The following is a 72,089-nucleotide window of genomic DNA, read 5'->3' as shown; positions in this document are numbered from 1 at the left end:
ACACTATCTCATCTAATACTCACTACACATTCTTGGGGGTGGTCTTGCCTTTAGGACTCGGGGAGATTTACTTACTTATCTAGACCTTGATTTTTCATTTACTAAATAAGGTGTGGAGAAAAGTGATTAGAAAGTTCTTTCCTAGTGCTAATGCATTATTTTTCTACCTTCAATTTTATCCAAAGTAGATCATAAATTTAGTGAAAGTAATAAAATCTAATTGGCAATTAATTATTCAAGAGGAATAAAAGTTTCTTTACCAATACATGTTATTGTCTAAGCTATATAATAATTTCTTTCCTTTCATTTATGTTACCTTTGTATTCATAATAGAAGTGCAGAAATAAATATTTTGAGAAGACTTGCTCAGGAAGAAGAATGAGAGACACAAGCGCTGGGAAAGTCATCAACTTAAATTCATGCCATCTTTCCCTCTGAAATAAAGTAAAAGGCCAGTATAAGTCTTTTTAATCAATTTCTGCTTAATTGAATTAATTTCATATTCAGGTTTTTCTTTTGTTAGTTGTATCAGGGGTTGTAAAATTCTATGTAACATAGGAACTATGTGAAAAATATAGTCTGTTTTTCATTAACAGGAGCATTTACAATAGAAACCTTTATGTTTAGTTTTAAAAAATAACAAAATATAATTCCGGAAGCAAAAAAGATAAATCCATGTGACAAAGGCAATGGTTCCCAAATTATAGCTGGTTTTCAATTTACTAGTTATCGAGCCTTGTCATTTCTCCATAGTGCATGTAATTATTGCATCTACTGCCACAAAAGTGTCAATAGTAATATTTATGCTCATGTACATTTTATTCATGTAGCACAACTCTTCATAGAAGGCTTAGTGTGCTTCTGTCCTCTGTGTACTCCCCAGGTAAACAGTCAACATTTCAGTATCCACTCTGTATACTTCTGTAGGCTAACCTACAGTAACAACATTATTTTCATTTTATTTTCTCTAATTTGCAGGCACTAATCATTTCTTGAAAATATCTGAGATAAGAAAAAACTTCTGGAACTTTTTTTGAATTGAGTAAATGGATCTGAAAAATGGATCTGTAGTGACTGAGTTTATTTTGCAAGGATTTTCTGCAGGATGGGAACTTCAGGTTGTCTTCTTCGTGACATTCTCCTTGATCTATGGGGCTACTGTGCTGGGAAACGCTCTCACTGTGGTCACAGTGACATGCAGTTCCACCCTTCGTTCTCCCATGTACTTCCTCCTCGGAAACCTCTCCTTTTTGGACATGTGTCTCTCCACGGTCACCACACCCAAGATGATCAGAGACTTGCTCACTGAACACAAGACTATCTCTATATGGGGATGCATGGCTCAGATGTCCTTTATGCACTTGTTTGGAGGTGCTGAGGCAACTCTTCTGGTAGCCATGGCTTTTGACAGATATGTGGCCGTATGTAAACCCCTGCACTACAGGAAAATCATGAACCACAGGTTGCTGAACGGGTTTGTTATACTCTCATGGACAATTGGTTTTATACACCATGAGTCAGATGGTATTAACGGTAAACCTGCCTTTCTGTGGCCCCCGCATCATAGACAACATATTCTGTGACCTTCCCCTTGTGATTAAGCTTGCATGTGTGGAAACATACACCCTGGAATTATTTGTCATTGCTGACAGTGGACTCTTGTCACTTATCTGTTTCCTCCTCCTGCTTGTCTCCTACACTGTCCTCCTGGCCACTGTGCAACGAAGATCATCGGGAGGCCTCTCCAAAGCTCTGTCCACACTGTCTGCCCACATCACTGTGGTCAGTCTGTTGTTTGGGCCGTGTATCTTCATCTATGCCTGGCCATTCAAGAGTTTTGCCAGCAATAAAGTCCTTGCTGTATTTTACACTGTATTCACACCCTTATTGAATCCTATTATTTACACCCTGAGAAATCAGAAAATGCAAGAGGCCAGGAGAAAATTAAGGTTCCAAAATGTTAGCTCCACATAGAATTTTTAGATTTTAGAATTGTATAAATAACCCAGCTTTCAAATGTAAGACTAACAAAATTTGAATATATTATATGTAATACATGGCTTTACTCTTTTATTTTAAATCATAACTGGTGCAGAAAAAATTAATGATAAAATGCTTTAAATTCACAGTTAATGCTGTTATAGCACATAATGATAATTAGTTATCCGTAGCAAAATAGACATATAATGTCATTAAATACTTTATGATATATTCAATATTTATTTATTAGTGAAGAGATAAATATAAAAATATGTAGTGGTACTATTAGAGATTATTTTAATATAGATTGCTAATGATTATCACTAACTACTACTACCATAAATGCGGTACCCTGAATAAATCATGATTAAAAGAATGATAACTGCAAAGGCAAAAATTTAATTTCAACCTCTTGAACCAATGAGATAAAGAACAAAAATAAATAAATTTGATAGTATAGTTACTATAAGATGACAGAGTGAATATAAATACCAGAAAGGAAAAAGAAATAATGGAAGGACAATTTCAATAGAACTACAAAGAGCAGCCTTGAAACCACATGCTCACAAGTGTGATTTGACTTTCAAATGTCAATTAAAAAAAAGAAGTACATTGCTTGATTTTATGTTATATATCATAATTTAAGAATATTTGCCATAAGAATTATATTCAACTCTATTTCTACATAGTAAACAAAAATATCTCAGTCCTACAATATAGCACACCTGATATTAAAGGAATCCTAACTAATTGCAAGGTAAAGTATACAATCAGTGGTAGATGGAATTATATGTCATTTCATAAATTATTATGTAAGATTTTTGGGTCTATCAGTATAAATCGCTCGAGCTCTTCAGTCACTTGGTTGACAAAACATATAGAATTGTCAAAAATCATTTAAAATATTTTTTAAATTAATGATTTTTAAAATAAATTAAAAAAATTCACACCTGAACTCTAGTTTGAACTTTGAATGGCATTCCAGGAAAATACACCAACATGGAACCATTGCCTACTTTGAGAACATCTATAGAATACACTGCCCAGAGCCTGCTAGTAACACTGAATTTGGGAGAGCACTGTGGGCTAGACTTTGAGCTTGAACAGGGATGGCTCAGACTTCACTTGAACGAGAGCTCAGAGTCTGGGGGAAAAAAAAGAGAAAATCAGTAGAAAGCTTGCCCAGCAGAAGCAGACAGCAAGAAAAAAAAAAAAAAAAGTCTCTCAAACTTGATTTTTAGTGGAGTTGAAAATAAGTGCTTCCCTAACAAGGGTTTGTCTTGTCATCAAATTATTTGTATGTCCTGAAACATCAAGGTGAGAATTTTCTTTTAACATGCAACTTCAAAGTGATAGGCTTGGGTATTTGGTAGAAGAAAACACAAGAGTTCACTGAAAAAACTGTGGTTTGAAACACCGGTTAAAATACAAAATTCAACTGAGTAAATTTGCAGATCTAATTGGCTTATTAAACAATTCATGTCAGGTAGAAAGGCTCATCTGCCAGAAAGATACTATGAGATACACATGGAAGCTTTGATAGTGAGGAGAGTAGATAAGCAAAGGAAGTCATGTAAGTAAAAAGAAGAAAGTTCATTGAAAGAAAGTAAAAGTTCAGATGAAGTCTGAGCTTAGGCATTTTCCTTTGGCTTGAACTTGTTGCTGGACAAGAAGAAAGTATTCTTTCCTCCTGCTGGGAAAGTAGAATGATTGCCCTTCCTTTTTGGGAGAACTATATACATCTATTCCCATTGAGGTTAGTGCCTGATTACTTCCTGTTTGGGGTAACTGAGGATAAATGGTGGGGCATGAGAGCTCCCTTTACAGGCCTTCCCAAATCCAATTTTAGTTAAGGTTTCCTCTTAATTTTCAGACAGGCTATACTTACTCTCATAGAAATATTTTAAAAGAGAACTCACAATAAAAGATGTTTCCATGGTGGCTCAGACAATAAAGAATCTGCCTGCAATGCAGGAGACCCAGGTTCAATCCTAAGGTTGGGAAGATCCCCTGGAGAAAGGAATGGCTACCAGTTCCAGTATTCTTGCCTGGACAGAGGAGCATGCCCGGCTACAGTATTCTTGCCTGAAGAAAACCATGGACAGAAGAGCATGACCGGATGACAGTCCATGGGATCACAAAAGAGCTGGACATGACTGAGAAACTTTCACACTTTCACAATAAAAAAACCCAAGACAAGCAAAGAAAAAGTTCAGCATAACTGAGAATTGGGAGAAAGGGAAAAGAAAATACACAGAATGGTATAAATCAATTATAAATCATATATCTGATTAGGGACTTGTATCCAGAATACAAGAATTTAGAAAATTCTAGAATCAAAAGACAACTCAATTAAAAATGGGCAAATAATCTAAATAAATGTTTCCATAAAAGATATACAAATGGCCAATAAGTATTTAAAAAGATGCTGAACATCATTGGTATCAGGAGGAAACCCAAATAAAATTCACAATAAGAAATCACATCACACCCACTGGGATGGCTATAATCCAATAGATAGACAATTCCAAGGGTCAACAAGGATGTAGAACAATTGGAACCCTAATACATAGCTGGTGAAACATAAAATGGTGCAACACTTTTAAAGAAAATTCTGGCAGTTTTTCAAAATGTTAAGCGTAGAATTAACATATGACCGAGCAAGTTTATTTCAAATATCAATGCAACATGAATGAAAACACATATGCACACAACAAACTGTAGACAAATGATTGCAACAGCCTTAATCATAATAATAAGAAAGCTAAAACATCCTCAAGTGTTCATCAGCTGATGAATGGATAGAACAAAATGTGCTGTATCCACAGTATAGAATATTACTTGGTGATTGAAAACCTCAGCTCTCAATTTCTCCCTGGGGAGGGAAAGAATCGAGCCATGCACCTAACACCTCAACTTCTCAGAGGCTTCTCAAAGAACTAGAATCTTTCTTATCAATCAATATGAAAACTGGGATCCCTGAGAAATCTGTAATTATATAAAAAAGCAATAAAAACCAAAACCAAAAACCACAACAAAAGGCACTGCATTTCCAGAGATATTTCATCTCTCTCTGACACTCTCCTCTCTCTTGGTCCCCTCTCTCCTTTTTTTGTGTCTGCATACATGCCTCTGTGGCACAGGCATCTCTGTGGGCATGGTTTCTTTGTCTCTACATCTTTTCTCCTATTTTTTCCATTATGTCTTTCCATTCTCCCCTCTTTTCTCCTGTCTTTTCCAATTACATTTCAGTCTCTCTTTCTGGGAATTTATATTATTATATTCATTTTACCCAAGCAAAATGACATATATTCAAAGTTATTTATGTGCAGCACATATGGCTGCTGCTACTGCTAAGTCACTTCTCTGAATTGGATATAAATTTGAATGAAAGTACACTTGATCATATATTATATTCCTTTTGTAAAAGACGTTGTTATTTTAATTTTAATGTAATAGGTTTATTTCACTTCTTAAACAAAAAGTTAAATTAATTTTTTACAATTAAGTATTTTTTCTTCCATATAACTTTAATTTAGAAACTAAAAAGTCTTTATTTTGTTACAGCTGAACACACATTAAAAAAAGTGAATAACTATAAGTACAAAAATAACAGTAGAATAATTCTTTTATTTGAGGCAGCATATCCCTAGAGAGACTATTCTACAAGACATCATGAAGTTCTCTTATTTAAGGAGAATTATTCCTGAAAAACATTTTGAGCATAATATATTCTCTAACTCTTCTATACAAAGAAATGCAGGTAGTAACATATTTATCATTGATTTATTTTCACTATTTAATTTCTGATTAAACAACCCAGCATTTTCATCACTTGTATGAATTGTATAATAAGATCTAAAATAATCTCCCTAGACTTTCTACTTTCATTATGCTTAATAAACATATGTGCCATTCCATTATCACTGTCGCTGATAAATTGTCAAATCCTAAATCCTAACAAGACCTGTGTGGCTCTAGCTGGTACATTTTTTAACAGTTAATCCTTAAAATATTCTCATCTTTCCCTCTTTCTAATTCTAGATGATATTCTAATATTCCCACTGGAAGTACTCTGCAGGCTTAAAGTAGCTATAATACCCCAAGCACTCCTTGTTGCATTATAAGTAGTAGAACAGACTTAGAATTCATCATGTTTCACCATGAGAATATATATTTAAGGAAAAATTCTGGAATGATAGTTAATCTCCTTTTCATCAGGAGGAAGATAATAGCCATTTGTTTGAGAGTAACAATTAACACCTGGTGAGGTGAAATTTTTGCTCAGTCTTCCTATTTGAAAGAAATTGAAAGGAAGAAGATAATAGAGAACAATTCACATTGTAACTGTCCGGGACATTTGCTGCCTGAAAATGCATGATAATAGGATACTGTTGCAGGAACAGAGAAAAGGTGAGATCTACATTCCAACAGCACTTCTACCCTGTCCCTCAAATACACCTCCTGCCACATCCTCCTGGTGCTTAGTGTTACTTTAAAGAAATTAAATTTTTTATTTCCACTATTATAAAAAAGTGTAAATGCCAGTAGCTTTAGGAGATTAATCATCTGAATTTAAACTGGGATATCATACGAATGATTTTTCCTCACGCTAAATCAAATATAAAGGGAGGAAGAATCAGAGTCCTAAGAGTCCCAGAAACAAACTACAGTGACCTCACAAGTTTGCAAATTTCTTGGATCACGCACTCAATGGGTATGAGTATTTTCTTTTGCATCTGGTCCTAACATACAAAAACGTAAGGCTCCAAGTTAAGGATCTTAAAACAAGAAAGACTTGATTCACAAACCCTAGCTGAAATAGTTAAGAAAACTTTACATGGGCACTTTCTTGAACATCCACAATCTTCTACCCTGAAATGATTCAGATTGAAGCTGTCATCATCTTTCATGGAATAAACTCCAGGGCAATGACCAAAGATCTACTGACATAGTGTCCACTTTATCATTTTTTACCAGAATTTGTCTAATTGCTGGATGTTTTAGGTCAGTCTAAGTAGATGTGAATTGGCTACTGATCGTCTCATTTGACCCCGAAAGATGGGATATATTATTTCTCCTTTTAAGATTAAAAGAAGATTTTAAAACACTAAGTGACTTGCCCAAGGTTATACAGTTACCAAACTATAGAAATAGTCACTTATGTTAAATAGAACATCTTCAAATAATATTCATGATACTATATAAAATCTTGGAGTATTAAAGGAAAATAAAAATTTCTATGATCTAATTTAACTATTCCATTTAATTTATAAGATACTGTATGGGTGAAGATTTGTGCAATTGAATACAATTTTACATAATCCTCAATTCTACTATTGATTAAATATTTCTTATTCTTCTGCCTGATCCACATTTTTTAAAACTCGTAGTAACGGTTACAATATATTGTAATAAAATATAGAAAACAATACATTATCAGAAACCACATTGTCATATTTGAACTTTCATCTTGGCAAGGGTGGTATTAAGGAGATTAATTTTAGAGCACAAAGTCATTCCATATCTATCAGAATGAGTTAAAAACAGACAAAACATGTGAGAGAATGTGTGATTGAGTGACTAATGTGTGATGGAGACTGAGTAAATTTCAGAGGATAGTATTCAGGAGAAAAGGCCTAGCACTGAAGACCAAGTGAAGAATTTTCAGTCTGTAGAAAATCGACTCTAAATGAACATTTAAGAAGCACCTACCATGCTCCCTCTACCATGGGGAGAAAAAACAACCTATTATCTCAGAACTAATGGAAAGACAGGCATGGAACACGATGAAATAGAATACATATAGAGAAGAAAGTGAAAAGGATTTAACACTGAAAGAATTTGGGCAAAAAGAGGGAAAAGAAAGAGAATGACAAGAAAGGAAGCAAGGAGGACGGGAAAGCAAGAGCTCTAACAAGGAAGAGAAACTGCAAGAAAAAATAAAAGAATAAAATTGAAACTAAAAGAAGCTAAAGAGAATATAAATATAAAAAGAATAATTGAGAAAATGAATGTATTAAGGTAGAATTAACAGGAAGAGAATGGGAAATTATAGAAAAACAAGAACAGGAAATAAATGGGGAAAGATTAAAGAGCGAGATGCCAGGGTGGTAATCAGGTCCCCAGAGGGGAGCTGATCTGACGGCAGCTGGAGGCTAGGCATGCTCAGCATTGCTTGTGGATGGAAGCTGCGGGTCCGCACTCTGAGAAAGAGGGAAAAGAGATAGACATCTCTCCCCGTGCATCTTCAGTGCCACATGTGTTTTTGTACCAGTTGAAATAACAAGGAATATTAGAGATGATGAGAGCATTCAGAGCTCTATCTTAGCCTACGCTGACAGTACTTCTTTGCTTTATAGGATTAGGACAAAAGCTTGTCCCTCTAAGATCCACTGTTTGGGGCTTTTTTTTTTCCAGAATGCTTTTTTTTTAAAATTTAATTTCCTGTTTCAATTGTTAGAAAATTATCCAAAGAAATACAGTAGCAATTTATTATATATATATATATATGTTTATAGCATATTAAAGAATAAGAAAACAAGAGCATAAAGCATGGAGGGAGAAATTACAAATGTGATACTTGAAGCCATTACTTTCTATGTACAGTATGATGGTATTATTTGAATTTGAACCATGGTACCTCAAAGATGTATATTTTTAAATTTTATTTGCCTATTTGTTTTTAATTGAAACATATATGTACAATATTATGTTCGTTTCAGGTATTCTACATAGTGATTTGACATTTGCACACATTATGAAATGATCACCACAGTAAGTCTAGCAGAATGCTTTTTTTTAGTCATCCAAGGCACACCTGTCCTTTATCTCTGTGATGAGCACAACTTGAGAATCACTGGAATAGAAGGTATGTACGTGAGAATGGGAGAAGAGTAGTGAATTTAAAATATTAAGTGGTATAGATTTTCATTTGTTAATAACAAATAGGAAGTAGAGGTGGATGATGGAAAATAAAAGGTGGAGTGGAAGAGCTTGTAACTCATAGCGATCCCTCTGTCCTGGAACTATTAACCCAAAGAAATAACCTTGAGCACCTGAAATGCACAAAACTTAAGAGCAGATAGAGGGAGCTGCAGACTTACTTTCCTTAGAACAGATTTCTACAGGCAGAATGAAGAATGAATGTGGAGACAAATCAGCGTTTAAGTGGATAAAAGAAAGAAAGACGCTCCTAAACTAATATGAAGGTCACCAAAGGTACTTTTTTCCTATTTAAATTTTCTTAGACTCACAATGTGTGAATATGTTTTTATGCACAAATATGTGCCCATGAGTTATGGTTTGGTTGGTTTAGTCCCAAAGTCGTGTCCAACTCTTGCGACCCCACAGACTGTAGCCTGCCAGGCTCCTCTGTCCATAGGATTCTCCAGGCAAGAATATGGAAGTGGGCTGCCATTTCCTTCCCCAGGGGATCTTCCCGACCCAGGAATCGAACTCAGGTCTGCATTGCAGGAAGATTCTTTACTGCTTAAGCTATGAGGGAAGCCCACCCCTGAGTTATAAACACCTTTTTTGTCACACTTGGCTGCTCCTTAGAAATGTTACTAATCACACAGAACACATGTTCTGATGTTTCCTAATAAGTGTGCCTAAAATACTGGTGGATTGTCTGAATTTCCCATGAGTTCCCTATCAGTTCAGTCAGTTCAGTTCAGTCGCTCAGTCGTGTCCGACTCTCCGCGACCCCATGAATCACAGCACGCCAGGCCTCCCTGTCCATCACCAACTCCCGGAGTACACTCAAACTCATGTCCACAGAGTCGGTGATGCCATCCAGCCATCTCATTCTCCGTCGTCTCCTTCTCCTCCCGCCCCCAACCTTTCCCAGCATCAGAGTCTTTTCCAGTGAGTCAACTCGTCGCATGAGGTGGCCAAAGTATTGCAGTTTCAGCTTTAGCATCAGTCCCTCCAATGAACATCCAGGATTGATCTCCTTTAGAATGGACTGGTTTGATCTCCTTGCAGTATAAGGGACTCTCAAGAGTCTTCTCCAACACCACAGTTCAAAAGCATCGATTCTTCGGCGATCAGCTTTCTTCACAGTCCAACTCTCACATCCATACATGACCACGGGAAAAACCATTGCCTTGACTAGACGGACCTTGGTTGGCAAAGTAATGTCTCTGCTTTTTAATATACTATCAAGGTTGGTCATAACTTTCCTTCCAAGGAGCAAGCGTCTTTTAATTTCATGGCTGCAATCAGCATCTGCAGTGATTTTGGAGCCCAAAAAAACAAAGTCTGACACTGTTTCCACTGTTTTTCCATCTATTTCCCATGAAGTGATGGGACCAGATGCCATGATCTTTGTTTTCTGAATGTTGATCTTCAAGCCAACCTTTTCACTCTCCTCTTTCACTTTCATCAAGAGGCCTTTGAGTTCCTCTTCACTTTCTGCCATAAGGGTGGTGTCATCTGCATATCTGAGGTTATTGATATTTCTCCCGGCAATCTTGATTCCAGCTTGTGCTTCTTCCAGCCCAGCGTTCCTCATGATGTACTCTGCATATAAGTTAAATAAGCAAGGTGACAATATACAACCTTGACGTACACCTTTTCCTATTTGGAACCAGTCTGTTGTTCCATGTCCAGTTCTGACTGTTGCTTCCTGACCTGCATACAGGTTTCTCAAGAGGCAGGTCAAGTGGTCTGGGATTCCCATCTCTTTCAGAATGTTCCACAGTTTATTGTGATCCACACAGTCAAAGGCTTTGGCATAGTCAATGAAGCAGAAATAGATGTTTTTCTGAAACTCTCTTGCTTTCTCCATGATCCAGCAGATGTTGGCAATTTGATCTCTGGTGCCTCTGCCTTTTCTAAAACCTGCTTGAACATCTGGGAGTTCACGGTTTACATACTGCTGAAGCCTGGCTTGGAGAATTTTGAGCATGATACAGACTTGTTAAAGCTGATCTTCCTTTACTCTTTCCTTTTCGTTTTTCCTCTTTCTAGGAATGCTAGTAATAATTATGTCAAATTTCAATTAGAAATTTTTTCCTCTCTGCTCTTCTCTGCCACATTAAATAGTAGTTAAAGAAATCTGGAGAAGGAAATGACAACCCACTCCAGTATTCTTGCAGGGAAAATCCCATGGACAGAGGAGCCTGGCAGGCTACAGTCCACGGTGTCACAAAGAGTCAGACACAACTAGAGCGATTGAGTACAAATAACAGTACAAATAATACTTATTGAGATACAAAAAGCATATCATAAATTTACCATTTAGACCGTACTATTCAGTGCTAAGTGTATTTAATGAGCTATGCAAGCATCAACATGATATAATTTTAGAACATTCTGTCACTCCGCATGAAATCTCATACTCATTAACAGTCACTCTAATCCCATTCCTATTCCTTGGCAAACTCTCTTCTACTTTCTATATCTACAGATTTGCCTTGTCTGGACATTTTGCATAAATTGAATTAAACAATATGTGGTCCTTTGTGACTGGCTCCTCTTATATAGCATAATGGTTTTGAGTTATATGCATGTTGTAACATACATCAGTACTCCATTCCTTTTCATTGCTAAATTGCATTCCACTGTATGCATAGCATTTTTGAAAATCAACATTGTGTGCAATTAAAAATCAAGGGAAATATTGCTATATGTCACATTATAATATTTTGTTATAGTCAACAACCTTTCTTCTTTTACATCATTCTTCTCAACAAATATGCACAAATATCACATATGTGAATATTTACTTACAGAATGTTTCTACAACTATAGCAATGTAAAACTTAGAAATCAATCACAAATACTTTTAAAAATTCAAAGCATGATTTATAATAATATATGGAGAAGTTCCACTGTTTTTATGCACCCTAATGGATTATCTTGTTTATCCACTGAGATGAGCCTATTCCATTTTGGAGACCACTATATAGACTAAATCTTCATTCTGGATGTCATGAACAGAATTCTTTAGATCAGATTATAGCCCACAAGGACGAAGCATTTACGTAAGCAAATAGCAATTATTTAAGCACCTAAATAAAATCATACAAGTTGATAGTAGTAACTTTATTGCCTGGAAAGTCCCATGGACAGAGGAGCCTGGTGGACTGCAGTCCATGGGGTTGCAAAGAATCAGACACAACTGAGCACACACACACAATCTGTTTAAACTGAGGAACACATACCTTTTCTCCCCTATGACTTACTAATTAGAATGAAAAAGAAAAGTCATTGTAAATTTAAGAATCTTAACTGAAATTGCTCTATTTTTCTCATCTGTTAAATGATATATTAGACTACATGTTCTATATGGTCATTTCCAGATCTAGCTTTGATTTTATTAGTTGAGATAGTCAAGATATTTTATATATTCTAATAAGGTTTACAGTACAAGAAAATATTTGTGGGAATAGCATTTGGCTATCATCCTGAGATCTGAGGGAAAAGTAGACTGTGGCTATATATGGTGAGCAAGTAAGACCAGACTAGTATTCATTAGAATTTAAGAACAGGGTGTGGAACACATGCAGGATTGGGGACCAGTCAGAGGTGTAAGTCGGGGAATGTGTGCTTAGTTGTTCAGTCATGTCTGACTCTTTGTGACCCCATGGGTTGAAGCTCCTCTGTTCATGGAATTATCCGGGCAAGAATGCTGGAGTGGGTTGCCATTACCTCCTCCAGGGGATCTTTCTGATCCAGGGATCAAACTTGCATCTCCAGTATTTCCTGCATTGGCAGGTGAATTCTTTAGCACTCAGTCACCTGGGATGCCCCAACTAGGGGAATACCTCTGAGTTAGGTGTAACGTAGTGGACTTGCTGAGATCCAGGTGACTAAATGGAGTAAGGTTGCACAAGGGCACCAAAGCAAAACACTGTGATGGAACTAATAAGGCACAAAATCTGAAAACGAGGTACACAGCTGCAAATCAGGAACTGGAGATTCTGCATGAACTGGAGGAAAGAAGCATCTGCAAAATATCTTTGCTCTGTGGAGATGAAGAAGGGGACCAAAACTCAGCACCTAACCTAAGCATTAGAGACAGTGCACCACTGACAGCAGCAAGAGCAACAGCAGCCTGACAACCTTAATAGTGACCAGTGTCGCTTTGATCAGGAGTTTTCTAGCATGCTTCAAGCAAAATAGCTTAGGAACACAATTATACAGAAACACACGCTTAAATAGGAATGCAAGTGTGGCCATAAGATCAGTGTCTCGGAGAATCAGGAAAATGAAAGGTAGAAAATTTAACTGAAAACACAGGAGACCTATGATGCAAAAACTGCATTCAGCTGGCAAGGTGCTGGATGTGGAAAATATCATTTTTATTTGGAGCAGAGCTAGGGGATAGATGGAAAGGTGGGTATAACAGATGGTATTGTGCTCTTGGTTATTCCGCAGACTGAGCAGTGATGGAGAGGGAGAACAGCACTGCGGTGACAGCGTTCATCCTACCTGGTCTGACCCAGTCTCAAGATGTTCAACTCCTGGTTTTCACACTAGTCTTAATTTTCTACCTCATCATCCTCCCTGGAAATGTCCTCATCATCCTCACCATCAGGTCGGACCCCGGCCTCACGGCCCCCCTCTACTTCTTCCTGGGCAACCTGGCCTTCCTGGATGCATCCTACTCCTTCATTGTGGCTCCCAGGATGCTGGTGGACTTCCTCTCTGAGAAGAAGGTGATCTCCTATAGAGGCTGCATCACTCAGCTCTTTTTCTTGCACTTTCTTGGGGCAGGGGAGATGTTCCTTCTTGTTGTGATGGCTTTTGACCGCTACATTGCCATCTGTCGTCCTTTACACTATTCAACTGTTATGAACCCTAGAGCCTGCTATGCCTTGCTGTTGGCTCTGTGGCTTGGGGGATTTACTCATTCCATTGTTCAAGTGGTTCTTATTATCCACTTGCCCTTCTGTGGTCCAAACCGACTGGACAACTTCTTCTGCGACGTGCCACAGGTCATCAAGCTGGCCTGCACTGACACCTTTGTGGTGGAGCTCCTGATGGTCTCCAACAGTGGCCTGCTCACCCTGCTGTGCTTTCTGGGGCTTCTGGCCTCCTATGCAGTCATCCTCTGCCGTGTAAAGGGACACTCCTCTGAAGGGAGGAGCAAGGCTCTTTCCACATGCACCGCACACATTATCATCGTGTTTCTCATGTTTGGACCTGCCATCTTCATCTACACCCGCCCCTTCAGAGCCTTCCCAGCTGACAAAGTGGTTTCTCTCTTTCACACTGTAATCTTTCCTTTGATGAACCCTGTGATTTATACCCTTCGCAATCAGGAAGTAAAAGCTTCCATGAAGAAGTTGTTGAGTCGTCACATGGTTTGCTGAATGCAATGGAAAGACTGGAAAACCAAGGAAGGGAGTAAGTTCATTTGGAATTAAATAAGTTATTTATTCATTAACACACTGAATCAATCATTTAGCAAATAATGTATTTATTAAACACTTTCCGGTTTCAGGCATTATTCTAAGTATATGGATGGGACAGATAAGATTCCAGATCTTCTGTATTTGAGTGGATAAAGACAGGTTATGCTATTAAACTGAAAAAAAGACACAATGTCTGAAAGAGATAATGCTCTGAAGTTAACTAAAAATAATGGCATGTTAGAGTTTGACTGAGAGATGGTAGTTACTTTATTTTTGGTTGTTAAGCAAGATATTGAGTGGTATTTAGCTGATATCCAGATGATTTGAAGGAAACAACCATGCAATAACCATGGGAACTGAATATTCTAGGCAGAGAGGATGACTAATACAAGGACACAAAGATCTTATAAGCTTGATACACTTGAAAAACACAAAGAAAAATGGCTGTAGCACAGTTAGTGTGAAAGTGGCAGAAGTTGAAGCTAGAGACATTGGTACAAGAAAATCATATATTTTAGGTGATAAAAAGATGTTCAATATATTCAAATTTCAAAGAGAGGCCAAAAAAGGTATTAAGTAAAAGAGTGACTAATGTTTCATATTTGATTTAAAGCAGGATTCTCGAGATTCTAAATAAAGGGTTTTGTGTAGTAAAATATCATTAAGTACAAAGTATCATGCTGCAACATAATTTTAATGGACACTTAAAGATGTAGTTGTTTGTTCCTAATTTGGTGGAGTGAGGTAAAGAAAGCTGTTATAGCCTATGGAAAATGGTCATGAAAGAGTTTAACTTCACATTTCAAAATTTTGGAGAGTTTTGTGGTTATTCATAATGGTAATTTTTTAAATCTTAGAAAGGAATTTGAGTTCACTCAAAAATCTTTTCACTTAATACAATAATGATAGGTATTTTGTATACAGTATATTTGGTATATTATTATTTGGTTACAGATAACTAAACTTTTCTGGTTATTTTTTAAATAGCGTAATATAAGGCATTAAGTGCTTACAAAATCATGGAAAGTGCTGTAAAGGTATATTTGGTATGGTACTCAGTGATGATCCAAAAACACTGCCAACAAATTGGTATATAAAACAAGTTACTGTCCTCATAGCAATTATAAAGCTGGGGGATATAGAAGCAGATTGTCAATTATGTTGATACATGTAAAAAAGTACATACTGAAAATTGACTGTACAAAAAATAGTAGATATCTCATGAGACTTATATGTATGACATATGTGTATACATGTATAAATTCATGACGATAGTGCAAAATGAAAGATCACTTATATTTAATGATATTATTGATATGACTACATTAAAATTTGCTTTCTTGCCAGATGTTTTGTATTACTCTATTTTTTCTGCTTTCTTTTGATTTAATTGAAAAAGGAGAAGAAATGAGGGCTTCCCTGGCAGCTCAGATGGTAAAGAATCTGCCTGCAATGTGGGAGAATGCGTTCGATCCCTGGGTGGGGAAGATCCTCTACAGAAAGGAATGGTAACCCACTCCAGTATTCTTGCCTGGAGAATGCCATGGACCGAGAAGGCTGGGGCCTAGAAGGCTACTGTCCATGGAATTGCAAAGAGTCAGACTGAGTGACTAACACACACACACACACAAGGAAATGAATTCTCTCCTATAGCTTACAGAAAGAAATGCAACTCTGCCAACACTATGAATTTAACACAATGAGAGTGGCTTCCCTGGTGGCTCAGAGGTTAAAGCATCTGCTTCCAATGCGGGAGACCCGGGTTCGATCCCTGGGTCGGGAAGATCCCCTGGAGAAGGAAATGGTAACCCACTCCAGTATTCTTGCCTGGAGAATCCCATGGATGGAGAAGCCTGGTAGGCTACAGTCCACGGGGTCGCAAAGAGTCGAACACGACTGAGCGACTGAACGGACGGACGGAGAGTGCATCAGACTTCTGACCTAAAAATTGTAAGATAATAAATTATGGCATTTTAAGTCACTAAGTTTGTGGTAATTTTTTATAGCAGCAGAGGTAAACCAGCACATCACAGTTTAATTAAACAATAACATATTAGCATACTTTTATTTCTCTGTCCTTTTACTTTTAATCTAACTATTAGATTATTTTAACGATGGCTTTAACGATGACTTCTTGTCTGCCAGAAGACATATTTTACCAATATGACAATCTCTGTGTTTAATTGGATTATTAAGCTATTTATATATATCATGATTACAAGTACAGTTTGGTTAAAACTGACAAAACTCTCTATTTTATATTTGTTTCACCCATTTTTTCTGATTTTGTCCTTTTTCTTTCGGCGGATATATTTAAGTATTTTCCATTATTAATTTATATATATTCATATTAATAATGTAGACATAGTTATATTTTTCCTGTGGTTATTAGTGGTTATTTAGGGTTATAAATATATACTGTACATCTTTAGTTCAGTTCAGTCCAGTTAATTCACTCAGTCACGTCTGACTCTTTGTGACCCCATGAACCTCAGCACGTCAGGCATATCTGTCCATCACCAACTCCCAGAGTCACAGAAACCCATGTCCATTGAGTCAGTGATGCCATCCAACCATCTCATCTTCTGTCGCCCCCTTCTCCACCTGCCCTCAATCTTTCCCAGCATCAGGGTCTTTTCAAATGAATCAGCTCTTCAAATCAGGTGGCCAAAGTATTGGAGTTTCAGCTTCAACATCAGTCCTAGAAATAAACACCGGGACTAATCTCCTTTAGAATGGACTGGTTGGATCTCCTTGCAGTCCAAGGGACTCTCAAGAGTCTTCTCCAACACCACAGTTCAAAAGCATCAATTCTTCGGTGCTCAACTTTCTTTAGAGTCCAACTGTCACATCCATACATGACCACTGGAAATACCATAGCCTTGACTAGATGGACCTTTGTTGGCAAAGTAATGTCTCTACTTTTTAATATGCTTTCTAGGTTGGTTATAACTTTCCTTCCAAGGAGTAAGCATCTTTTAATTTCATGGCTGCAATCACCATCTACAGTGATTTTGGAGCCCAGAAAAATAAAGTAAGCCATTGTTTCCACTGTTTCCCCATATATTTGCCATGAAGTGATTGGACTGGATGCCATGATCTTAGTTTTCTGAATGTTGAGCTTTAAGGCAGCTGTTTCACTCTCTTCTTTCACTTCATCAAGAGACTCTTTAGTTCCTCTTCCGTTTCAGACATAAGGGTGGTGTCATCTGTATATCTGAGGATATTGATATTTCTCCCAGCAATCTTGATTCTAGCTTGTGCTTCCTCCAGCCCAGCATTTCTCATGATGTACTCTGCATATAAGTTAAATAAGCAAGGTGACAATATACAGCCTTAATATATTCCTTTTCCTATTTGGAACCAGTCTTGTCTTCCATGTCCAGTTCTAACTGTTGCTTCCTGACCTGCATACAGGTTTCTCAAGAGGCAGGTCAGGTGGTCTGGTATTCCCATCTCTTTCAGAATTTTCCACAGTTTATTGTGATCCACACAGTCAAAGGCTTTGGCATAGTCAATAAAGCAGAAATAAATGTTTTTCTGGAACTCTCTTGCTTTTTTGATTATCTAGAGGATGTTGGCAATTTGATCTCTTGTTCTTCTGCCTTTTCTAAAACCAGCTTGAACATCTGGAAGTTCATGGTTCACGTATTGCTGAAGCCTGGCATGGAGAATTTTTAGCGTTACCTTACTAGCATGTGAGATGATGGCAATTATTTGGTAGTAGAGAGCATTCTTTAGCATTGCCTTTCTTTGGGATTGGAATGAAAACTGACCTTTCCCAGTCCTGTGGCCACTGCTGAGTTTTCCAAATTTGCTGGCATAATGAGTGCAGCACTTTCACAGCATCATCTTCCAGGATTTGAAATAGCTCAACTGGAATTCCATCACCTCCACTAGCTTTGTTCATAGTGATGCTTCCTAAGGCCCACTTGACTTCACATTCCAGGATGTCTGGCTCTAGGTGAGTGATCACACCATCGTGATTATCTTGGCTGTGAAGATCTTTTTGTACAGTTATTCTGTTTATTCTTGCCACCTCTTCTTAACATCTGATTCTGTTAGGTCCATACCATTTCTGTCCTTTATCGAGCCCATCTTTGCATGAAATGTTCCCTTGGTATCTCTAATGTTCTTGAAGAGATCTCTAGTCTTTCCCATTCTATTGTTTTCCTCTATTTCTTTGCATTGATCCCTGAGGAAGGCTTTCTTATCTCTCCTTGCTAGTCTTAGGAACTCTGCATTCACATGCTAATATCTTTCCTTTTCTCCTTTGGTTTTCACTTCCCTTCTTTTCAGAGCTATTTGTAATGCCTCCTCAGACAGGCATTTTGCTTTTTTGCATTTCTTTTCCATGGGGATGGTCTTGATTCCTGTCTCCTGTACAATGTCCTGAACCTCCGTCCATAGTTCACGAGGCACTATGTCAGATCTAGTCCCTTAAATCTATTTCTCACTTCCACTGTATAATCCTAAGGGATTTGACTTAGGTCATACCTGAATGGTCTAGTGGTTTTCCCCACTTTCTTCAATTTCAGTCTGAATTTGGCAATAAGGAGTTCATGATCTGAGCAACAGTCAGCTCCTGGTCTTGTTTTTGCTGACTTCATAGAGCTTCTCCATCTTTGGCTGCAAAGAATATAATCAATCTGATTTTGGTTTTGGCCATCTGGTGATGTCCATGTGTAGAGTCTTTTCTTGTGTTGTTGGAAGAGGGTGTTTGCTATGACTAGTGAATTCTCTTGGCAAAACTTTGTCCTGCTTTATTCTGTTCTCCAAGGCCAAATCTGTCTGTTACTCCAGGTGTTTCTTGACTTCCTACTTTTGCATTCCAGTCCCCTATAATGAACGGACATCTTTTTTGAGTGTTAATTCTAGAAGGTTCTGTAGGTCTTCGTAGAACAGTTGAACTTCAGCTTCTTCAGCATTACTGGTCGGGGCACAGACTTGGATTATATAGGGTTAGCAAGAGGCAATGGAGAAGGCAATGGCACCCCACTCCAGTACTCTTGCCTGGAAAATCCCATGGATGGAGGAGCCTGGTAGGCTGCAGTCCATGGGATTGCGAAGAGTCGGATACGACTGAGCAACTTCACTTTCCCTTTTCACTTTCCTGCATTGGAGAAGGAAATGGTGACCCACTCCAGTGTTCTTGCCTGCAGAATCCCAGGGACGGCGGAGCCTGGTGGGCTGCTGACTATCGGGTCGCACAGATCTGGACACGACTGAAGCGACTTAGCAGCAGCAGCAGCAAGAGGCAAAGAGCATAACTTGTTGGTGAGTCAGCCCTTATAGGGAATTTCCACCAAGTAGCCACATGATAATATTGTTTTGTTTTATGCTATTTGCCAGTTCTAATTACAAGAGAGGCTGTACAATGTCTCTAAATGAATTCAGGTATCCATTACAAATAACGAACAGGAGAAGGCCACACAGCAGATAATAGCAGTCTCTGCTACCTGGTCTATGATCATGTCTAAACTAGATACTGGTGAGGAAAATAGTGGAGTTGGGATTGACCTTGGTTAGTGAGATGCAGATTTTTATAAAGAGTTTGAGGCTTCGTGGAAGTACATAGGCAACTAATCCCAAGAAAATGAGGTGGCATTATCAAGAAAAAAGAAAGTCATGGTTGGGAAGCTAACAGGTTTTGCCCATAGCAGTTATTGTCACTGTTACTCAGTATTGCTAGAAAATTTTAGTTAACAAGATAAATAATATAAAAAATATTGTTTGGAGATCATTTTATCATTAACCTAATACAAAGAAGAGAAAGTAGTAGAAAAACTATTAGAAATGAGATGTCAGCAATGATACCATTTACCACCTATATGTGTAAAACAAAAACAATAACAGTAAGATCAATCATGTTAGGGAAAGCATAATTTAAGTGTAGCACCCAAGTACAAAATGTGCAAGATTAGATTTAACAAAAATGTGTTACCAAAAATGTGTTGAAATAACAAACATGACAAAATTTTGCTGTCATGATAGTAAATATTTAAAGGGATGTAAGAATTTCCTATTATACTCAATTTTGTAAAAATCAACTTAATTTAGAATAAAAAGATATAAAAACATACAAGAACCCTTTGAATGAATACAGCAATGAGATAGGACATGCTCTTTCTAACACTAAGATATACCATCAAACATAAAGAGTAAAAATAAAGTGCATAGGACCTCCTCAAAAGTTAACAGCCAAGACAAGGAATAAAATGAGCAGACCCGAAAAAGAACCTGATGCATCTACAAATTTGCTAGGTTTTATATATATATACAAAAAAAAATTGTTAGTGGAGTAACTATTTCATTGGAATGATGGAAAATTTTCTTATATCATTTCTCAATAAATTTCAACAGATTTGAGTTTAAATGTGACATTTTCAACCTTAATAAAATTTATAGTTAAATTCACCTGGAATATATATTTGCCTAAATATAACATTTCTTAATGCTTATTTTAGAAATTAAACTACAACAACAAAACAAAAGAAACTATAGAAAATCCCACAATTCACAACTAGTGACAGCTTCCAAAACCCCCTTGATTATCTATTGTACCCTTTAAAGAATTGTCAATTTGAGAATTGAAAAATGGTATCTCAATTTCCATAATGGCAAAGGTCTCTTTTAACAATCCCAGTTACTTTTTACTGCCAGTCTCTGAGGACTCTGAAAGAAGCCAGTAAGTTTTCTCCTTTATACCTCCTATTAAGGGATACGTTTATATATTGAGCAGTTTGAAGTCCAGAGCAGAAAATAAAATCACTGGATAATAACTGAGCATTCAGGATTTCATAGTGATGTTACTTCTAAAGTAAAAGTGCAACTGGTAGGTTACATCATCCTGATGTGTTACTCTACCTATATATCACATCTGTCACGCTAGTTCATTTATGATATAAATGTGTCTGTAAGTGATAAAATTCAAATGCCAAAATAATAACTGAGGTGAGGGTTGAAGAGTGAAATTGCACTGGAAAAAAACATTATTTTTATATAAGTGGAAAAAATATAAAAATCACTGTAATCATGTTTGCTGGGAATTAAGGCAGCAATCCAGGCCGAAGAAATTATTCTTAGAGAATAATATTCTTAGAAATATTCTTAGATAATTATTCTTAGAGAATAATTATTCTTTTTTATGTTTTCAAGATATTTTAATTGTTTGGAGACCCTGATCAGATTAAATGACTTTATTCTTTGAGCTACTACATAATATAGAGGAATTTGAATATTTGTTTCTAGGGATGCAGTTACTATAAAGGGAGATAGATAACAAAACTGCAAGGATAAAATGCCTGATTCATGGCTTGGACAATAATAGAGTTTCAACACATACAAAATATTGATGCTTTCATTACACTTGTTCAGAATTATGGAGAGGAATATATGACAAACTATCCAGTGACAGCAGTCTGAAAATGGCCATGTATTTAAGCAAACATTAGTTTTCTTAGTAGTCATGTATGGAAGTGAGAGTTCCGAAGAATTGATGCTTTTGAACTGTGATGTTGGAGAAGACTCTTGAGAGTCCCTTGAACTGCAAAGAGATCCAACCAGTCCATTCTAAAGGAGATAAGGCCTGGGTGTTCACTGGTAGAACTGATGTTGAAGCTGAAACTCCAATACTTTGGCCACCTGATTTGAAGAGCTGACTCATTTGAAAAGACCCTGATGCTGGGAAAGATTGAGGGCAGGTGGAGAAGGGGACAACAGAGGATGAGATGGTTGGATGGCATCACTGACTCAATGGACATGGGTTTCTGTGACTCCGGGAGTTGGTGATGGACAGATATGCCTGACGTGCTGAGGTTCATGGGATCGCAAAGAGTCGGACACAACTGAATGACTGAACTGAACTGAGTTTGTAAAAATAAAAAAAAGAGAGAAGAATCACCCTGTCTAGGATGTGATGTTTGCCAGGTAAATGAGCACCTTCAAATCTACTTATGTGCATACTTCAGAAAAACACAGAAGATCCAGTGGCTGTAGCTTAGATAAAATCATTGTCTTGCATTAAGAGTGCAAAGCACAAAGAAGGAATGATGACTCACATATCAATTTTCATATCCATATGAAATTTTCATATCAATTTTCATATTCATATCAATTTTCATATCCATATCATATCCAATTTTCACATATCCATTTTTTATCTGACTACCATGTGAAAGAACGAAGTTTCTATGCAACTCTGATAATGGTGTCAAACATAATGGTTAGAGTACGGCCACTTATCAAATGTGTGTCTTACTGATATTAATCTTACATACCTAAGTGCATAAAACGTTCGTTATGATCAACCGGATATACTGTGTCTCTAAAAACTATACTGTGTGATTAACAGGTTAAAGGTACACAAATAATCAAATATGTCCTATTTTATTCTCTCATTTTGGCATTAGGTCTGCCTCTAGGCTCTGAAGAAGGCAATAAAAGCACTAGGGATGATCATTGAGCCTGTAATTAAACTTGAACAATAGAGCTAAAGTCAGATCTACAGGGAAGGCAATGAAATAAGTGAATTTATGTAGATGAAATATTGACTTTTCCTTTTATTCATATTTTAAAAAGATAATTTAGCTTAACAGAGTCCATCTCAATCAGCACCACAATATCTATGACTTCTATCTATCCTTGACAAATTTAAAGGTTAAAGGAAACTTAAGGAAAATCAACGAGAGGAAATAGGTCCAAAGGTGAGAAGTAACTATCCAAAGATGCTACTCTGTTCGAACAGTTCATCATACTTTTAGTTTGTTTGTTTAGATGCACAATGGTAAACAGTTCAGTCACCCTGCTTCTTACATCTCTTTGAGTGAAAAGTTGAACAGGACTACCTTGGTTACATCACTAGCTCATGGTCTTAGTAACAGTATTTTTGGTATTTCTACATACTCATTGTATTTATGAAAATATGTGAGTTAAAAAGCAAATATCAGATAAAATCAGTCACGGATTTTGCAACACTCGCCTGCCAATGCAGGAGATGCAACTGATATCCCTGGGTCAGAAAGATCCTCTGGAGGAAGGCAAAGCAACCCACAGTATTCTTGCCTGGCAGGCTACCGTCCACAGGGTCGCACAGAGTTGAACACAACTGAAGTGACAGTATGCAGCATGCAGGGCAAGAATGCACAGATGGAATAAACTTATTTACATAGCCACATAAAGGGAAGATTTAGGAAAATAGGTGAAATGAGTATCTGCACTTTTGAGAGTTAATCTGGTGTTTCAGGTGTAAATGAATAAGGTTTGATCTCAGTAAACCATGGAGCTGTCTCAATACTTAACTTTCTATCAACAATACATGTCTTTAATCAATCTACTTCAGGAAGCATAAGGCACATAATGTGATTTTGGCAATAATTTTTTATTTATTTTATAGAGTTATTTACTATCCTCATAATGTTTATGGGATGAGTAGACCAGTAGTGACGAATTCTCCTTCATTTCTGATTTTTCTAAATTGCGTCTTTTCTTTCCTTCTTAGCCTATTTAGAGGATCATTGCTTTAATTCATTTGTTTAACAACCAGGTCTTGGTTTCACTGGTTTCTTTTGTTATCTTTCTCTGAATTCTACATTTAATTTTTGCTATAATTTTTGTTATTTATTTTCTTCATGCTGCTTTAGGCTTGAATTGGTCTTCATAATATCTTTTTTAGTAAAGTAAACTTATTACTGCATACTGAGGATATCATAATGTACTTCTTGAGATTCACAAAAGATAAAAATCTACCTCCAGGAGATTTTGAAAACTCTCCTTTGTCACTCTAATACACAGTGTGATCTGGAGTTGAACATGAAAGGAGATAAGTTTTCTGTGTCTAACTGAACTTGCTTTGCACTAACCATCAGAAAATTTGATTTAACTTGGTCCATAATCATCACCTTTTTACGGTCTCATGGTCCTGTGAAATATCTCCAACTGCTAAATACCTAAAAAGCAGTCCTACTGCCAAACTGTCATTACTCTGAATAAAAGGTAAAATGCTTAAGTAAATATTAAGTTCCCTGATCTGTTACTTCCTATACTCCCTCTTTGTTTTCCCTTTTCAGACAGCTTCTGCAGAAGGATGAATGGATCTCCTGAATAACAGATCAAGTGTTTCTGAGTTCATTTTGGTGGGACTTTCTACTTCTCAAGAAACTCAAATATTCTTTTTTGCAATCTTCTTGCTGGTCTATGTCGCCGTCCTAGTAGGAAACCTCCTCATTGTCATCTCTGTGATAGCTGATAACCATCTTCACTCCCCCGTGTATTTCTTCCCGGCAAATTTATCATTTTTTGATGTATGTCTTTCTTCTGCTGCAATTCCCAAAGTGACTTCAGACTTCCTCAGAAAACACAAGACCATCTTCTGGTGGGGCTGCCTGATCCAGACGTTCTTTATGCACTTCTTTGGGGGTGGAGAGATGTCTCTTCTGATAGCTCTTGCCATTTACAGGTATGTTGTCACATGCAAACCCTTGCACTGCAAGACCGTCGTGAGTCACAGGGTGCTCATTGGGCTTCTACTGCTCTCATGGGTAATTGGGCTTATCCATACTACAAGCCAGATGGTTTCTACGGTGGGTTTGCCTTTCTGCGGTCCCAATGTATTGGACAGCTTTTTTTGCGACCTCCCCCTGGTCATCAAGCTTGCCTGCACTGATCCTTACATCCTGGAGCTCTTGGTGATGGTGAACAGCGGGCTCTTGCCCTGATCTGCTTCATTCTCTTGCTCGTATCTTACATGGTCATGCTGCTCACCATCTGGCAGCACTCCTCCAGTGCACCCTCTGAGGCTCTGTCTACACTGTCTGCTCACATCACTGTCGTCACTCTCTTCTTTGGCCTTGCCATCTTCATCTATGCTGTCCCATTTAATAGTTACTCTGTAGATAAATTTCTTTCTATGTTTTACTCTGTCATCACTCCTCTCCTTAATCCAATTATTTATACTCTGAGGAATCAGGAAATGAAGGCAGCCATTAAGAGACTGAGCAACCAGCATATTGGTTCCTGGTTCACCCCCTAAATATTGTCTGCTGTATACGACCATTTTTTGTTCCCTGCAATTGGGGGGTTGTTATTGTTTAGCTGCTCAGTGTTGTCTGACTCTTTGCAACCCCATGAATGGTAGCCCAAGAGGCTCCACTGCCATGGAGTGGATTACTATTTCCTCCTCCAGGAGATCTTCTTTATCCAGGGATTTAGCCCATATTTCCTACACTGGCAAGTAGATTCTTTACGGCTTAGCCACCAGGGAAGATCATTTAAATATTTCTTCAAATAATTGAAATCAAATGTTAAATAATATTAAATTTCTACCTTACTAAATGTGAAGAAAATAAGGTATCTTTTTATTTTATTGGAAAATATTCTTAGCACAAATGTAATACATCAATAAGCTTGCGTTCATTGCCTCCTTTAACTCCTTGTTTTAGAATTCAAGGGAACTCTTAGGAATGTTTAAAATAAATAATACACACACGTGGTTATCACACAACACTGCTCTCTGCCTTGCATAGAGTAATGAGGAGGCATCCATATTAGGCGTGGTGATGTTAGAAGATCATGTTAAGAAGTCTTCACAGAAAATCATTAAAAAAGCTAAAGAATAGACATTTGAGTGGGAAAAAGAGCATTCCAGGCAGAAGGAAAAGTTTATATGGATATTGTAAAGTGAGAAAGTCATATTAGGTACCAAAGACAGACATTTATGAGGGAGGTTGATGACTAAAAGGAAGAAAGACATGTGCAGAGATTATATAGAAAGGTAGAAACCTGTATGCAGGTCAGGAAGCAACTGTTAGAACTGGACATGGAACAACAGACTGGTTCCAAATAGGAAAAGGTGTACGTCAAGGTTGTATATTGTCACCTTGCTTATTTAACTTATATGCAGAGTACATCATGAGGAACGCTGGGCTGGAAGAAGCACAAGCTGGAATCAAGATTGCCGGGAGAAATATCAATAACCTCAGATATGCAGATGACACTACCCTTATGGCAGAAAGTGAAGAGGAACTCAAAAGCCTCTTGATGAAAGTGAAAGAGGAGAGTGAAAAGGTTGGCTTGAAGCTCAACATTCAGAAAACAAAGATCATGGCATCTGGTCCCATCACTTCATGGGAAATAGATGGAAAAACAGTGGAAACAGTGTCAGACTTTATTTTTTTGGGCTCCAAAATCACTACAGATGCTGATTGCAGCCATGAAATTAAAAGACGCTTGCTCCTTGGAAGGAAAATTATGACCAACCTTGATAGTATATTAAAAAGCAGAGACATTACTTTGCCAACCAAGGTCCGTCTAGTCAAGGCAATGGTTTTTCCCGTGGTCATGTATGGATGTGAGAGTTGGACTGTGAAGAAGGCTGACCGCCGAAGAATCGATGCTTTTGAACTGTGGTGTTGGAGAAGACTCTTGAGAGTCCCTTATACTGCAAGGAGATCCAACCAGTCCATTCTGGAGGAGATCAATCCTGGATGTTCATTGGAGGGACTGATGCTAAAGCTGAAACTGCAATACTTTGGCCACCTCATGCGACGAGTTGACTCACTGGAAAAGACTCTGATGCTGGGAAAGGTTGGGGGCGGGAGGAGAAGGGGACGGCGGAGAATGAGATGGCTGGATGGCATCACGGACTCTGTGGACATGAGTTTGAGTGAACTCCGGGAGTTGGTGATGGACAGGGAGGCCTGGCGTGCTGTGATTCATGGGGTCGCGGAGAGTCGGACACGACTGAGCGACTGAACTGAACTGAACTGAACTGAATCCTAGTTTTTAGCAATATAAAGCAATTAAAGAGTTTTGAGAATGGGAGGTTTGAGAATAGATTCAACATACTTCTAAAGTGTCATGAAGGTTTGTCTTCTTAAGTGGAGAATAAATTGTAATAGAAATGAACACAGAGAAAATAGTGGGCTATATGAGGTTACAAATCTGAATTTATTAATGATTCAGTGAGTTTATGGAAACATTGCAAAGAGTCCTTCTAAAGATGTATTGAAAACCTAAATTACGCAAACATCTTCAGGATCACCTCTTTTGATGTATTTTATTAACATATTGCAAAACAAGGAACCTGGAATAAGGCATATTTTCTCTCATTTTCACCTTGTTTTTTCCCTTGTGTTCGATTGTATCTGCCTGCAGGGAAAAAGCAAATTAGCTAGGATGGCATGGTCAGGCTCTCTCACCCTACAGCCTCACGCTCTTGCCCCACATTTTGCAAATAATGATTATGTAACAGCTCTGATCACTTGGAGCGCTGTGCATTCACATCACCAGGTGCTGCTGGCCTGTGAGCTACTTTGTGTGACACAGATATGTGAACTCCACCTAGAGAGCAGTGGCATTACTGCTGCATCACGGCTGCGTCCGTTGGGTAAGCCACAAGAGGAGAGAAGACAGCGTGACTGCTGCTACCACTGCCGCATCAGCCAGGAGAGAACACAGTTATGACCGCTGTGCCAGCCTAGAGAGAGGTTGTGCTGTGGTTTTCTTCCAGCTTCCCCACTTGCACCTTCTCTACTGAACTGAAAGCCAAATGAATAGAATTATAGTTTTCTGAAGTCCATCATCTATGGTAGATCCATTTTCATAAATTTGCTTACCCTCTACCAACCAAAACACTTAAGTTAATGCTTTTTTTCTGGAAAGCACTTATTAGGGAGACTCCACACAACTCATACACTTGATGAATTCATAATCAACTTAAATAATGAGAGACTAAGTCCTTACTCTGAACTCTAGAGACAACTAACTAGCACCTTTACTCTAATAATTCCCTCTGGGAGTTAATCACTAATCTACACCTTATGTATGTGTTTTGTGTCCTTTTTCTTTCTGACCTGCAAATGATTGTCGTGTATATCCACAGAGGCATAAAAGATAAATATATATTCAGAATCTTACTGTGTCTACGTATCTTTGAAGAGGCCATTCCTCAGCTAGAACTGGTAGGTTTAAATAGCAGTGCTAATAAGGTCGAGAAACTGCATACTTTAATAAAGGAGGAAACTTTGTATACGAAACCTAGAAATTAATGAAAACCAGATTATTCTGATCATGAAGGCAATGGTAAAATACAATTTGGGTCAGATAGCATCTGGACAAATTTACCCAGTTTTAATAAGAAGAAAGCCAGTCTGTGATGGAAAAATACCACTGACATCCTGATCTAAAGGGTCAGATTTATAATTTGAGTTTGTATTTTGAGAACATAAATTTGAGTTTGTTTATTGTTTAACCACTATTTTATAAAAAGACAAAATAATTTAGAATGTGGAAAAATAACAAAAAATTAGTTTCATCCTTGGCTACATTTAACATCTTTAGCCAGTCCAAAATATAGTCTAATAAAAATTGCATATCAAGAAAATGTAAAACATTGACTTATTTTATTTTATGTTCATTTAATTCTTCATATTTTTACTTTCCTACATTGGATATTTACTTCAACTGAGAAAACACTTATGGAATTCTAAATTAAATGTGATTAATTTAAATGAATATCTAAAAGAGTTCCCCTCAAGTCTATATTTATTTTTCTGAAGTAACAAACCTTCTATTCAATATGATTGTCTAATTATACTGCTAATATATTTGTTTTGGTGATTTTGTAACCTAAGGACTATTTCCAATTTTTCTAAACTTACCACCTTTTTCTCCCTACATTTATAACAAATACATACTTTAATATTTTAAACTTGATATGGGAAAAGAGTTCTTTGGGCACATATAATGTTGGAACTTTTCTACCAACTGTGCAAGCTTATTTTTTAATTAGGAAAATATTTATAATGGTTATTTTGGCAGAAATCTGACTGTTCACATGTCAAACATTTTTTGTGATAAGTGCATATTACTCATGGGTTATCTAATCCATACACAGCTTAACACTATGAGGATAAATAATCATTAAAAAAATTCAAGATCAATACAAACTTCACAGCCTTTATTACTTAACAAAAGAGCTTCCAGTTACATATCTCCACATACATTAAGTGCTTTTATGAAAATGTGTAGAAAGGCTTTATTACTGAATATAGACACAGAATATTAAACATAGTTTTCTTTTTTCAAGTTTGCACCATAGATGAACTAATAATTCTTACTCATTTAGTCACATAAACAGCACAAAAAGAGCTAGGCTCCCCAGTCACAGGTAACCATCCCATTCTCAGAAATTTCTGCTAGAGAAAAACCAAACCTTGCCTGATTGAGCGTTATTCAATTATTTTTTCATTCCTTTTCAGTTCAATATTATTTGTATAAATACATACCACTCAAAAATTTAACTTTTTACGTGAGTTTTAAACTGTGCCTCAAGTTAGCAATAACTGTATTATTTTTCTGATTCTAACTTATTTTTACCTGTGTCTGAGTAGAAGAGTGAGTATTTCAAAAATATTTCACATTTGATCATATGTAAAAATTGTAACGGAGAAGGCAATGGCAAGCCACTCCAGTACTCTTGCCTAGAAAATCCCATGGTTGGAGGAGCCTGGTAGGCTGCAGTCCGTGGGGTCGCTAAGGGTCGGACACGACTGAGCGACTTCACTTTCACTTTTCACTTTCACACACTGGAGTTAAGGAAATGGCAACCCACTCCAGTGTTCTTGCCTGGAGAATCCCAGGGACGGGGGAGCCTGGTGGGCTTCCGTCTATGGGGTCACACAGAGTCGGACACGACTTGAAGTGACTTAGGAGCAGCAGCAGCAGCAGCAAAAATTGTAAAAATGAATTATTTTGTATCATAACATATTTGAATCATGTTTATGTGCATTTAGATGGATATATTTTACAAATATGCTTGCAAATTTTTTTAAAAGCATAAATTAATAAATATAATATTTGCTTTTAATTTTCCAATTTTACATAATAAACTATAAAAATTACTTTTAGGATTCTCCTCAAGGTTTTCTTCTATTAGTATTTTGAGATCGAAGAGTGCATAATTTTGATAATTTCATAACTATATGTAGACTTTTTTATTGCATTAAATATAATACCAATGATGATGACAACAACTCTTTTAAAATTATCACTTATATTTAATAAGGAAAAACATTTTCATTAACACTAAGTGTACTTTACCAATTCTTGCAGAGTAAAAATCCTCCTGTGGTCCTTATTGGTTTGAGTATCCTCACAATCACCAGGAAACAAGATAAAGTTAATGACAGAATTTGGGGAATGCACATAGGTATTTAGCACCTATGTGTAGAATAAAATAACACAAAAATAGATCAAAATCCTTCAAGCTAGTCTTTAACAGTATGTGAACCAAGAACCTCTAGATGTATAACCTGGATTTAGGAAAGGCAGATGAACCAGAGATCAAATTGCCAACATCCATTCAATCACAGAAAAAGAAAGGGAATTCCAGAAAAACATCTACTTCTTCTTCATTGACTATGCTAAAGCCTTTGCCTGTGGAAAATTCTTAAAGAGATGGGAATACCAGACCATCTTAACTGTCTCCTGTGAAATCTGTATGCAGATCAAGAAACAACAATTAAAACTGGACAGGGAACAATGGACTGGCTCAATATTGGAAAAGGAGTACGTCAAGGCTGCATATTGTCATCTGGCTTATTTAACTTACATGTAGAGTGATAGTGATAGTGAAGTCACTCAGTCTTGTCCGACTCTTTGTGACCCCATGGACTGTAGCCTACCAGTCTGTAGCCTACCAGGCTCCTCCCTCCATGGGATTCTCCAGGCAAGAATACTGGAGTGTGTTGCATTTCCTTCTCATGTAGAGTACATCATGCAATATGCCAGGCTGGATGAAACACATGCTGGAATCAAGATAGCTGGGAGAATTATTAATAACCTCAGATATGCCAATGACACCATCCTAGTGGCAGAAAGTGCAGAGGAACTAAAGAACCACTTGATGAAGGTGAAAGAGAAGAGTGAGAAGGCTGAATTAAAACTAAACATTCAAAAAACGAAGATTATGGCATCTGGTCCCATCACCTCGTGGCCAATACTTGGGAAAAGAGTGGAAACACTGACAGACTTTATTTTCTTGGGCTCCAAAATCAACGCAAGTGGTGACTGGAGCCATGAAATTAAAAAATGCTTATTCCTTGGAAGAAAAGCTATGACAAACCTAGACAGCATATTACAAAGCAGAGACATCACTTTGCCAACAAGGTCTGTATAGCCAAAGCTATGGCTTTTCCAGTAGTCATGTATGGATGTTAGAGTTGGACCATAAAGAAGGTTAAGTACCAAAGAATTGCTGCTTTCAAACTGTGGTGCTAGAGAATCTGTTGCAAGTCCCTTGGATAGCAAGGAGATCCAACCAGTCCATTCTAAAGGAGATCAGTCCTGGGTGTTCTTTGGAAGGACTGATGCTAAAGCTGAAACTCCAATACTTTGGCCACCTCATGTGAAGAGCTGACTCACTGGAAAAGACTCTGATGCTGGGAGGGATTGGGGGCAGGAGGAGAAGGGGATGACAGAGAATGAGATGGCTGGATGGCATCACCAACTCGACAGACGTGAGTTTGCGTGAACTCCGGGAGTTGGTGGTGGACAGGGAGGCCTGGCGTGCTGTGATTCATGGGGTCGCAAAAAGTTGGACACAACTGAGCAACTGAACAACAAAAACAAGAGGTTGAAGAGTAGATATTATTTTATTTTTATAGAAAATTGTATCAATGTTGAAAAGAATTAAAGAGTATGTTTCCCTGGTACATATTAGGGCAGGACTAAAATTTGGTTCTTGACCCTTGGTTCAGTGTTTTGTTTTGTTTTTCCAAGTTTTGATAACTGGACTAAGCAATAACTTCTGAATATTTCGTGAACTATAAAGAAAAAAAAGGGAAATTCAGAGTAAATTCTCCACATTCTGTCCTTGTACTCTAGAAATAGAACTTGGTATAAGCATATGTGTGTATATCTGATTCTGTCTCTGTGTCTGTGCAGCTGGTATGTGCCATTAATAGTTTTTTAAAGGAAAAAAAAAGAAACAGGAAGATGGGGCCAAAAAATCTAAATCAAAGAGAAAATTAGACAAAAGTAAGCCACCAGTGCCCACTCATTGTGGAAAAACAGTACAAGTATCAAGGATATTTGAACCAGGAATTATCAAGAGTCAGTCTGGACACAAGTTTGAAAAGTCAGAGGAAAGCAATCATCACCAAAAAGTAAGCATTTAGGAGCCAAGGGGAAAAAAAAGCACTACTTGTGAAAGACTTGATTGTTTAGAGATCATTTACACAGAGAACGCAAAGAGACAAGAAAGAAAACTCCAGCCAGGAATCCAGCAACAAGAGAGTCAGGGAAATAGACAAAAGGCAGAGGCTGAGAGTTTTATTCATGAACCAAAGTATGAGATACAGAACACAACTGAAAAAAAAAAAAAGGAAAGAAAGAAAATAGAAGGAAGGAAAGGAGAAAGGGAAGGAGGGAGGGACAGAGGGAGAAGGAAAGAACAAAGGAAGAGAGAAACATTAACACAGAAATATTTATGTTCTTGTGCAGAAACTTCCTGGGAAGCTTATTTTATTATTATCTGGGGGAGGTAGGGACACATGACAGACTGTAGCCAGCTTAAACCTTCAGGAATAAGTTAAAGCATTTGGTATATATATTTGAGATGAAAGGGAAGGGTGAGAATGTAGTATAGGTGAGAGAAGAAAGTACCGTAGCAATTTGCTGAGTGGGTATATAATTCAACTCATATGAACATATCTGAATATTTCAAACTAGGAAGGTGAAAAGGGTAAAAGATTGAATACTAGTTGCCAAAAAGTTACATGACTATATTCTAATCCACTTGAATTAATTTATGACCAAAGACCATTTGATTATTACATGATCCATTAAACTCAGGGGTCACAAATTCATAAACTCATGGTAAAAACAACAAATAAATGTGAAGAGAAAAGCTATACCCACAAACTATATTTACAAAATTTTACAATAAATTTCCCTTTTGTGCCTTTCTGTTTGATAATAAATGCAGTAATGTGAAAGTGTATATGAGTAATATGCTTGCATTAGTCAATTAAACTGTATTTTTCAGAAATATCTACCTTTTCTTTTCCTGTAGGAATCAAATACTACTTTCTATATGCCCATACCTTCAAAACTGTCACAGATTAAATCATCACTTTTTCTGGATTACCTTCATTTTAAAGACTTTCTGAAAACACGTACACAAACTTGATGAAAACGATGAATAGCTCAATGATATCTGAGTTTGTTTTGTTAGGACTCACAAACATTTGGGAACTTGATCTTTTCTTTTTTTTCATATTTTTATTGGCCTATGCAGCAATTATGGCAGGAAACCTTCTCATTGTGGTCACCATAACCTTGGACTCTCATCTGCACTCCACACCAATGTACTTCCTCCTTGGAAACCTCTCCTTTCTTGATATGTCTCTTTCTACAATCACAGCCCCCAAGATGGTTGCAGATTTTGTCAGGGAGAATAAAACTATTTCTCTATGGGGCTGTATGGCTCAGATGTTCTTCCTTCACTTTTTAGGGGGTACTGAGATGACACTTCTCATAGTTATGGCAGTTGATCGGTACTTTGCAATATGTAAACCTCTTCACTACACAGCCATCGTGAACCACCGGGTACTCAGAGGCTCTGTGCTGCTGTCATGGGCTGTTGGCTTTGTGCATACAATGAGCCAGATGGTTTTTACCATCACCTTGCCCTTCTGTGGTCCCAATATAGTAGACAATATTTTCTGTGACCTCCCGCTGGTTATAAAGCTCGCCTGCACCGAGACCTATGTTCTGGAGTTGCTAGTAATTGCTGACAGTGGACTGTTGTCTTTCATCTCCTTCGTACTCTTGCTCATTTCCTACACTGTCATTCTGGTAACCATTCCACATCGACCCTCTGGTGGTCTCTCCAAAGCTCTGTCCACACTATCTGCTCACATTACAGTGGTCACTCTGTTCTTTGGGCCGTGTATCTTCATTTATGCTTGGCCATTTAGTAGTTTTTCAGTGGATAAATTTCTTTCTGTGTTTTATTCAGTTATCACACCTTTACTGAACCCCATTATTTACACTCTGAGAAATCAGGAGATGAAAGCAGCAATGAATAGTCTGAGGACCCAACATATGAGCTCCAAAAAGACCTTCTAGGCAACAACCATGATGACAAAGATTTATGGACCATAATCCATATATAGTACCTCTTGGAATAAGTTGGTATTGATTTGTCTTTTGTGGTTTTTTTCAATATTCATAATGTATTTTAAACCTACCAAATGCTCCATCATCATATCTCTATAATTTGTTTTATTGAAAGAATAATTTTTAATTGAATTCAATTCAGCTGGGATTAAATTTCTTAAATAAAGAAATAAGGAGGAAAAAAACAACTGACTCACTAACTATAGTGGGAAACCCAGAAATGTTCAAGACTGAACTTCATTAAATAAAGAGAAATCGAATATGAACTGGTCCACTTTTAAATTCAAAATGAGGGATCTTTCAGCTAAATTCTCCAGTTGCCCAAATGTGCATACAAAAGTATTAACTCAACTCACAAGCATATACACACATAAACTTACAATTTTGCGTATAATACATATAAGAATTATTGCTTTTTGACAAGGAAAATTTTCTATAAGTTGATAGATCAAAATAATAGCTGTCTTCTGCTGGCAAGAAGCACATATTTAATTCTTAAGGAAAATAGAAATTCTACCCTAACATAAAAGTTACATACAGTTCATTTTACCTTATTCCATCATTCATGTTTGTATTCACAGGTGTTCTCATGTATCTATCAAGAGTCAAGTGAGAGCATTAGTACTATTTCAATCCACATGGAAAAGGAAAAAATAAAGAAACTCTCTATATTCAGTTATTTACTTCACAATAAAACAGAAAGTATTCAAGCTACTTGCATTGCATGAAGTGTGCCAATTTACTAGTTTGATAAACAGCTCATGGGTATTAGAACACAAACACATTCTATGATCTCTTTGGCATCAAATTGAAATGCTCTGCTTTCCCCAGACATTCAGTGATCCTATTGTGGGCATCTGTCCAATACTTTTCTTCATTGCCTCGAAACAACTTGTGGTTGTTCAGTCATTTAAGTAGTATCTGACTCTCTGCAAGCCAAAGGACGGCAGCACCCCAAACTCCTTTCCTCCACTATCTCCCAGAGTTTGCTCAAATTCATGCCCATTGAGTTGGTGATGCTATCTAACCATCTCATTCTTTGGTGCCCTCTTTTCCTTTAGTCTTCAGTCTTTTCCAACATCAAAGTCTTTTCCAATGAGTCGGCTCTTCACATCAGGTGGCCAAAGCATTACAGCTTCAGCCTCAGCATCAGGATTGATTTCTTTTAGGACTGATTGGTTTGATCTCCTTTCAGTCCAAACTAATTATAGGCTAAAGTGTGCTTTTAAAATGCTTCTCTACCCATATGTGCTTGATATATTTCACACTAAATTTTTATTTTAAAAAATGCTTTGAGGAGGGTTGGAAAGGTCCTTGGAGATCACTGGACATATTTGTATCTTTCCTATAATCTATTTCAATTGTAGAGTTTAATCTAGACACTGATATGGCATGTGGTTTTGTCAAATTTTTAACATTTTACCTTATTTATTTCAGATTCCTATTTAGTATAAAAGTGGATTATTAGAAATAATAAAAACCTCCAAGCAATCCTCTATATTCAATTATTTTATCATAGCAAAAAAATAACTATCATCAACTCCATGAGTATCACTCCCCTGTATATTTTTTAAAAATATTTTCCTCATTTTTGATACATTGTGAAAAAGTACATTTTGCACAGTTTTAACTTGATACAGGTGGTACCTATATATTATTGCTGTTATTCTAAAATTTATTTTTTCACTCACTGTTTTGTTGTAGAGATTCATCTACTTAAATATATCCTGCTCTAGTTCATTCTTTTTAAAAATGTGGTTAAAATATAACATCTTAATTTTCAATTGTACAACAATGTTAAACATATGCACCTTGTGAAATAGATCTCTAGAAATTTTTCATCTTTCAAAACTGAAACTCCATAGCCATTATGTGTGCTCTTATCACCTCACCTCACCCTGGCAACCACGAGTCTCCATTCTATTTCTAAGGATTTGAGTACTTGAGTCAATCAAGAAGTATTTTTATCTTCTTGAGATGGACTTATTTCACTTAGCATACTGTTCTCAAAGTTCACCCATGCTGTAGCATATGATAGGATTTCCTTCTTTTTTAATGCTAAATACCATTCCACTGTATGTACATGCCACATTTTCTTTATCCAATCATTCATCACTGGACATTTAGTTTGCTTCCACCCCTTGCCTATTGTAAATATTGCAGCAATGAACATAGGTGTGCAAATATCTCTTCAAGATACTGCTTTCAATTCTTTATAAATATATATATATATATACACTTAGAATTCAAATGTGTGTTTTGAGTGGTAACTCTATTTTTATTCTCCGTTTTTAATTTTTGAAGAAACTCCATAATTTTTTCCTGAATGGTTGTCACATTTTATATTCCCACTAACAATGTATGGATGTGAGAGTTGGACTTGAAGAAAGCTGATTGCTGAAGTATTGATACTTTTGAACTGTGGTGTTGGAGAAGACTTTTGAGAGCCCCTTGGACTGCAAGGAAATACAACCAGTCCATTCTAAAGGAGATCAGACCTGGGTGTTCATTGGAAGGACTGATGCTAAAGCTGAAACTCCAGTACTTTGGCCACCTCATGCGAAGAGTTGACTCATTGGAAAAGATTCTGATGCTGGGAGGGATTGGGGGCAGGAGAAGGGGACACAGAGGATGAGATGGCTGGATGGCATCACTGACTTGATGGATATGAGGTTGAGTGAACTCCAGGAGTTGGTGATGGACAGGGAGGCCTGGCGTGCTGCAATTCATGGGGTCAGAAACAGTTGGACACAACTGAGCGACTGAACTGAACTGAACTGAACAATGCAAAGGCTTTCCATTTCTCTGAATGTCCACATCCTCATCAGCACTTGTTATTTATTGGTTTTTGTCTTGATAGAAGCCATCCTAACAGTTGTGAGGTAATATCTCAGTGTGGTTTTGATTTACATTTTCCTGATGATTAATGATGAACATCTTTTTCACATGTTTACTGACTATTGTATATTTTCTTTGAATAAATGTCTATTCAAGTCTTTTGGCTATTTTTCAATGGGTTATTTGGTTTCAAATTGTTAAGTTGTACAAGATCACTTCATGGGAAATATATGGAAAAACAGTGGAAACAGTGTCAGACTTTATTTTTGGGGGCTGCAAAATCACTGCAGATGCTGATTGCAGCCATGAAATTAAAAGACGCTTACTCCTTGGAAGGAAAGTTATGACCAACCTTGATAGTATATTAAAAAGCAGAGACATCACTTTGCCAACCAAGGTCTGTCTAGTCAAGGCTATGGTTTTTCCCGTGGTCATGTATGGATGTGAGAGTTGGACTGTGAAGAAAGCTGATCGCCAAAGAATTGATGCTTTTTTTAAAAAAATTTTATTTAATAAATGGTACAAAGCACAGTGCCAAAAATATTAAGTTAAAATTTCACCAAATGAAAAAATACTATAGAATACACAGTTGTAAAAAGCTACATTAAGTTATTTTACAACTGCCTAAGGCTGCAAAAAGAAAAAAAAAACCCAATGCCATACCAAAAGAATTGATGCTTTAGAACTGTGGTGCTGGAGAAGACTCTTGAGAGTCCCTTGGACTGCAAGGAGATCCAACCAGTCCATTCTAAAGGAGATCAATCCTGGGTGTTCATTGGAAGGACTGATGCTAAAGCTGAAACTGCAATACTTTGGCCACCTCATGCGACGAGTTGACTCACTGGAAGATTCTGATGCTAGGAAAGGTTGGGGGCGGGAGAAGAAGGGGACGACCGAGAATGAGATGGCTGGATGGCATCACCGACTCGATGGACATGAGTTTGAGTGAACTCCGGGAGTTGGTGTTGGACAGGGAGGCCTGCCGTGCTGTGATTCATGGGGTCACGGAGAGTCGGACACGACTTAGCGACTGAACTGAACTGAACTGACAAGGTCTTTATATATTCTATATAATAACTCTTTACATATATTATTTGCAAATATTTTCTTCCATTTTGTAGTTTGCCTTTTCACTGTCTTGTTTGGAGAAGTTTTTAACTTTGATATAACTTTGTGTGATTTTTGCTTTTGCTATGTTTTGCTGTCCTATCCAACAAAATTCAAATTTTAATGCCAAATTCAACATCTTTAAAATCTCCTATATTTTCTTCTTCAAGTTCAGTAGTTTCAGGTATTACATTTAGGTATTTAATTCATTTGGATTTAATTTTGGTATATGGTGAAAGGTTAAAAATCCAACATCATTTTTACATTTGTATATCTAGCTTTCTCACCGCACTTGTTGAATTTAGTTTATTCATATTAATGGCTATAGTCTTCTTCTTGTGGGTATTCTAAAATATATTTCCCTTTCCCCTTGAAAAAAGTTTAGAATTATCTAATTATTTACTATTATAGTGTCTCAACTGAATATATATATACAGGTATGCTGCTGCTGCTGCTGCTGCTAGGTCACTTCAGTCGTGTCCGACTCTGTGTGACCCCATAGACGGAAGCCCACCAGGCTCCCCCGTCCCTGGGATTCTCCAAGCAAGAACACTGGAGTGGGTTGCCGTTTCCTTCTCCAATGTGTGAAAGTGAAAAGTGAAAATGAAGTTGCTCAGTCGCGTCCGACCCATAGCAACCCCACGGACTGCAGCCTACCAGGCTCCTCCATCCATGGGATTTTCCAGGCAAGAGTACTGGAGTGGCTTGCCATTGCCTTCTCCGATATACAGGTATACATGCTCATATATATACATATATATATATATATATATATGTTCTTTGTGCACATGTGGTAATTTTTGTAGGATATTTACCTAGAACTGGAAGTATTGAATTGTAAGGTATAAACCTTCTAACTTTACTAGAAATTACAGAATTTCTTCCTAAGTTGTAGATGTTTATACTCTACCAATGGTCCTAATTTCTCCATGACTTATCAATATCAAATTTTGCAAATTGCTGTGTTTTCTTTCCATTTAGGTGGATAAAAAAATTATAAAATAAAATGTTAAATTTTAATTTTAAAACTCTTATTGCATTTTCTTGGCTAATAGTGAATTTGGGCAACAATTTGAGAATTTACTGGACATGCTCTTTCATCTTTTTAATTCATACTTCACCTAAATCTTTGGAGATGCTATCATTTTTATACAAAAAAAATATATAAACTGAAAATGCCTTCACTCCTATAGATGATATGAAAAGTTTGTGATGTTTATACATACACAAAATTTAATTGTTACCTTTATCAATTTATTTTCTTTATTTAAAGCTTTTGTCTCCTCTATAGTACGTTTCATAATTAATCTCCAAAAATATTTTATTGTCTTTACACTTTTTTATAATTTTAAACATTTATTTTTCACAGTTATTTAATCCAACAAGAAATTAAATTTTGTATTGCTATATTAAAGGAATATAATTTATTTTAAATGGATATAAGTGATCATCTAAATATGATTTATTGAATAGATTTTCCTTACTGATTTTAATGTCATCTTCGCTATATATCAAACATTCATCTATGCTTGGCTCTGTTCCTGGACTCTATCATTCTGTCCATTAGTCATTTTATTTCTCAGATACAACAAAACAAATTCTTAAATATGGTTGGTACTTAGCACAATTAATCTATACTCTCCAGGTATGCTACTTTAAGAATATCTAAGTTCTTCTTGTCACTTAACTCTTACAGACGATTTTAGGATAAGTTGTCAAATTAGACAGTAACAATCTTAGGATATCAATTGAAACTGGATAGAATTTATAGATTAATTTGGAAAGAATAGATAATTTTATGATTTTGATTATTTTAATCCATAAACTTAGTATATCGCTTTACCTAGTTTCATTTTATTCTTTTCTTTTTAGTGATTTTGATTTGTTTGATTTGTTATCAGGTATTATATTTTCAAGCTATTAAATAGAAATATCTTTTGCTCTATATTTTAGTAGGTCATTACTCATGTAGAAAAACAGCAAATTTTCATATATTCATTGTATATTCATTAAATTTGTTGAAATTTTCTACCATTCATTTGTATTTTGTGTATAGATTCCTCTTAAAGTCCCAAGCCTCTAGTGGACCCCATTTTGTCAGAGCTCTTCACTGTGACCATCATCTTGAGTGGTCCTGCAGAGCATGGCTCATTGCTTCACTAAGTTATGCAAGTCCCTTCGCCATGACAAGGCTCTGATCCATGAAGGGGTACATAGAAAACAAATAGCAAGCTTTTCCTGATCTTTTCCAGACCAAGTTATTGTTTTCTGGATTCTTTCATATTGAATGGGTTGGAACCACCAGTACAGTGCTGAAGAGAAGCATTTTTTCCTCCTAAATACATAATGCTTCTTTCTAAAATACCATCATGGATGATACTTTTTTGAAATTAAGATATATCTCTTATATTAATAGATTTGTAATATTTTAATAATAAATGAATATTTAATTCATAAAACTTCTCTGCACAGTTTGAGATAATTATCCTCACTCATTTAATCTGTTATAATAATGGACTTAATTAACATTTTCAATGCTTTTTTTATTTTTCTCTTTTTCTAAGTGAAGTATAGTTGATATAGAATATTATGTTAATTTAAGGTGTACAAAATAGTGATTTTTTACATTTATGCAGGTTAAATATTGACCACCACAATAAGTCTAGCAAACATGTCAGCATACAAAGTTGTTACAATATTTTTGGATATATTTGGATATATTTCCCAAGTTTTAATCAAATCCTCCTGCCTGTGGACCTAAACCTAATCTCTTATGTATGTTTTCCACTTGAAAATAAAATGCTCTTTTGCATCTCAATTTAAAGACTTGAATAGTAAGATAGCATCCACTTCATGATGGTGTTGAGGAAGATCATCACAATGAGGTAATCACCATTTGGACTGACAAGCTGGACCCGGTCAATTGGAGGCTTTTTATCCCCTCCTCTGTCCTTCCAATATATGTATTTCACTTGTTTGGCTCAGACGGTAAAGTATCTGCCTGCAATGCAGGACAACTTGTTTCAATCCCTGGATCGGGAAAATCACTGGAGAAGGGAATGGCTTCCCACTCTAGTATTCTTGATTGGAGAATTTCATGGACAGAGGAGCCTGGTAGGCTATAGTCCATATGATCACAAAGAGTCAGGAACGACTGAGCAACTAACACTTCAAGTGCCTAGGGAAATATAGTCCAGACCCAAAAGTTTCCCTGTAAATCAAGAAACAATCAAGGTATATGAAGCAATTCAAGCAACTTGGAATGAAATACTAACTTCCCTTTGGAAAGGCTGGCACCTGTAGCGGTTCAGCAAATGCTTGCTGAATTGAAAACAGAAATGAAGAGTCAGAGGAAAGAGGGAGTAGGAGATTTGTTGTAACGTCGCAGAGGTGCTCTGCCTTACCCATATAAGAAAAACAGCTGATAATTTTAGCAGGCTAGTCACTTATATTATACTGGCCCATATAATCTGACCTCTCAAAAAAAGGAGCTCAGAAAACAATATTTTCTCTATAATTGAACCTTTTAAGAAATGTTTCCTCTTCGATCTCTGTGGTTAGTGCTCCTTAGAACCGCTCCAGGACTAGCAACAATTTTTTGGTGACCCCTTGTAACTGGAAAAGGTTAATTTTGAATTTATGCTGTATCTGCTTCTGTAACTTTAACCCTCATCTTTCCACTTTTGTAAGCGTGAATAATGGACTGCCTTGAGGAGATAACCTGAGCTGCGTGCCTGTGAAGGACCACAAGGAAGTGAAACCAACACATTCCCTTGCCTGAGGCCTGGCATTCTGGGGGACGTTTGCAAGGATTGAAGAGTATTACTTTGTCTCCTCATCTCCCCACCCCATCTCTGATCCATAAAAGAACCAGGCAACCAGGCCCTGACAAGATGATTATTTTGAGGCTCTAGCACCATCTTCTCAGCCAGGCAGCTAGCTCCTGATAAAGTCTCTTGCTGATCCCACACCTCGTCTCTCAGTCATTGATTTACACTGTGAAGAGCAGAGCAAGCTTGGACCCTTGATGATTCAATGAACTGAGTCCCCCGGCCATTTATTATGAGCTCTCTACTTTGAATTCTCATGACATTAAGAGAAGAGAAAATTATTAGAACTTTGGCTTAAAAAGTATATGGAAAACAAAGGAATCTATGTCTAATAAAATATGACAGCAAAGTATCTTCAAGGAAAACCAGTATCTCCTAACATTTTAATGCCTATTGATAAATATCATTTAGACCAATACCAGTGAAAAAGGAATACCTATTAACAAACACATTAGTAAAAATTATTTAGAATTCCGTTGGAAGCATATCCATGTAGTATCCTTAAAAACACTAAACCTGCTTTTTACCTCATAAATACAATTACCATGCCCATTTTAGAGATACTAATATTAAATGATATGGAAATTTAACATGCTGGCAAAAGTTAATATGCTGAAGTCAGATCCAATATCCAAACACAATAATTTTCTGATTTCAACGTCCATGGATTTAATTCCTATGCTATATGTTCTCTCTTTTAGATCATTGCAGAACATATAAATAAGAGTTCACAAGTCTACTTAGTTTTATGCTTAGCTGAGTATTTTTGCCTATATTATCTCATTTATTATTTCTAATAAAATGGTGAGATGGGAACCCAATATTCTTCCATATCAGATGAAGAAATAAGATTGTGACAGATCAGTTAATAGAAGAAAAGGTAATAGAATTTGTGTGCTTTGGTATTCAGCCCTGTGATTTTTTTTCTATACATTAACTAAATTCAGACATACTGAATATCTCTAACTCTCTAATGCTATTCAGAAAATCCATGTGCACATACAGAAGACCAAACGTCACCATTCTTATCTTATTTAACACCATTATTTTGCTGTTTAGTTGCAAAATCATGCTTGACTCTTTGCAGCCCCATGGACTAGTAGCCCCTCAGGCTCCTCTGTCCGTGGGATTTCTCAGGCGAGAATTCCCGAGTGGGCTGCCATTTCCTTCTCCAGGTCTTCCTGACGCAGGGACTGAACCCTGGTCTCCTGCACTGGCGGCAGTTTCTTCACCTCTGAGCCACCAGGGAGCTCCACTTTAATACATTGTCCCCAGTTTTTGATTTCTGTTAGTTAAACTGCTATGCTCTCATTTTATAAAAATTTAGACTAATTTCTACATAACATCTAGCCTGGAGAGAAATGAACAAAAACCTAGTGTGTGAACTGCAGCATTCTCTTTTACATAAGAATTATACATTTACCTTAAAAAGGGAAAGGTACACATAAGCCAAGTATGATTTTGAAAAAAATAAGATAAAACAAAGTCAATAACCAAAGTCTTTATTCATAATGGAAAATTATATTTTCTCATTTATCTTTTTAGTATTAAATTTTATGCTATTTTATCATAGAGGTAAAATTCACATCACGTAATGTAAATCATTTGAAGAGTACAATCCAACGGCATTTAGTACATTCACAGTACTGTTCAATCATCATTTCTTCCCAATCACTGTCCACTAATGAGCCCCTGGCATTTATTAGTCTGCTTCCTGTCTCAATGAATTAACCTATTCTCCATATCGTATACAAAAAGAATTAAAACAATTATGTTACCTTTAGTGTCTGGCTTCTTTCATTTAGCATAATGTTTTCAAGTTTAACCATATTGAAATGTGTATTAGTGACTCGTTCCTTTTTGTGGCTGAATGGTATTCCTTTGTATGGATTACCACATTTGTTTATCCATTCATCAGCTGATGAACATTTGGATTGTTTCCAAGCTTGGTCACTGTGAATAGTTCTACTCTAAACATTTGTGTACAGTTGTTATTTCAATACCTGTTTTTATTTCTTTGGGATTAAATACTAGGAGCAAAATTGATGGGTTGTTGCCTGGATGGCATCACCGACTCGATGGACATGAGTTTGAGTGAACTCCGGGAGTTGGTGATGGACAGGGAGGCCTGGCATGCTGTGATTCATGGGGTCACAAAGAGTCGGACACGACTGAGTGACTGAACTGAACTAAACTGAGGATAATTGTATGTTTAATATTTTAAGGAACTGCAACGTAAGAAGGATACCATTGTATTGACATTTACTTGGCATTTTTCCCATGGTTACACCAGAATCATGGGCTCAATGGAGGTACATCACAGGTAAAGTCCTGTTTTCATCACCTCCTATCAAGGGTCTATATCATCAACATGATTTATACTGCTAACGTTGCCCTTAATCATCTCACTGAAATGTTTGTCAGTTGCTTCATTGTGATGTTTCTTTCCCTACTATCCACAATGCACTTTTTGGAAAAAAAAAGTCTTTATACTTGGCCAATACTTAAGAAATAGGGAGCTAAGTTCCCCTTGGATAGGACAGCATAATTTTTCTGTTATTCTTCTACATGGGTGATTTCTCCTCTACCTCATGTACTAATTTATTCAATCATTTATATCTGTATGAAATCATGCATTTTATTTTATACTTTGGATTATAATATAATACTGCTAATTATAATATATATATTCTATATTTATATATATAATTATTATTATAATCTAATACTGGGAGATTTTTATTTGCCTCCTAAGTCCCTTTGATATATATCCACATCAAAGTTTGTGATTTTATGTATGTTTGAGCACTTCCTTATATTCTAAGATTAAAGGATGCTCCAAGATTATTTTTCACCATTCTTCCCTATTCCTACAATAGCCATTTTTCCAAAGATCCTTGGCTCCTTTTACTGGATAGTGGCTTTAGAAGCAAATTTGCATTCATTGTTACTACAGTGTCATTCCTTTTAGGGCCTCACAAAAGATGCAGCAAATGTCTAAGTCCATATATCCCAAACTACAGCATCATAAAAAGGAATTTCACCATACTAAAATCTCCTATGCTTCAGCTATTCATCATCCCCCTGAATCCCTGAGAATCACCCATACTTTCACTGTCTCCATAGTTTTGCATTTTCTAGCATGTCATATATGGGGAATCATATAGTATGTAGACTTTTCAGATTGGCCTATTTCATGTAGCAAGATATTAAGGATTTTCTATATCTATTCATGACCTGATAGATTACATCCATTTATTGTTGTATAGTATTCCATTATAAGGATGTATCACAGTTTGTCCACTCACATATTTAAGGAAGTATTGGTTATCTCTAGTTTTTTATAATTAGGAATAAGGTGCCATAAACATTCAAATTCAGGTTTTGTATGGACAGAATTTTTAACTCAATTTTGTAAATACCTAGGAGTACTAGTACTTTATCATATGGCAATAGGATCTTTAGCTTTTTAAGGCACTACAAAGCTGTCTTCCAAATGTATGTCCTTATTTAGAATTATATTAATCAGGCTAGAGATTTCAATATATTATTATTTGGTTGGCTGCCCCATTTAACTTCTTTGCTTAAAAGCTTCATTTCCTAGAAGCTGTCGGAGTATAAAAATAATAGTCTTGTTACCTTGATTTATAGATACTGAATAGAATCTTGTCACCATCCTCCTCTACTGTTGTGTCACCTAAAAACTTGGTGAAGCTGAAACATGGGGTTCATTTCTTCCCTAGAATACATAGATGGATTTACCAGGTAGATAAGACCGTGACTATGAAGTTTGTATAAATGCTTGGAATCTGTCCAGAGTCCCCATCACTTGGGAAGAGTGAAATGTTTATTTATCAAAAGTTCTCTAACAATGAGAAGGAAAGGAAATGAACAAAAGTCATCCTGCAGATATGCTGCATTATTGCCACCCTTTCTTTATGAGTTTATGTGGATCTGAGATGAAGTATTTTGACTCTGCCTCCTCCATATTCAAGGATATTTTAGTATAGTTGTCATATTTATGTGTTTGTGCTACCCTATGTTCAAGAATACTGGACTTGAAGTAGTTTCCTGATTTACCTTGGGTTTCCATTCTTTAAATATAGTCAACTGTACTTTAATGCACAGATGTTCTAGGCTATATGTCAAGACAGAGGATCTTCCTATGCCTGATCATCCATCAAGTTGACCAGTGGTGGGTTGACATCACTGACACTATCCACATAGTTAATGTCAAGCCCAATAATCCCATCTTTGTACCTTATTGTCTTTTCACATCTGCTTTCCAAACCACAAGAATCTATTCCTAAAGTGTGAAGAAAACACTAAAAATGTGTTGCTACATAAATTTCTCTCTTAATTTCTCTAAGAGCAAAAGTTTACATTGACTGACAGATATTTAAGCATAAATTGATTTTAAATAAATTGGAATTTAAAGCACCGTTACATGTACTATATATTCCACAAAACAAATAAGACTCCTCCATAACATATATGCTAACATATGCATATGTAATTGCATGGAATAACCACCAAACATGGATAACTTTTTTTCTGGTGAAAAAAGTAACAGAGGTGGGTGGAGACAGACTATCACATTTCCTTCTCAAGCTTCTAAAATGTTGGAATCTTGTCAATAATACTGAATTTATATAATAGTCCCTAAAGGAAAAATAAATGTAGGCTTCCTTTATTGCCTTTTATCTTGTAGAATATTGATAATATTTCCCTTTACTCAATGTTAGCATCTCCCCAGATGGCGCCGTGGAAGAATCTGCTTGCCAATGCAGGAAATACAGAAAAGACATTGTTCGATTCCTGGGTCAGGATGATGCTCTGGAGTAGGAAATGGCAACCCCCTCCAGTATTTTGCCTGGAAAACTTCAAGGACAGAGGAACCTGGTGGGCTACAGGCCATGAGGCCATAAAGAGTCAGACATGCCTGAACAACTGCACATACACACTACTCAATGCTAAACCAAGATCATTGCTCAAATAATCAGAAATTTTTGATACTTTATAATGTTTCTAACCTTCACTGAAACCCAACAAAACCAGCAGTTAAGGCTGTTTCACCATGGACATAGGTGGTGAACAGCAGTGACTAGGTCATCTCCCTCTGCGGTTATCCCCTGTCCACCCACCCAAGTCATCTGGAACTAGACATGACAACTTCGTTTTGGAATAATGTTTTTCTTTTTTAAAACAGTAAGCAAGGAGATGTTTTAAAACTGTGCTTAACTTCCACCATCAGAACTTTTATCATTGTCCCCACAGGTCTCTTTCTGACCTGCACAAAAGGAACACTTTCCAGGTGAACTCTCAATTCAGAGAGACTCAGAATAAAGTGGTCCCGAAGGAACAGAGCTTGAGAGTCTCCTATCCCAGAGGCCAGTTTCTACACTAAATATATGTCTCACAGTCTCCCATGAATGCTGATCACAACAGAAAGCAGATTCTGTTTTGACAAAGTAATGATTTTATTTCAGATTCTAGTCAAGAATATAAACAATGCTTTATTCTTGGGAGAAAAAGTGATCAAATATGGTGTCTCTCTGGTAAGAATATAGTCTATATGCTCTGTAAATATCTTAATTTCTCCCTTAGTTCCCTTCCTCTATCACATTTAAGAGAATGCTTCAGTATCATATTTCCATACGTACTAATTAGGATGGTTTGGAATTGCTGCATACCTTCCAATCATAGCATGGATTTCTTCTCCCAGTTACATGCTGGGACTTCTGGACTCCCTTCAGCATCAAAAGGAGTACAGCCTTCAGTTCAGTTCAATTCAGTTCAGTTGCCTTGCTGCTGCTGCTAAGTTGCTTCCGTGGGGACCTACTCTGTGCAACCCCATAGACGGCAGCCCACCAGGCTCCCCCATCCCTGGGATTCTCCAGGCAAGAACAGTGGAGTGGGTTGTCATTTCCTTCTCCAATGCGTGAAAGTGAAAAGTGAAAGTGAGGTCGCCCAGTCGTGTCTGACTCTTAGCGACCCTATGGACTGCAGCTCACCAGGCTCCTCCATCCATGGGATTTTCCAGGCAAGAGTACTGGAGTGGGGTGCCATTGCCTTCTCCGTTGCCTTTCAGCTCCCTAAATGTCCTTTTTGAGGATGTATTCAAGTCCTCACAGAGCCACAATCATTGGTGTCTACAGTTTCCCTGAATTAAGGGAAACTGTGTTCTAGACACAGATATGTAACTGTAATTAACTGAAAGTTCTGAATATTGAGAAAAGTGATTGCTATTAATTTAGTTCAGGAAGGAAAATGACCAACAAAGAGAAATCTCTTAAAGCTTGTAACAGTCAATCGTTACCATGTAAACAGAATTCTTCTCTTGAAACTGAACAGAAAGATACACAGAATGACAGCACAAATGAAGGACTGCATCAGAGAGCACTGGGATTGACTCCAGTCACGCCGTTTCTCAGCTCTGAGACCCTCACAGGCTACACTGATGGTCACACTCAGAATAAGATGTCTTTCATGGGCTTATTGTGAAGATAACTTTAAATAATGTGGGTGAAAATTTCTAGCACGGGGAGCTAGTCAGAGAGAGAGACAGGGAGATACAAAGAAACAGAGAGACGTAATTTCTGTGTGACCCTAAAAATAGCAGCTTAAAAAAAATGAGAATTGTCTCCTTTTCTATTTTTAATTATCTTAACTTTTTATTCTTTTTTGTGAGTCCTGCTTTAACTCATTTGATTTTACAACTGTACTCTTAAAATCTTTAGATTTACTTCTCCATGTAGTATTTACTTGAAAATTAAATACAGTAGCTCAGCTTGTAAAGAATCCACCTGCAATGTGGGAGACCTGGGTTCAATCCCTGGGTTGGGAAGATCCCCTGGTGAAGGGAAAGGCTACCCACTCTGGTATTCTGGCCTGGAGAATTCCATGGACTGGAATGGCCCATGGGGTCACAAAGAGTCATACATGACTGAGAAACTTTCACTTTCATTTTTCATAATCAATTTAGCAGTGATATTTTATCTTTTGTAATTCAACTAAAATAATATTAACAACATTTACAGCAATTAGGTGAGAAAGTAGGCATAACCTTTTACTTCTTTTTCTTCTAATGACTGCAATCCACTTTTCTTTCACTGAAGTGCTCAAAAGTTATTGCAGTTCACAGTAAGAAAGTATTCAACAAATTCCTGTTTACCCTATCATAAAAAATTAAAAATCCCTTCTACATATAGTGTTTTCTAATTCTGTTCTTATTTTCATCCCTAGAATGTGATAACTGTGTGGATTTAAACAACAAAAATATAATCAATAACAACTTCAATTACAGAAAACAGGGAGAGTAAACCAAGACTAAAGGAAAGCAAACCCAGAAGCAATGAGTGCCAAGAGCAGTAATGCAACTTCATACAGTTTGGGAAACACGCATCTTCTTATCTCAATTACAGGCTATATGGCTTTGAATTTCATGAACAGAATACATTTGTTCCAGATGCTTGTGATTTACTCCTTATGCCTGTAACATGTATTCTTCCACACTATCCTTGATTAGCTTATCTGCTCTTACACATAGTTAACTATGTTTCTTGGTAAAAATATTTTGTCATTTTATCAAAACTAGTATTAATATCTCTTTTTTACTGGATCCATTCATTTAAATTACTATTAATCTTCAATAATGTGTTAAATATTGTTTGAGTTTTTCAAATTTATGTATAATAAATATATTTTATCAGACAGCTTCAAAGATATTAATAAAATGTCACTTTTTGTATTATTTTTTAGATTCCACATGAGTGATGTCCAACAGTACTGGTCTTTCTCTGGCATTTCACTTACTTTATAAGTCCATCCATGTTGCTGTAGATGGCAGAATTTAAGTCATTTAATGTAAGTCAACTATACTTCAATTAACAAATACAAATGCCATTTTTCTGAAACCACTATTTAACTCAGGTCTGCTGTATTGAATAGATCATAATTCTTGATTCAGAGTATATTCTCCTAATTTTTCCATGTCCATTTTGAGTTTGTTTGCTTGTTTACATAATAGTAAAACTATACTTATAAGACATTGCCCAGTCCAAGATCTAAACAGATGATAATAATGGACAACTGCTTATGTGTTCATCCTCACGCAGAATCTTGGCTTCCCACAATTGAGGTTACATTTTGGGACATAGTTTTATTACTTATACAAGTTCCTGAAAAATATACTATTATTTTTGTAGTGCTCTTCATCTTATAAAATTTATGCCGAGAGGATCTATTTGAGGCTTTTTATTTCTTTATTACTATATTTTACTAACACACATTCATGTCATTTTATATAGTTGTACTTTGTTAAGATTCTATCACTATGTTTATAGGCATTGCGTACATTTTCCTTGTATACAGATACAAGAGTTTACATTGAGCATACAAATGGGAGTGAAATTGCTGCACCATAGAATATATGTATATTGATCATTAAAAGAGAAAGCCAATTGCTTTTTACAGTGATTATGTACGTACACGCTTCCATTAGTAGCGCATAAAAAACACACTTGATGCACAGACTGTTTATTTATAAAATCTATTTTTACATTTTTTCTTCAGATAAATTTAGAAGACACTGAACTGAATGGAAGAAGTAAACCAGTCTGTGGTGTCTGAATTTATTTTTCTTGGGCTGTGTGACTCATGGGACCTCCAGGCCTTCCTCCTAGTGGTATTTTCTTCACTTTACTTGATCACCATTTTAGGCAGTGTCTTCACTGTGCTCCTAGTTATTGCTGACCTTCACCTCCACTGCCCTATGTACTTCCTGTTAGCAAATCTGTCATTCTCTGACTTATGCTTTTCCTCAGTAGCCACCCCTAAACTGATCACAGACTTTCTGAAGGAAAATAAGACCATCTCCTTCAGAGGCTGCATGTGTCAGATGTTTTTCGGACATTTTTTTGGAGGGGGTGAGATGGTGCTCCTAGTGATGATGGCCTATGACCGCTATGTGGCCATCTGCAAGCCACTCCGTTACTCCAGCATCATGAATACAAAAATGTGCATTCGACTAGTGATGACATCATGGATCATTGGCTTTGTGCATTCAATAAGCCAACTAGCTATAATTACACAACTGCCCTTCTGTGGACCCAGAAAATTGGATAGCTTTTTCTGTGATATTCCATTGGTGATCAAGTTAGTCTGCATGGACACTTATATTCTAGAAGTGCTGACAGATGCTGACAGTGGGGTACTTGCAACTGTTTGCTTCATTCTGTTGCTCATCTCTTACTCTTATATTCTCCTTACTGTCTGCCACCAGTCAAAGGGTGGGGCCTCCAAGGCGCTCTCCACCTGCACTGCCCACATCACAGTGGTCGTGTTATTCTTTGGGCCTTGCATCTTCATCTACCTATGTCCACTCAGCATCACTTGGGTGGACAAGTTCCTGGCTGTATTTTATGCGATCATCACACCACTACTAAATCCAGTCATTTATACTTTAAGAAACAAAGAGATTAGAAATGCCATTAAGCGGCTATGATGACTTAGATTTCTTTTGGTATTTCATCATTTCAAATTATCAGAATGTCTACTGTGAGTGCACTAAATTGGCCACACCTACCCTGTTACTTAAGACTGGGAAGAGTTCCCCGATTCACATATTGAAATCATGTGTATCTCTTGATGAAAACTGTGTGTCAATTCTTTAGGATTCTAGAATTGCTAAAATGAGTTCCTGTTTGGGAAATTTGGCCAGTCTTTTGAAGTATGATTTTGATTGTTCTCAAGAATGACTTGAAATTAGTAAGAATGTTAATACTTTATATCACTACTGTTACTATTATTTCAACACTGACCACCATATCAGGGAATTTTCTATTATCCTATGCATTTCTTTTAGCAGAATATTTCACATAGACCTTCTCTAAAGTTTTCTTTAATAAGCTACTGCATCATATTGCTCTCTTTACTTTTACAAAACAATAGTCACCAATTAGTTAACATTCTAATTACCTTCCATAGACATATCTATAAAAGTAATCATTAAGCATTCTTAATCATATTCAAAAAGTTGAATCATAATCATAATCTGTATAGAGCTTTGTTTCTTCAACATCATGTTTTATTTGTGAAACACTGTAATTGTCTTTAAATGATGTATATGAGATACAAAGATGGTATATTAACAACCTTTAGAGATTTTGCTTTTTTCCTTCCAATTCATAAATAGATTAGGCAGTTCATCATATAGGTAGGTAAAAAAATTTAGTTTTGTAATAAACTATCCATTTAATTCATTTCAGTGTTCAAATAGTCTGTAAAAACAGGATTATATACAAAGTTTGCAAGTTACTCATTACTACATATAACAAAACAAAACTTTTCTTCAGAAATCTTCCTCAAAAAAATCATACAAGTTTGCATCCATTTATCTGAACCCATGGATCTAGTTATATCTCAAATTTATATCTCAAATTAGTGACATGTATGCTAGTCACTCAGTCGTGTCCAACTCTGTGACTCCATGGGCTGCAGCCTGCCAGGCTCCTCTCTCCATGGAATTCTCCAGGAAAGAATACTGGAGTGGGCTGCCATTCCTTTCTTCAGGGCATCTTCCTGACCCAGGGATTAAATCCAGGTTTCTCACATTCCAGACAGATTCTTTATCATCTGAGGCTCCAGGGAAGCAAAAGATGACATGGTTCTGTGTATTTTGTAACATTCCCAATAGAAAATCTCAGGAATAAACCCTTATATAAAAGAATTGCTATTTTCATATGCGTATGTATTTTGACTTTTTGTTCTTTTAATCTCTCTTTACTCAGTTTGGATAGTATCTATTGACTTGTCTTTGAAGCCACACAGCCTTTCTTCTGCTGTGTCCAGTCTGTTTTTAAATCAAACCCCCTTAAATTCATAATTGCACATATTTAATTTTATTTCAAAACATCCCTTGGTTCTTTCTTAGACTGTTTCTCTGCGAAAATGTTTTCAGGTTTTCAACTTCTTAATGTCGCTTTAGATTACACGAGTTATACTCTTTGCTAATGTCAACAACTGAGCCATCCATAGTCTACTTCTATTATTTTCCTCTTAATTATCAGTTGCATATCCCTGCTACTTATATATCATATTTTTTTATATTTTGAATACTGTGTATAAAAGAATATTTAGCTCTGGCATGATATGTGTGTGTGTTAGTCACCCAATCATGTCTGACCCTTTGCGATCCCAAGGACTGAAGCCCACCAGGTTCCTCTGTCCACAAAATTCTCCACAAAAGGATACTGGAGTGGGTTGCCATTTCCTTCTTCACAGGATCTTCTTGATCCAGGGATCGAACCCAGGTTTCCTGCATTGCAGGCGGAATCTTTTCCATCTGAGTCACTATTCCTCCGCAAATTATCTACTCTCCCTTCTGTGAGGCATAAAAGAACAAGGTGTGATCACTTCAGTCCAATCAAGGACTAAAGCCTGTTTGAATCTGGATTGTACATTTTATAAGACTTAGTACACCTCAGGTTTGTTCCTGTTCCTTGGATAGATCCCTTCCAAGTTTGAATGATGATTCTACTAGATCTTTTTCTCCTCAGTCTGAAAGAATTCAGGTGATTCAGTTTTGCCCTTCAGAACTTTTATGCTTAGAACTTTAGTCTTCTTCTTTCTCTTGCTATTTTCAAAAAGTATGGAAAATTACCCAAAGAGAAATCTGGCTTTACTTAAGGTACCTGACAAGAATCCATTCAAAACACAAATAAAAGCAATGAAATAATTGTGAACAGGAAAAATATAAAATGTAGAACTGATTGATAATCTTAAATGAATCTTGGATCACAGTACTCAAACATAGGGTCCTTTCATAGGTTTGCAGGAAATTTGGTTCAGTCTTCTAGTTATCAAACTATAAATTAAATTAGTTTTGTTATTTATACAGGTTATACACAATAACATATAACTGAGACCCATGTTTTGACACAAAAGAGTTATATAAGATGAGTTATTAGAGAAAAATAGTCAGCAAATGATTTGGACAGAATGGCTGTTAGCTAATGATAATACCAGCCAGGCTATGGTCAGACCAACATGTTCCAATGTTGGAGGAATATTCATTGATGGATTAAGTCATAATTTCAGAAAATTGTAAAATAACAACGGATTCATAAATTTCCCTGTCCAAAGCCAACTGTAGATGACTTGAGTCCGAAATTGAGACAAGCTAGGGTGAGATTAGTAGCCAGAGGCCAAGCTCATGAAATATATTATGAGGCTCTCCCAAATGCTTTTCTTCTGCCATCTGTCAATCTCTCTTTATTATGCTACCTTATCCATCTCCTGTCCACTCCACTGCTATTACCCTGTTTTGTTTCTGCAGGTTGTAAATCCTCCCTCACACATTTTTTTGTCTTTCAGAAAAAATATGATTTTTTCACATCCTAGCTTTAAATCAAAGGAGAGTTAGATATTTCACAACTCCCTCAAACTTTTGACAATATTAGTTATAAGTTAATTCAATTAATTGAAATAAACTGATTAATTGAATCCAAGAAATGTGATGTATAAGGCCATACACTCGGGAGATTCGAAGTGTATAACTGACACTTTTTCAAAAATTTCTACCAAGCAATTCCTGGGATTAATCTGGCTATCAAACAACTTGCTACCTAAAGAGTTCAATGTAACCTCATAATAAATAGTCTAGGCTGAATACTATAAAATGGTGACTTTAGAAAAAAAATCTCCAAATTTTATATATTTATTTAAGCATTTTTATTACATGAAGTTGTTTGAGGAAATTGGGCTTCCATGAGTTACTTAGGAGATCTTCCTCCAAATCAGAATCTGACTACACAGTCACCTCATAGCCATCTTCATGTCCTTGTTTCTCAGTGTATAAATGGCAGGATTCAGGATGGGTGTAACCAAGAAGTCTAAAATGGCAAGAAACTTATCCACTGGGACCGTGGGAAAAGGCCACATGTAAACAAAGATGCATGGTCCAAAGAACAAAACCACCACAGTGATGTGTGCTGACAGAGTAGAGAAGGCCTTGCGCAAACCACCTGAAGAGCGTTTCCATACGGTGACCAGAATGAAAACACAGGAGATGATCAACAAGAAGAAATTACCCATGGATATGAACCCACTGTTGGCAGTGACCATGAATTCCATTTTGTAGGAATCTATGCAAGCAAGCTTGATAAACCAAGGAAGGTCACAGTAAAAGCTGTCGATTTCACTAGGACGACAGAAAGGCAAATGGATCACAAAAGCTAACTGGACCACTGAGTGAATGAGGCCAATAGCCCAAGCACCGCACGGAAGCAAAAGGCACACCCGTGGGCTCATGATGGTCAGGTAGTGCAGGGGCTGACATATGGCCACATGTCGGTCTAAGGCCGTGGCAGTGAGCAGCACCATCTCAGATCCACCCAGGGTGTGAAGAACAAATATCTGGGTGACACACCCCTGGAAGGATATGGTTTTGTGCCCAAAGTTCAGGTCAGAAATCATCTTAGGAACTGTTATGGCAGAAAAACACAAATCAATAAATGAGAGGTTGGCTAAAAGGAAGTACATGGGGGAATGTAGATGAGGGTCAAAGGTCACTGTTAGCACAACAAGAAAGTTCCCTAGAACAATTATTACATAAAACACTGTAGAGAAGGCAAGGAGGAAATGCTGCACTGGTCTAGAGGTAGAAAGTCCCAGGAAAACAAGTTCAGACACAGAAGTGTCATTTGCTTTACACATTGGCTTGGTCTGGCGATACCTAAAGACTAGAAACAAAACATAACCAAAACATTTAAGAAACATTTTTATTTAAAGAAACAGATTTAAACTTTTATCAAATATGGTTTTAAATCAGAAATCTTCACTAACAGCCATTAATATATTCTGAAAATATAATGCATTAATTTATTTCTTCAACTAACTCAGCTAATGAGTGTAACCGATATTCCTAATGAGTATCCACTATATTCCAAGTTCAATGTCAGGTTCTGAGGTGAAACAGTAATTCTGACTTTGAGAGTAAATGGACTAGATCTAGATGGGTAGCTACAGGTAGATACATAGATTTAATGAATTTAAATACAGATACATCTCTGACAACTGATTTCTGGGAAAAGAACAGAGGGCTGTGAGAACAATATGACACATCACCATCATACTTACTCAGGCTCTGCTAAATATGAGTTATTTTCGAAGAGTAAATACAGTAGTCCAGACTTTGGAATGCCGTGTGTAAAGACCCTGAGACACGAAGGCCAGTGAGGAAGGAAGGTGAATGATTGAGCTCAGGAGGAGAGACAGGCCAGACAGGATGGAATCTTGTATCCATGATATGAACTTTGTTTTTTATCCTAAGAGTAGTAGAAAATCTGGGGGATATTCAGTTGTATCTGATAATTTTCTGCTTTCAAACAGTTACAAAAGCTTCAATGTAAAGAATGGAAGGAGAAGGTAAACTTAGAGTGACTTCAAGAGACTATTGAATAATCATTTTCATCCGTAGACAAGTTGAATTATTCAACCAATAGTGTTGGCACAACAGATAAAGCTTGGAAACATGTAGATTATTGCCTCATCATAAACTCAAAAAGTTTCAAAAGGATATTTAAACATCAAAAAAGGGTAACAAACCAAGAGAAATAAAAATAATATTTAAGCAAACATTTAAGGTGGAAAATTCATCTAAGAATATCTCTTATTAACAAATGAGGGAGGAAAAATAGTTGGCACTATCCAAAATATTCAGTCTTGTTATACTTAGGTATAGGTGGATATACAAATTTTTGTATAAATATCTAAATATAGATATCTTATATGGATATATAAACACTATAAAATAAAAAACACACTCTGAAAAATAAGTTATAAAATATCAGACAGATGACTAACATTTCTATTATGGAATCAGTTCCTCCAGAAAGATAAAGAAAGGAAATGTGATATACAAATTTTAAAATGAGAAAAACATATAAGACAACCAACTCACAATAAGTCCCAATAGTTGATTGTCATATGAAAGTAAATTCTCACTAGTAATCAAAGAAATGTAGAGAAGATTGCTCTGGGTGCTATTCTGTACTAACAAATTTCAGAGGTTCAAAAAATTGATGACATCATGGAGGAAGCTGTGAGGAGAAAGTCATACTCATACACTGATAAAAAGAATGAAAACTGATGCAGTTTCTTTAGAAGGCACATTAGAAATAGATACCTAAACTTCAAAATTTTCCTTACATATGACTAAGAATCTCAATCAAGAAAAAATAACACATACACATTACTATATATAAAATAGATAAACAGCAAGGAACTATTCTATAGCAAAGGCAACTATGTTTAATATCTTGTAGCTGCTTATTTAACTTATATGCAGAGTACATCATGAGGAATGCTGGGTTGGAAGAAGCACAAGCTGGAATCAAGATTGCCGGGAGAAATATCAATAACCTCAGATATGCAGATGACACCACCCTTATGGCAGAAAGTGAAGAGGAACTAAAAAGCCTCTTGATGAAAGGGAAAGAGGAGAGTGAAAAAGTTGGCTTAGAGCTCAACATTCAGAAAAGTAAAATCATGGCATCTGGTCCCATCACTTCATGGCAAATACATGGGGAGACAGTGGAAACAGTGTCAGATTTTATTTTTGGGGGCTCCAAAATCACTGCAGATGCTGACTGCAGCCATGAAATTAAAAGACGCTTACTCCTTGGAAGGAAAGTTATGACCAATCTAGATAGCATATTAAAAAGCAGAGATATTACTTTGCCAACCAAGGTCCGTCTAGTCAAGGCTATGGTTTTTCCCGTGGTCATGTATGGATGTGAGAGTTGGACTGTGAAGAAAGCTGAACGCCGAAAAATTGATGCTTTTGAGTTGTGGTGTTAGAGAAGACTCTTGAGAGTCCCTTGGACTGCAAGGAATCCAACCAGTCCATTCTAAAGGAGATCAATCCTGGGTTTTCATTGGAAGGACTGATGCTAAAGCTGAAACTCCAATACTCTGGCCATCTCATGTGAAGAGTTGACTTACTAGAAAAGACTCTGATGCTGGGAGGGATTGGGGGCAGGAAGAGAAGGGGACAACAGAGAATGAGATGGCTGGATGTCATCACCGACTCGATGGACATGAGTTTGAGTGAACTCTGGGAGTTGGTGATGGACAGGGAGGCCTGGCCTGCTGTGATTCATGAGGTTGCAAAGAGTCAGACACAACTGAGCAACTGAACTGAACTGAATAATTTTTAAAGCAAAAAAATCTGGAAAAGAGAATATATAAATATATATATATATAGATATGTGCTTCCCTTGTGGCTCAACTGGTAAAGAATCTTCCTGCAACGCAGGAGACCCTGGTTTGATCACTGGGTTGGGAGGATCCCCTGGAGAAGGGAAAGGCTACCCACTCCAGTATTCTGTCCTGGAGAATTCCATGGACTATATAGTCCATGGGATCGCGAAGAGTCGGACACGACGGAGTGACTTTCACTTACTTACTTATATATAGATATATACAAACATATATGAATGAATCACGTTGCTGTATACCTAAAACTAACACAACATTGTAAATTAACTATACCTCAATAAAACAAGAAAATTTGCCTAGTGTATTGAAACTAGATAAGCTAAAACAAACTACAAGGGGCACTGATGATAAAAAAAATTACAGAAAGAAAAATAATGTAATTAGCAGCAGAGAATATTTATAGTTAAATGAATATGAATTAAATATTCATAGTTCTTCCATCTGAAGAAAAGCATTATTACTCATATACAGAACAAAGTTCAATCAATGAACATATGAATAACAGACATTTTAATAAATGAGATATTTACAAGAAGGATATATAGAAAACCCACTTTCCTACAAAGTCTAGGGAAAAATAGAAAAATGTTTATCTTTAGTTCTTATCAGTAAGTTGTTCATCTCCAGGCTTATATGCATTTATTAGTTTGAGTCATAAGAAACTGTTCCATCAGTTAGTTCATATTTGGTCAAATATCAATTTTATAGAATTCAATCTAATATATAAGCTATTTATTCATACATGATCTTCTAAACAACTTTAAGCAAACCAAATCACTGATGCTTGTTCCACATCTGAATTGAATACCAGGAGTCCCCCACTTGCACTGCTAAACTTTCCTCCAGGCCCCACACCACTAACAACCATGCTGTCTCTTGTCACTCCTCCCTGGCACTCCACACCACGCCTGGGCTCACCCGTGGGCATAATCCTCACGGCCTCAGAGAGAAAGTAGCATAAGCCGGTTGGAGCCCCTTGAAACTATTATAGCCGAGAATAGACATGCAGGCAGCCGGGCCAGTCGGGAAGGACACTGTGAGGGTAATGGATGTGAAGTGGGCCTTGTAGCCAGAAGAGAACCCTGCAGGGGTGGTGCCAGAAGGCCCTGATACAGGGGCAGTGAGTGGAGGATTTTATAGCCAGTAACAGAAAAAGAATTGGCCAGAACAAGAGAGAACGAATGGAACAGTCAGCAGAGTTAACTGCGACGGGTGTGGCGTTTCAAAGGAGCTGTCATCAGGCTTCTGTCTAAGGCTTTGATCATGAAACGTGTAGATTTTAAAACATACATTGTCTGGTATACAAAGCAATGCACATTTACCTTGTTTCCAAATGTAAAAAATAAATTGTTTCAAAGACCAAAAGAAAGTTCAGTTTAAAAAAATACTGATAAATATTTGTATTAGTATTAGAAAAACTAGGTGATTATTTTTTTCCTGTTTTTCTCTTTTCTAAACATTAAAAATCCATTAATAATACACTCTTCATCTGTTATAGTTCAGTAAGAAAGGCAAAATATTGGCATTAGTCAAACAAAAGATTACATTTGATGCAGAGGTCAATATAGTAACTGGGCAAGGAGAGTAAGCTTGAAAAAGTGGAGATGTGCACAGGCACTGCAGCAGGAACAATGACAGCACGTACAAGTGACCCAGGAACATACTGACAGACGCCTAGCCTCAGTAGCAGAGTGATTAGGAGGCTCACAGTCATCTGTTCACCAACTGACAGGGAACAAAGAAAGAGAAAAAGAGACAGATGAAAATGAATTTCCAATATTATGAAGCTATAAAAATTAAATGAATAGTTCTATATATTTACAGATCTGGAAAGATTTTCAATTTAGGGGACACAAGAAAGTACATGAAAATAACACTATGCCTTCCATTTTGGAAAAAGTATTGAGGTTCTCAAAGCATTAAAATTACATCTTTTCATGTAACAATTTCACTTCTTATATATGCAAAGGAAATGGAATCAGTATCTTGAAGAGATATTGACACTCCCATGTTCATTGCAGCATTACTCACATTAACCAAATTATGGAAACAGACATAATTTCTGGTGATGAATGAACAGTTAAAGCAAATGTGATATACACACACAACACAACACACACACATACCAAAATATAATTCATTCTAAAAAAAAAAAATCCGGCCATTTGCAACAAGGTGATTAAAAGCGGAGAAAAGTGTAATAAGCCAGTCATAGAAAGCAAGACACTGCATTGTATCACATATGAGACATCTAAAAGAGTCCAATTCATGGAAGCAAAGAGTAAAATTGTGGTTTTCGGGGCCTAAGGGGAGGGTGAAATGGGGAGATGTTGGTCAAAAGAGGCAAAATTTCACATATCAAGGTGAATAAGTGCTGGAGACCTAATGCACAAGCAAGTTGTGTTTATACTTGAAATTTGCTGAAAGGTAAATCTGAAGTGTCTTCACACACAAAACAGTGGGAACTGTGCCAAGCTGTGGATACATTCATTAGCTTGATTGTGGTAGTTATTTGACAATTACTGGTAATCATTTGTCATATATAATATAGACATATAACAAAAATTATTTGATATACACAATGTATAATAGACCTATATCAAAACATCAAGTTGTACACCTTAAATACACAAAATATTTGTGACAATTATACCTCAATTTTTCTGAAAAAATAAAAATCTGTTATAGCCACTTGCATGAAAGTTTTTTGTTACTGCATAATAACATTGTAACCTATCTGAAAAAGCCTATATTAATCATCATTTGTTGGGGCTTGTGCAGTCCTAGAAAAAGAGCTTTGCAACCTTGGCAATTCAGGAACTAATCTAGTTAAATTTGATGTTACATGAAAATTGAGGTCCTGTTCTTATGAGTAATAATATTATCATCACCTATATCTGTGTATGTATATTCATAGCTGGCATTGATTCCTGCAAAAATTGTTACATGATGACCAGTACGATGTCTTAAATTGGTATAATGTTGATGTCAGTTTATTATATTTATTCAAGTACCTAGAAACCATCCAAATACTAAACTAAAGTGAGAACCTCTAACAGCAAAAAATTATTTTTATGAAAATACGTTTGTGCTTGGAAAAAAGTTCTAAGACTGCATATTAAATATTACCAATAGTGAATCCTAAAAAATAGGACTACATATGGCTTTTATTTCCTCTGGCCTATATTTCTGTATTATTTAAATGGTCTAAAACAACCTGATATTGGCTTTTGACTTAAAAATGAAATGTATTGATAAAACACAGAGTAAGAGGCTCAGATGAACATGCAACCCTTCAAATTCAGACTGTAGTGAAGGCAGTACCATTTTGTCAAATATTTAAAAATTAGTTTTACAAGTGAGTAAACAATTGCTTACTCATAAAAAAAAATCACAATAGCTCCTTAACAAAATATGTTCTCTATAAGAAATCAAAGACCAAGTTAAAACCTTCTATTTGTGACAGTCTACTGCTAGTTTCTTTTTTTCTTTTTAAACATGTTTCAGTGCTATTTTCTCAAATCATCCCACCCTCGCCTTCTCCCACAGAGTCCAACAGTCTGTTCTTCACATCTGTGTCTCTTTTACTGTCTCGCATATAGGGTCATCGTTACCATCTTTCTAAATATATGCGTCAATATACTGTATTGCTATTTTTCTGACTTACTTCGCTCTGTATAATAGGCTCCAGTTTCATCCACCTCATTAGAACTGTTTCAAATGCATTCTTTTTAATAGCTGAGTCAGAAACTGCTAGTTTCTTTAAAGCATATCTATCGTTTAGCTGACTGGTGCTAATCAGGAAGAAGAAGAAAGGAAAAGGAAAGAAAAGAGAGGAGACAGAAAAGACGAGGACGAGCAGAGGAGAGAGACAGGAGAGAACAGAAGCAAGCAGGATGCCGTGACAGCTGAGAGGGGAGCAGGAGCTGGAACAGCGTTCTAGGGACGGTTCCTGAGTCTTGTTTTGCCTGCTCACGGCTACAAACCCTCAGTGACTTCTGTCTTCACAACGTCTCAACAAGGCACATAAAGGGACTGTCGACAGTTCATTGTCCCAGCCCCTTATCTCACCTCTCTGCCTCACAAACCTGAACGACAAGGACACGTGTTCTTTCATTAATATCAAGGTTACCCGTATTTTTGTTCTGTACTATAGCTTTCCTTTTTCACGCAGCTGATTACTTTTTGTTCTAGAAATTCTGTCAATTGTTACTCAACAATGTCCCCCTCTCTCCTCCAGTCTTCCTGAGATATTCCTCCATTTTGCTATCACATCTTACTCCTGAGAGTCTCATATTCTTTTTCATGTTATAATTTACAATTGGCTAGTCGCTCTGTGGGCTTCTCGGGTAGCTCAGCTGGTAAAGAATCTGCCTGCAAGGCAGGGGACCTCTGCTCGATTCCTGGGCTGGGAAGTTCCCCTGGAGAAGGTATAGGCTACTCCCTCCAGTGTTCTTGCCTGGAGAATCCCCACGAACAGAGGAGCCTGGTGGGCTTCAGTCCATGGGGTCGCAAAGAGTCAGGAACAACCGAGTGACTAACCACAGTTGCTCTGTCTCCACTGCTAGGAGTATGAGCTTCTTAAGAGCAGGAACTATGTCTTAAACAGAAATCCTGACCAGATGAAGTTTTGTGGATTTAGGAGAGAAGGCAAGGGTTTGGATGGCTGTGGGTGTGCACATACATATGCCTCGAAAACTGACAATAATAGTTTCTCATTAAACACAATGATTTTTTTATATTATTCCCAAAGAAAACTCATGCTAGTAGAATTTTTTAAAAAGCAATTGTCATTCTAGAAATTTCCATGAGCAACATGTCAAAGATGATTCACATCAAAATCAATTCCCAAGGTCCTTTCTAGTACTTAGTGAAATATAATCCATGTCCAAAAATTTCCCTGTAAATTAAAATACAATTTAGGTGTATGAAGAGCTGCACACAGCCTGAAATGACAACTTGAATTTACCTTTGGAAAGATTGGCACTTGTGTTTTCAACAAGGTTCAGCAAATGCGTATTGAATTGAAAAACAGATAAGAAAGAGCTGGAGGCCAGGTACATGGGGAGAAGTTTTGTAATGTTGTAGTAGAGTTGCTGTATTCTGCTCATATAGGGGAAAGAGCTGGTGATTTTAACAGGTTATTCACTTAAATTATACTCTCTCCACTTACCTGACCTCCCCAAAAAACAAATCCCAAGAAACAATATTTTCACTATAATAGAATCTCTTAAAAACTGGTTCCCCCTTTGATCTCTGTGGTTAGTTCTCCTTACAGTTACTCCAGCTTTAACAACAGCATTGGATGACCCTTTGATGACTCAGTGACCTGAATTCCCAGGCTGTTAATTATGAGATCTCTACCTTGAATTCCCATAGCATTAAGAGAAGAAAAAATATTAGAAGTCTGATTGAAAAAGTAAATGGGAAACAAAGGAAGCTATGGTTAATAAATGATGACAACAGCATCTTCAAGGAAACTCAGCATCTCCTAACATTTGAATATCTATTAATAAATTAAATATCACTTAGACCAATACCAGTGAAAAAGGAATGCCTATTAAGACACTCATTAGTAAAAATTATTTACTATTCTATTGTAAGCATATTCCTGGACTATTCCTAGAAACCCTATACCTGCTTTTACCTCATTTATATAATTACCAAACACATTTTAGCACTTCCCTAGTGGCTCAGAGAGTAAAGCGTCTGCCTGCAATGCAGGAAACCCGGGTTAGATTCCTGGGTCGCAAGATCCCCTGGAGAAGGAAATATTAACCCACTCCAGTCCCCTTGCCTGGAAAACCCCATGCACGGAGAAGCCTGGTAGGCTACAGTCCATGGGGTTACAAAGAGTCGGACACGACTGAGCAACTTCACTTCACTTCCACTTCACTTCCAAACACATTTTAGCCATAATAATATCTAGGAAAATAGAAATTAAATATGTTGGCAAAGGTCAATATGCTAAAGTCAAAACTAATATTCAAATGAAATAATATTCTGAATCAGGAATTTAATCCCTATACCGATGCTGCCTCTTTTTTGGATCAATGCTATAACATATTAAAAAAAATGAGCTCATATGTCTATTAAGCTTTTTGTTTTTCTGAATATTATACCTATACTATCTCATTTATTATTTAAATGGTGAGATGGAAATACAATATTCTTCCCCATCAGATGAAGAAATAAAGTTGTAATTTACCAGTTAATAGTAGAAAAGGGACAGAATGTGTGTCTTAGCATTCAGCCCTGTGTATTCTTTATTCATGAACTAAATCTAGACATACTGAATGTATCTAACTCTATAACGCTGCTCAGAAAAGTAATGTATACACACAGAAGACCAAATATCACAATTCTTATATCATTTAACATTATTATAAGAGCTCCATTTCAACAGATTGTTTCAAAAAATTGATTTTTGTTAAACTGCTATTATTCTCATTTTACAAAAAATTAGACTAATTTCTACATAACATCTAGCCTAGAGAGAAATAAGCAAAAACTTTATGTTGGAACAATAGCATTCTCTTTTATATAAGTACATATTTCCCTATCATGATTTTTTAAAAATGAGCTTAAAAAAAGGTGGAAACTAAAATCCTAATTCATAATGGAAAATAATATTTACTCATTTATCTCTTTAGCGTTGCATTTTATATATGGAGAAGAAAATGGCAACCCACTCCAGTATTCTTGCCTGGAAAATCTCATGGACAGAGGAGCCTGACAGGCTATAGTTCTGGGGTCGCAAAGAGTCGGACATGACTGAGCAATTTCACTTCACTTCACTTTTATCTTATCAAGGTAAAATTAACATAAGGTAAAATCAATCATTTGAAAGCTACAAACTGATGGCATTTAGGCTTTCATTATATTGTGGAATCATCACTTCTACCTAGTAATGTTCACATACAAGATTTTGTTTTAATACTTGTTTTTAATTCTTTGGGATTATAAAATAGGAGCATAATTGATGAGTTTTATGGTAATTCTGTTTAACTTTGTGAGGAGCTGCAAAGTAGGAAGGGTATCACCCCACTGAAATGTATTTGGCATTTTCTCATGATTACACCAGAGTTATGGGTTCAGTGCAAGCATACCACAGGTGATCTGCCATTTTGACACCTCCCATCAAGTGTCTATATCATCACCATGATTTATATCTGTTGATGTTGACCTTGGTCACCTGACTGAAATGTTTCTCAGGTTGCCTCATTGTAGATTTACTTTCCTTACTCTCCACACTGCATTTTGAGGAAAGTCACTACACTCAGCCCATACTTAAGGAATGAGTAGCTATGTTCCCCTCGATTAGGGTAGTGTGCTTCATAATTTATCTCTAATTCTCCTGCATGGGTGGTTACTCTTCTACCCCATGTACTAATTAATTCAATCATTTACATCAGTATGAAATCATGGGTATTTATAATTTGGATTATAATCTGAAACTGCTCTTGGGAGTTTTATTTTCATTAGGCTCTTAAGCTTCTTTGATGTATACCTGCATCAAGTATTGTGAGTTTATTTATGTATGTTTCCGTTCCCTTCCGTTCAGTCGCTCAGTCGTGTCCGACTCTTTGCAGCCCCGTGGACTGTAGCCTACCAGGCTTCTCCGTTCATGGGATTCTCCAGGCAAGAATACTGGAGTGGGTTACCATTTCCCTCTCCAGGGGATCTTCCCGACCCAGGGATCGAACCTGGGTCTCCCGCATTGGAGGCAGACGCTTTAACCTCTGAGCCACAAGGGAAGCCCTTATGTATGTTTGATCATCCCCTTATTTTCTGGGACCAAAAGATGCTCCTGGCTTATCTGGCATCTTTATTTCCTATTCCTACAATAGCCATTTCTCTAAAGATCCCTGGTTCCTTTAACTGGATAACAGTATTAGAAACAAACACGAGCTCGTTGTTGTTAGGCTGTCATTCCATTCAGGCACCCACAGAAGACACAGCAAATGTCTTAGAAAATATATTCAAAGTTACAGTATCATAAAAAATAATTTCACTGTACTAAAATCTCCTGGGTGTAACTTATTCATTCATTTCCCTTAAGCCATGAACCCCTGACAACCACCTAACCACCACCTAACCACCTAACACTGTATCCATAGTTTTGCATTTCATACAGGTGGAATCACACAGCACATAGACTTTTCAGATTGGCTTCCTTTATGTAGCAATAGACACTTAAGGATCCTATATATCTTTTCATGACATAATAGATTATTTCTGTTTATTACCAAATAATATTCCATTGTACAAGTGTACCACACTTTACTTAACCATTAACAGACTGAAGGATGTCTTGGATGGCTCTAGTTTTTGCTAATTATGGATAAAGCTGCAACAATTGTTCAAATGCAGATTTTGTATAAACAGAATTTTTAACTCAGTTTGGTAAATGCCCAGCAGTACTATTACTTTATCATATGGCAATACTATCATTAGCTTTGTAAAGCTCTACCAAACTGTCTTCCAAATGTTTGTCTTTATTTAAAGTTGTTTTAATCAGGCTAGAGGTTTCTTTAGATTACTCTTTCATTGGTTGCCCCGTTTGGTTTCTTTAAAAGCCCCATGTCCTAGAAGTCACAGGAGTATAAGAATAACAATATTAACACCTTCATTAATTGAATAGAATGTCCACCTCCTCCACTTGTTGTGTCTCCTAACTCAGTGGAGCTGAAACACAAGATTCATTTACTCCCTAAAACATATAAATAGATACACTAGATAGAGAGGAAGTAACTGTGAAGTTTAGATAAACCCTGGGAACCTGTCCAGAGTCTCCAATCACTGAGAAATAGTGAAATGTCTGTTTAGCAAAAAAATCTCTAACAATGAGAAGGGAAGAAAATGAATAGAAAGTCATCCTGTAGATATGCTGCATTTTAGCCACCCATTCTTGATGAGCTGATGTGGAGCTGAGATGAAGGTATTTGACTCTGAGCTCTCTCAACTCCATGCTGCTGCTGCTAAGTAGCTTCAACCGTGTCTGACTCTCTGCGACCCCATAGGTGGCAGGCCACCAGGCTCCCCTGTCCCTGGGATTCTCCAGGCAATAATACTGGAATGGGCTGCCATTTCCTTCTCCACCCAACCCCATATTCAACGTTATTTTAATGTAGTTATCATAATTAAATGTTTGTATTCCCCTATGTTAAAGATATTCATACAACAGAACCTAAATAAATGGCTTGAAGGGTTATTATCTCTGGTTTCCATTCCTAAACATAGTCAGCTAAAGTTTAATGTACAGATGTTTCGAAACTGTGTCAAGACAGAGGACCCTCCTTTGCCTGATCATCAACCAAGTTGACCAGTGGTGGATTGACATCACTGACACTATGTACATGGTTAATGTCAAATGTAATAATCTCACTCGTCTACGTCATTGTTTTCATGTCTGCTTTCCAAACCCTAACCATTCATTCTCAAAGTGTGAAAAGAACACTAAAAATGTGTAGTTACATAAATTTTCTCTTAATTTCTCTAAAAACAACCATATACATTGAACAAAATATATTTAAGCATATTATTTTAGAGTAACTGGAATTTAAAATATCCGTCAATACTGTATATCTTTCAAAGAAAAAGATTCCTCCATATTATATATTTAAAAGTGCACATGTTGGTATGTAACTGCATAGAAAACAAACTGAAACCATAACCACCAATATGTGAACAAGTTTATTCTTCTGATAAAAAGTGACAGCAATGGGCAGATAGAGACACACTATCATGTTTCCTTCTCAGACTACTAAAGTGTTGGATTCTTGTCCATAAGACTAAATCATATAATATTTTATAAATGAAAATAAGAGGTAAGCTTCCCTTATTGTTTTGTTATTTTGAATAATACTGTTAATATTGCCCTTTTGTTATGAGAGCGCTTGGTTGTGTCTAACTCTTTGTGACCCCATGGACCATAGCTTGCCAGGTTCCTCTGTCCAAAAGATTATGCCTGCAAGAATACTAGAGTTAGTTGTCATTTCCTATACTAGGGCTCTTCCCCATCCACTATCATACCCATCTCTCTTGTATCTCCTGCATTGGCAGGAGATTCTTTGGGAGCCACTCGGGAAGCCCCAATATTGCCTTGTGCCCGTTTTTCAATCATGATCATTGCTCACATAATCAGAGAAACTTTTAACACTTTAAAATTTCTCTCTATTCTTCCTTAAAACCCCAGTTCACGACTGACTGCTCTACAGCGGGCATGCTTGGTGTTCAGCACTGAGGGAGCCACTGAGCACGCACTGCCGAGTCCCTCTCCCTCTGCTCATCAGCCCATGTCCACTCACCCAAGTCATCTGGGACTAGAGACGGCAACTTAGTTCTGGGATAATGCTTTTCTTTGTTAAAAAGTTAATCAAAGAGATGTTTTAAAACTGTGCTTAACTCCACCATTAGAACTTTTATTGTTGTCCTCACCAGTTCTCACCCTAACCTTGACAAAAGGCACACTTTCCAGATGATGTTCTTAATTCAGAGAGACCAGAATGAAGTGGTCTCAAAGAAACATGGCATGAGTAGCTTGAAAAATTTCCTACTCCAGAGGCCTCTCTCTATATTAAATAAATGCCTCACACTCCCCAATGAATGCTGGTCACAGCAGAAAGTAGATTCTTCGTTTTGATGCAATATGATTCTGTTTCAGATTCTATTTAGAATATGGACAATGTTTTATTCTTGGGAAGAAATGTGGTCAAATATGGTGTCTCTCTGGTAAGGAGATACACTCTGCACCTTAAATTTCTTAACTTCACCCTTAGTTCCCTTCCTTATCATATTGAAGACAATGTTTTAATGCCATATTTCCATGCACACTAATTAGAAAGGTTAGGAATTGTTGCATAACTTTCAAAAATATCAAAGATTTCTTCCAAGGTATTGGTGGACCTTCTGGACTCTCTACATAATCAAAATGAGTACACAATCTCACAGCTATGTAGATGCCCTCTTTGAGGTAGTATTCAGGTCCTCACAGATCCACAGTCATCAGGGCCTACAGTTTTCTTGACTTCAGGAACACTATGTTCTAGGCACAGATCTGTAACTGCAATTAACAGAAATTTCCAAATATTGAGAAAAGTGATAGTTACTAATTTAACTCAGGAACGAACCTGATAGAGACTATGGAGAGAAATCTTTCAAAGCCTATAATAGTCAATAGTCACCCTGGAAATGGAATTATGCTCTTGGAACTGAACAGGAGACACAGAATGACAGCACAGATGAAGGACTGGCATCAGAGAGAATCAGGATTGCGCTCCAGTCAAGCTATGTCCCAGCTCTGAGACGCTAACAGGTTACACTGGGAGCCAAACTCAGAATAGTAACAAATATTTCACTTATTTTATTTTATTTGGTTATTGTGAAGATTACTTTAGACAATATGGGTGAAAATTCTAGCATATGGGAGGTATTCAGAGAGTGACAAAGAAAGAGAAAGGTTTAGCTTTCCCATGACGTGAAATTAGCAACTCAAAGAAGAAAATAAATTGTCCCATTTATTTTTAATTTTAATTGTCCTACCATTTGATTTTTTGTGTGTGAGTTCTGCTCTAACTCATTTGATTTTCAACTACGCTCTTAGAATCTTTAGGCTTACTTTTCCTACTTAGGGTAGAGTTGAAAATTACATACCTATTTCATACAATTATTTTAACAGTATTATTAATACAGTTTTTATATAATTATCTTAGCAGTAATACTTTGCCCTTTGTAATTTAACTAAAATAATATTTACAACTTATTAAGTTATGATTAGGTGAAAAATTAGGCATAAACTTTTATTCTTTGATAAATCATACACCACCTACAATCTATTTCTTTTTCACTGAAGTGCTCAAAAGTGATCACAGATCATAGTAAGAAAATATTCAATAAATTCCTGTTTACCACACTGGAAGAAATTAAAAGCCCCTCCTACATCTATTATTTTCTAATTTTCTTTTTATTTTCATCCTTGGTACCTGATAAATCAATGGATTTAAACCAAACTTGTAGCATCAATAGCTTCAGTTACAGACAACAGGAAGATTATATTCATGTGAAACCTCAGGGCCACAGCATTGAATTAATCATAATTCTTTATTCATAGTATATTCACAAATTCCTCAATGTCTATTTTCAATTTGTTTGCTTGTTTATTTACAAACAAAACTATAGCTATAAAAACATGACTAATATAAGACCTAAATAGCTCATAATATCATACAGCTGATAATGTGTGCATACTCATCCTGATCCTTACTTCCCCACAGCTGGAGTTACTTACATCATTTAAAATATAGAGCTTATACATAGAAGTCCCTACAAAATGCACCATTTTTTATTGCTGTTCACTTTATAAAAATTATGATAACCTCTTTTTTATTCATTACTATGTCTCAAAAAGCTACATTTCTGTCATTTAATATAGTTGTATATTATATGTTGTTTCTGAATAATATTCCACTGTCCTGTTTATATGTATAATTATAAATATCTCCATATATACAGTTGTAAGAATTTATCTCAAGTGTGCAAATGAGACTGAAATAGCTGGACCACAGGATGTTTGAGTGTTGAGCTTTACAAGAAAAGGACGGTTTTTTTCCAAAGTGACAATGTAAGTAAATGCTTCCATCAGCAATAAATAAGAAAACTGCTTGATTCAGAAAATATATTTTTATGTTTTTTCTTCAGATAAAATTAGAATAAACGAACTAAATGGAAGAAGCAACAGCCTGTGGTTCATGGGGTCACAAAGAGTCAGACACGACTGAGCGACTGAACTGAACTGAACTGAACTGAACCAGTCCATAGTGTCCAGATTTATTTTTCTTGGGCTGTGTGACTTATGGGACCTCCAGGCCTTCCTCCTAGTGATATTTTACTCACTTTACTTAATCACCATATTAGGCAATATCGTCAATGTGCTGCTAATTATTGCTGACCTTCATCTCTACTCCCCTGTGTACTTAATATTAGTCAATCTTTCATTCATTGACTTATGCCTTTCATCAGTAACCGCTCCTAAACTGACCTCAGACTTTCTCAAAGCAAACAAGACCATCTCCCTTAGAGCATGCATGTGTCAGATTTTTTTTTTTTTGGACATTTTCTTTGAGGGGACGAAATGGTGCTGCTTGTGTCCAAGGCCTGTGACCTTTATGTGGCCATCTGCAAGCCACTCCATTACTCTAGCATCCTGAACACACAAATGTGCATTCAGCTAGTGATGACATCATGGATCACTGGCTTTGTGCATTCAATAAGCCAACTAACTATAACTATATAACTGCCTTTCTGTGGATCCAGAGAACTGGATAGTATTTTCTGTGATATTCCATTGGTGATCAAGCCAGCTTTCTTGGACACTTATGTTTTAGAAACGTTGATTCATGCTTACAGTGGGGTACTGGCCACCATCTGCTTCATTCTACTGCTGATCTCTTACTTTTATATTCTGCTCACTGTCTGCCATCAATCCAGGGGCAGGGCATCCAAG

General features: G+C 36.7%; 3 protein-coding genes and 3 pseudogenes across 3 annotated transcripts; 5 read left to right on the top strand and 1 right to left on the bottom strand.

Annotated features, from left to right (window-relative positions):
• The first annotated feature begins 1,046 nt into the window (after positions 1-1,046).
• On the top strand, positions 1,047-1,974 carry LOC148776684 (olfactory receptor 4L1-like; annotated as a pseudogene).
• An 11,107-nt stretch (positions 1,975-13,081) lies between these two features.
• On the top strand, positions 13,082-14,306 carry LOC148776683 (olfactory receptor 4N5-like). The gene has a single exon (XM_088840055.1). It carries the CDS (start codon positions 13,380-13,382, stop codon positions 14,304-14,306), a length of 927 nt encoding a protein of 308 aa, XP_088696181.1. The 5' UTR covers positions 13,082-13,379.
• Positions 14,307-24,436: 10,130 nt separating this feature from the next.
• On the top strand, positions 24,437-25,377 carry LOC129563519 (olfactory receptor 4K13-like; annotated as a pseudogene).
• An 8,159-nt stretch (positions 25,378-33,536) lies between these two features.
• LOC148776682 (olfactory receptor 4L1-like) lies at positions 33,537-34,478 on the top strand. Its single transcript, XM_088840052.1, has one exon. It carries the CDS (start codon positions 33,537-33,539, stop codon positions 34,476-34,478), a length of 942 nt encoding a protein of 313 aa, XP_088696178.1.
• A 16,425-nt stretch (positions 34,479-50,903) lies between these two features.
• Positions 50,904-51,809, top strand: LOC148776681 (olfactory receptor 4K3-like). Its single transcript, XM_088840054.1, has one exon. The coding sequence runs from the start codon at positions 50,904-50,906 to the stop codon at positions 51,807-51,809; it is 906 nt and encodes a 301-aa protein (XP_088696180.1).
• A 3,272-nt stretch (positions 51,810-55,081) lies between these two features.
• Positions 55,082-56,020, bottom strand: LOC129562789 (olfactory receptor 4F6-like; annotated as a pseudogene).
• Between the last annotated feature and the right edge of the window lie 16,069 nt (positions 56,021-72,089).

This window comes from Moschus berezovskii, chromosome 9, assembly GCF_049115385.1.
Source record: "Moschus berezovskii isolate FMDL1 chromosome 9, NW_MosBer_1.0, whole genome shotgun sequence".
Lineage (NCBI taxonomy): Eukaryota > Metazoa > Chordata > Mammalia > Artiodactyla > Moschidae > Moschus > Moschus berezovskii.
Note: the sequence above shows the minus strand (reverse complement) of the source record. Positions and strands in the feature narration are given on the sequence as shown.

Excerpts from the sequence above, each read along its gene's own strand:
- LOC148776683 (XM_088840055.1), top strand. The coding sequence starts at position 13,380 with ATGGAGAGGGAGAACAGCACTGCGGTGACAGCGTTCATCCTACCTGGT.
- LOC148776682 (XM_088840052.1), top strand. The coding sequence starts at position 33,537 with ATGAAAACGATGAATAGCTCAATGATATCTGAGTTTGTTTTGTTAGGA.
- LOC148776681 (XM_088840054.1), top strand. The coding sequence starts at position 50,904 with ATGGAAGAAGTAAACCAGTCTGTGGTGTCTGAATTTATTTTTCTTGGG.